The sequence below is a fragment of the Chlorocebus sabaeus genome, chromosome 22, assembly GCF_047675955.1.
Source record: "Chlorocebus sabaeus isolate Y175 chromosome 22, mChlSab1.0.hap1, whole genome shotgun sequence".
In the NCBI taxonomy this organism is placed as follows: domain Eukaryota; kingdom Metazoa; phylum Chordata; class Mammalia; order Primates; family Cercopithecidae; genus Chlorocebus; species Chlorocebus sabaeus.
This window is the reverse complement of record NC_132925.1, coordinates 93,361,721-93,432,828: the sequence shown is the minus strand read 5'-3', so window position 1 is coordinate 93,432,828 and position 71,108 is coordinate 93,361,721. Positions and strand designations below refer to the sequence as shown.

The window sequence follows — 71,108 nt, the reverse complement described above, 5'->3', positions numbered from 1 at the left end:
CATCCGCCACCACCCCTCCTGGCTAATTTTTGCATTTTTAGTAGAGATGGAGTTTTGCCATGTCGGCCAGCCTAGTCTCAAACTCCTGACTTCAAGTGATCCACCCACCTCAGCCTCCCAAAGTGCTGGGATTACAGGCGTGAGCCACCACGCCCAGCTCTCAGCAAGGCTTTCTCTGACTACACTATTTAAAACGTGATCCCTGAGCCACCTTGGCCTCTCTTGCTCTCCTTCCCTGCTTCACTTTCTCCATAGCACTTCTCTCCTACTAACCTACAATTTACTTGCTTAGTTTCTGTCTGTAGAATGTGAGCTCCACGAAGGTCAGGATTTTTCCCTGTTTTGTCCATCGATGCATCCCCAGGACCTGGAACTGAGCTGGGCACAGGCTAGGCACTCTAGAAATACTAGCTGAATAATTCAGTTGAGTAAATGAGTGATCTACACGAAGTGGGGAATGAGAGTATACAGTGATAGTTCCTTTGACTAAAACTGGGGATGAATTACAGTGATAAAGAGGAACTCAGACCTTCAAAGGTAAGGTTTGTGGGCCACTTGCCAAGGCTGCAGAATGTGGTGTCGTTTCCCAAGGAGGAGGTCCTATTATGGCTTCAGATATTAGAATGATAAAGAGAACTTTCCTTTCCCCTCAACCGCAGCCTTCTAAACCCTTCCTTCCTTCCTACGTAGATGAGGTTTCAAGGACCTCATGGCCTGAATGTGGACAGGCAGAATGCTGGGAATCAGGCAAAAATAAAATAATACTGAAAGTGAAGGCCATGCTAACATTAGGAAGTCAGGGTGATCCCGAATTTACAAAACATTTTTCTTTGGGAAACTTCATACCTCACATTATTCTGTGTTTTTCCTCGGGAAATTTCACAGCTCACATGATTCTGTGACATGTGGTACATGAGGTGCCCAACTGCTGTTTTTGTCCTCCGCTAATGAGGAAGAGTGTGTGTACTCCCGGGGTTTTGCAAGTTTCAAAGTCTGACTTGACTTTCCTTCCTTTTTCTGGAACTGATCCATAAGCATGGAAAGTAAAGCTGCCCGCACCTATTCATTCAAGGTCCTGAGTGTCCTGCCCAGCTGCAGGAGTTGGAGAGACCCAGGAGGAGGGGCCGCTGCTGATCCCAGGCTGCAGGGGGTGGGAAGAGAGTCCCAGGGCATGGTGACCCCCACTCACTCACTCACAGGAGACCCACACGAGAGAGAAAAGGGCACTTACAGCTTAGGTTCCCGCCAGCACCAACCCCTCTGCCATCAAACATCACCGTGTTTCTCTTTCTGCCTTGACTTTTGGCACACATGGAGTTAAATTTAATACTCAATCACATATTTGTCTGGGCTCTTTGTATGTTTGTTTTTCTCTTAATAGTTCTCTCTCTGCCCCTCCTCTCCCTGCCTCTCCTCCTCCTCCTCCTCCTCCTTCTTCTTTTTTTTTTTTTTCCCCCAGGGACAGCGTCTCACTCTGCCACCCAGGCCGGAGTGCAGAGTGGCATGATTGTGGCTCACTGCAGGCTTAAACTCCTGGGCTCAAGTGATCATCCCACCTCAGCCTCTCGAATGTCTGGGATTACAGGCACTTGCCACTGCATCTGACTAATTTTTATATTGTTTATAGATACGGGGTCTCACTATGTTGCCCAGGCTGGCCACGATCTCCTGGGCTCAACCAACCCTCCCACCTCAGGCTTCTGAGCAGCTGAGACTATAGGAATGTGCCGCAGTGCCAGGCTAGTTTCTTAATTTTCTATTTTGACAGGTACACATTTTGTATTCAATCCTACCTCAGACACATCTGTGGTGTGAAAAGGATGTCATTTAATCAATATATAAATTCTAAGCAAATAGGTCTGGTCCCCAAATTAGGTTAGTCGCAGCTGCTGAGTTGTTGACCCAAGAGAAGTTCATCTAGATTTTTACAGTATTTTCAAGTTCCTCTTCTCAGTTCATCCTTCTTCCAAACCGTGCCCTCCCCTCCCACCCTCTTCCCACAGCCTCCCCTCCCCGCAGCCTCCTCCCACCATTCCAAATCTGGGCTGTTCTCTCAATTTCCTTCTCTCTGGCCTCAAACCTACCCTAGCCCCCAGCCTCAGTTTGGGGTTAAACTTGTCCCCCTCACATTCTCTCCCACGCGACTTGATGTCACCTCTGTGTCGTCACCACAGCACTTTCCTCTTCTGGGTTCTCCTTTGCAGAGTGACGTCAGCTCCCCCATGAGCCCCAGCACCAATCACTTCCGGCTGCTTGCAAATCCCTTTGCTTTCCTCCATGTTGACACCCGGGGCAGCCCTATGCTCGCTGCTGCTGAGGCCCCACCTCTGCCCCTGGCCTTTTCCCAACTGACATCACCCTGTAGCTTCCATTTTCCTGGAATTCTCTTTTGAGGCCTCAGTCTTTAGACAAAGCACACAGTGTCCCTCAAAAATGACAATAAAAACCCAAACACTGTGACTCTCATGGCAGCTTCCTGGTCCCCATATCGAATCAGCGGGTGGGTTTCTGTAAACACTGGTGAGAGGCCACCTCAGAGGATCAGGACCCTCAGGTCTGGACTCGTGGTCACCATGAACATTCCTCTCTGCTGACGGTAGCTGGTACCTGTCACCTACTCAGAGTGTCACATGCCGCAAGCCAGAGGGTCTTGGCAGGTCTCAGCACCTTGACATCACTTCCTTGCTATCACTCAGAGCAGCAGTGACACAGTTCCCTTATCTCAGGCGGCCAGAAGACGACTGTCAAAGGTCACAGGGAAATCAAAGGCGGGGTACAGGGCCAGAGGGAGGAGGGAACTACTTCCCGGTTGCTCTCAGACGCTTCGGAGATCCTCTGGAGGCCTGGGGGAGCTTTAGAGTTCTTTATTTCAGTAGGTCTCTGAGCTCTGTGAGTGGCGGGGGTAGAGCCACCAGGGGAATCCGCAGTGGTTTCTCGTGCCCCTCAGGGTCAGGAGCAGTCTGATCAAAAGGAGGCCATCCACTGTCTGGGGCCATTCCCACAGCTCCCGGATGCTGGGTCTGGAGGCTTCGCCCTTCCCCGCCAGGAGCTCGGCCCAGTGGTAAGTCATCTGCATGTCATCTATGTATTTAACCCCTCATGGCCATGTTGATGCTGAGCATGGTTTCACTTTTGCAAACATTTGTTTATGCCCTTCAAGAGAAAAACATCTCAGCTGTTACAGGAAGCTGCTTTGGGGGGTGAGCAAACTTCTTAAACACGCAGAAATTATGATCTACACCCGCTTCTTAAAAGCAAGCCATGGTACTTGGTTCTCTTTAATGATATATTTTCTTTCATATTGTGTTCATGTAGGCAAGTCCTGTTTCTGCTGAAAGAAGGTAAGTTCTACAAAGATGGTGTCGTGCCAGCTTTATTTCCCGTGGCACCTGGAGCACTGCTAAGCACTTACATGCTTGACAAGTAGATTGAGGATGGTGCTGCTCTGGGGAAGTGGGCACACGTGAAAGAAATGTTTATTTCAATCTTCTGAAATAGGAAACTCCTCTGGCTAAAATGTAGCTTCAGAAAGGGAAAGTGGGGCTGTTTGAATCAGGGTCCAGTTTGTTGTTTCCTCCAGGATAAGACAGCTGTTGGAGGGGAAAATCATCTCCCGTTTCTCCGCAGGGCAGCCTGAATATGGCCAATTACACGCTGGCACCAGAGGATGAATATGATGTCCTCATAGAAGGTGAACTGGAGAGCGACGAGGCAGAGCAATGTGACAAGTATGATGCCTGGGCACTCTCAGCCCAGCTGGTGCCGTCGCTCTGCTCTGCTGTGTTCGTGGTCGGTGTCCTGGACAATCTCCTGGTTGTGCTTATCCTGGTAAAATATAAAGGACTCAAACGCGTGGAAAATATCTATCTTCTAAACTTGGCAGTTTCTAACTTGTGTTTCTTGCTTACCCTGCCCTTCTGGGCTCACGCTGGTGGCGATCCCATGTGTAAAATTCTCATTGGACTGTACTTTGTGGGCCTGTACAGTGAGACATTTTTCAATTGCCTTCTGACCGTGCAAAGGTACCTAGTGTTTTTGCACAAGGGAAACTTTTTCTCAGTCAGGAGGAGGGTGCCCTGTGGCATCGTCACAAGTGCCGTGGCGTGGGTAACAGCCATTCTGGCCACTGTGCCCGAATTTGCGGTTTATAAACCTCAGATGGGAGACCCGAAATACAAGTGTGCATTTAGCAGAACTCCCTTCCTGCCAGCTGATGAGACATTCTGGAAGCATTTTCTGACTTTAAAAATGAACGTTTCGGTTCTTGTCTTTCCCCTATTTATTTTTACATTTCTCTATGTGCAAATGAGAAAAACACTAAGGTTCGGGGAGCAGAGGTATAGCCTTTTCAAGCTTGTTTTTGCCATAATGGTAGTCTTCCTTCTGATGTGGGCGCCCTACAATATCGCACTTTTCCTGTCCACTTTCAAAGAACATTTCTCCCTGAGTGACTGCAAGAGCAACTACAACCTCGACAAAAGTGTTCTCATCACTAAACTCATCGCCACCACCCACTGCTGCGTCAACCCTCTCCTGTATGTCTTTCTTGATGGGACATTTAGGAAATACCTCTGCCGTTTTTTCCATCGGCGTAGTAACACCCTACATCAACCCAGGCGGCAGTTTGCACAAGGCACATCGAGGGAAGAACCTGACCGTTCCACCGAAGTGTAAACTAGCATCCACCAAAGGCAAGACGACTAAACATGGATTTTCATCTTTTTGCATTATTTCACTTAAATTTTTTACACACTTGTATACAAAATCGGATACAGGAAGAAAAGGGAAAGGTGAGCTAACATTTGCTAAGCATTGAATTTGTCTCAGGCACTGTGCAAGGTCCTTTACAAACGCGAGCTCCTTCACCTCCTGCCACTTGTCTGTAGTGTGGATGGGACTAGTCTCATTTCTCTGAGAAGAAAACTGAGGCTCGGAAATTTGTCTAAGATCACACAAGTAGGAAGTGGCAGAACTGATTCTCCAGCCCTGGTAGCGTTTGCTCAGAGCCTACGCTTGGTCCAGAACATCAAACTCCAAACCCTGGGGACAAACTGCATGAAATAAATGTATTTTAAAACATCTATTTAATGTATTTTAAAATAATTCATAAGTTGCTTTTAAAACCAATTTAACTACATTCCGAATTATAAGCAGCACATTTATATGGGAGTAATTTTTCAGGTGCATTTTCTCGCAGTTGATGAGAAGAACCAGCTAGCTGGAAGCTGTGGAAAAAAAGAGGTAAGGTAACTTGTTCTGAGGAAGTTCTCTAAATTCTCTTGGTCACTCGCCACACCCTTAAGTCCCCAGCTTCCCCTAACCCAAGGTTTCTGATATTTTCTTGTACTTTATCAAAACTATGGAATCTTAGGAGATTTAACAAAAGCAAATGAGAAATTCTGTTTAGAATGTCTAACAAAATGAATGTTTTGTCCTTTTAAGTATAACACATACCTCAGGCCTCACCAGCACATAACTACAAAATGTTGTCCCACTTCCTTTCTATGGCTGAGTCAGTAGAACACAGGCTCCCACTTGCCACATCAGCAGAAGGTCACCTCAACATGTGAGCTACCTCCCCGGGGACCCCCCAGATCTGTAAGGATGATGCATCCTTGATCCTAAAAACATTTTCCTGTTCCTGGTGTTCAGAACTGGACTCCACACTCACTGGTCTCTTTATAATCTTGCTTCTGGTCCTTTGAGGCATCAAAGCTACCAGCACCTTGCTGCCAGGGGACAATGATTGCTCACAGCTGAGTCCTGCAGACACAGGGCCTGGGCTGGCTGCCTCCTCCTGCTGGCCCAGCATCTTGCTTGCACTAAAGAGAACTGGAGGATTGGCACTGATACTTGCTGAAAACCTACCCAGGCCACCCACTACTGCTGCACTCCAGGGCAGCAGCCCACACTCCTCCCCTCCTGGCATCAGGCACATGTTCACAGCATTGAATCTTACAGGAAAGCAGTGGAACCCTGTCTCTCCTTCACAGGAGGCACGTGCCTTCCTAGCCAAAAATTATGATACCCACGGGCACAGCATCTCACATAGGGACACATAGAGATGTCTGACTCATTAAAACCCAAGTCTCTGGCCAATTAAAAGTGGTCCTTAAAGTCTTACTCAATAGTGGTGGAAGGAAATTTGCTCTATATTGATGAAATGAGGTGCAGAATATCTGATTTTCCAAACATGAGAATTCTCCATATGTCACCCCATAACCAAAGACCCCCTATTTGTGTTAGACGAAACATTCAAAAAGCCTATTAGGATAGTGGATGAGACCCCCAAGGGACATGCTTATATAACAATAACTGGCTCCAAACCATATTCCATGGCAGTGGCTCTCAAACGCCAGCACACATCGCAAGCCCTATGCTGAAACACAGAGTTCGGGGCCCCACCCCTGAGTTTCTGGTTCAGGAGGTCTGGAGTGGGACCTCCGAATATGCATTTCTAACAGATTCCCAGGGGATGCGGATACTGCTAACCCGGGCCCTCCTTCTGAGCACCACTGTTCCAGGGAGAAGGAACTCAGTTAAGTAAGGGTTTGGCTTTGTCCTGAGGACAATGTGGAATTTAGAGTTGAGGTGAATTATTCAGGAAAGTAGAGAGGTTTGGAGATGTGAGGGTGGGAAGTGCAGTGGAGGGAGGCAGAGAGGAAATATGAAGCAGCCGTCAGTTGGAGAGAAACTAGGAAGAGGAATAAAATGATATATGTCAGGAATTTCAGTTTTGCTGAGCCCATGATCACAGCCTCTTCTCTGGCCCCTTGTGTCACTCACCGAGGCCTTGTAGCTGGGTCTACTCTTTCAGAGTCGTAATAGGGCTGTGGGTCTGACCTCAAGGTGAGCTGGAGTGGGCACAGATAATAGATAACACTGCAAGAAGTCTCTCAAGGGTCCTTCCCAGAACAAAGGATCCTTCCATTCCAAAGGCGAATGCCGGTCACTATCATAAAAGAAAAGAAAGAAAGAAACTGATGGTGACATTTTAAATGGCAACTTTTCTAGCTTCTAAAAGAATGTGGAGCAACTGGAACTTTCATACCCTGCTGGTGGGAATGTAAGATGGTATAATCACTTTGGAAAAATTGGCAGTGTCACCAAAAGCAAAGCCTACACCTACTATCCATTCCACTCCTCAGTATTTACCCAAGAGAAATGAGCCTGTATGTCCATACAAAGATTTGGACCCAAATGTGCATGACAGCTTTATTTATATAGCCTCAAACTAGAAAAAGTGTGTCTATCAACAGGTGAACGGATAAGCAAACAGTGGCCTGTGTGCCTAATGTAATACTGCTCATCCACAAAAAGAAATGAGTTATTGATACACACAGGAGCATGCATGAAATCTAAAAATGCTGAACGAAGAAGGCTGGAATTTTTTTTTGTTTTTTTTTTTTTTTTTTTGAGAGAGAGAGTCTCGTTGTGTCACTCAGCCTGGAATGCAACGGCGTGATCTTGGCTGACTGCAACCTCTGCCTCCTGAATTCAAGCAATTCTCATGCGTCAGCCTCACAAGTAGCTGTGACTACAGTCATGCACAAGACCAACTGGCTAATTTTTGTAATTTTAGTAGAGACGGGGCTTTGCCGTGTTGACCAGGCTGCTCTCAAACTCCTGACCTCAGGCGATCTGCCTGCCTCGGCCTCCCAAAGTGCTGGGATCATGAGTCACCGTGCCCAGCCGGAAGCCAGATATTTTTAAAGAGTACTTATTTTATGATTCTATTTATATAAAATTCTAGAAAATGCAAACAAATCCATAGCGACAGCAAATCAGTGGTTGCTGGAGATGTTGGAGGGGAGAGGAGAGGAATAGATTGCAAAGGGGAACAAGGAAATTTGGGTGGACAGTGGATATGTCTATTTTTACTGTGGTGATGGTTTCATTGCTTTATACGTATGTCAAAAACGTAACAAGTTGTATACCTTAAATGTGATTTGTTGTGTGTTGACTATACCTCAAAAAGGCTATTTTTTAAAAAGCCTCTCAGCCTCCAGGCACTCCGTTACGTTGGTGTTACTCTTCTTGGAAATATACTCTGAGCATTTGCCGGAGGAGTTTGAGTGCCTGGGCCTTTGTCGCTTCTCCCAAGTAGAATTGGCAGCTAAAATATGGGATGCCCATGGGCACAACCTCTCACCCCCATCACCGACCAGGGAGCAGGGGGTGCCCCCACAGGGAGCACAGTCTCATCGGGAATTACCTTCCACGGCAAATAAAATCACCAGGGCAAGTCAAGGGAGAGACCAGAGAAGAGAGTACTCCATCCTATACTAAAAAAGGATGAGAAAGGTTGAAGAAAAGGGGGAGAAGGGACAGAAATTCTCTCCACACATTTGCAGAAGTAGTCTGGACTCTCCAGCCACTTCTCCTCCAATGCGTAGGACAGGAATCTCAGAGGAAATGGCATCATCTTCCCATGTTTACAGACACAGCAATGAACTCAAAGAACAATCTTATCAGGATTTTCCAAATGAAAACTTGGAATGTGTAGAAAATAAAGATCTGCAAACTCTTATGGTGGTTGAGACTGAAATGGCTAATGAAAAGCAAAAGTGTGTGCTAAATGACCCAGCCACAAATGGCCCGAACACTTAAGTAGTGTAGTATATTTGGAACATTGACAGCTAACAAGGCTTTCCTCCCATGTCAGACCAAGAACACAGTTTTCTAAAGATAAAAATAGCACAAGCTTTTCCACTTTTCCATAAACGACTGCAATAGAAAACTAACAAACGATGAAAAGCAAAATATGGCTAGTCTATTCAAGAAAAGCTGATGGTGTTTCTATTTTGCCTGTAAATTACTTTCCAGTACAAAAACCAATTCCTGTTACACTGATTACACTGATAACAATTCCTGTTAATTCTAACTAGAGACATATGAGAGAAAGATTGAAATCTCATGAGCTGTCTCCTTTTCATCTCAATTCTGTGTACTCTTTCATCTCAATTCTGTGTACTTCTGGGTGCAAATGGAACTAGTGTTTGTTTGTTGCTTGTTTGTTTGTTTGTTTTTTGAGACAGAGTCTTGCGCTGTTGCCCAGGCTGGAGTGCAATGGCGCGATCTCAGCTTACTGCAACCTCTGCCTCCTGGGTTCAAACAATTCTCCTGCCTCAGCCTCCTGAGTAGCTGAGATTACAGGTGCCTGCCACCATGCATAATTTTTTTTTCTGTTTTTTTTTTTTTTTTTAGTAGATACAGGGTTTCACCATGTTTGTCAGGCTGGTCTCAAACTCCTGACCTCAGGTGATATGCCCACCTTGGCCTCCCAAAGTGCTGGGATTACAGGTGTGAGCCACTGCACCTGGCCTGGAACTAGTTTTAAAACAGGAAACAGTTGATATACTGAATGGAAAAGCAATACAATTTGAAGTTGAAAAAGCAAAATAGGATGCCCAATTAAATTTAAATTTCAGTTAAGCAACTAATAATTATTTAGTATAACTACATCCCATATACAACAACTGCAGTATTTGTTATTTATCTGAAATTCAAACTTACCTGGGCATCCTAGTATCCTGTTTTTTGTTTTGTTTTGTTTTGTTTTTCCTTTTGTTTTCTTTTTTTTCCTGAAATCTGACAATCTTAATTTTGAGGTATTTATTCAGTTTTAAAAACTAAATCTTTTTTTGGCAGTCAGAACTAGAGCAAAGATAAATGACCCCAGGGCTCCGTTTAGCAGGCAGTTAGGAAGTGTGATGGTGTAGTGGGTGGTAGCCCCGGCCAGGCCTTTCCTCTTCCCTAAACTGCCACCGCAGGACTGCCACATTCGGGAATCCCAGTTTCCATATGAGCAGCCCCTCCAGAGTTTGGAAGGAGTCAGTGCTTTAGCCCAAGGAGCTGCGGATGGCTCTAACACTTTGCTTGTTGGTTGAATAAAAATCAACACAAAGGTGGCCTACACTCATTGAAGTAGGAATGCCAGAACTTGCGTGGTGTCACATAGAAGAAAATATCGAAGTGCTTAGGGAGACGGCAGCACTAGTAGATCTAACTGGATCATTAAGACTCACTCACCTGTCCATCGCAAGTCTAGAGGACACACCCTTACCACACTGGGAAGTGTAAATGAGCTCCAGCATCCTTAAAAAAAAAATCTCTCTAAGTGGTGGCTCTTCTCTGTAGATCAAGAGCTATAGTGAGAAATGCTACCAAATTGGGGTTTCTAAATACAGGGGGGATGGTGGGATCCTGAGGAAAGAGGGGCCACGTGGTAACACAAAACACCAAGTGGGCATGGTTGCCACTGTGGGTGGTGGAGCCAAAGCAGTCCTCAGAATAGTCTGACCCCCAGAGATCTTTGGCTTTGGCTGGTTGATCATGGTATCCCTGGAACTGAAATAGAAGGACAGTCTGCTAAATTTTTACCTGATCTGTATAAGCAGAAGAGTTCTATCTCTAGAGAACAGAAGTCTAACTTTAGCCACCAGAACTGAGACTCGATTCAATCAATTGCCAGATTTGACATAGTTTATACACCTAGAACCCCTTGAATGAAAGGTAAGCTGGCTCCCCTTGAGGAAGGACCCTGTTACATTTCTAGCATTTTATTCTGATAATCTTTTTCCCAGCCTTCCCCAAAGCAACCTAGGGCCATTTACCAGGGAAAGTCATGGAGGAAAAGGAAATAATTAGGCTTTTTGGAGATTCCTGGACACTGGCTCTACACTGACACTGATTCTAAGAGACCTAAAACATCTCCGTGGTCTACCTCCCAAAGTAAGGCTTCATGAAGGTCAGGTGATCACTAGAGTTTTAACTCAGGTCTGTTTCACAGTGGGTCCAGAGAGTCCCTGATAACTTATCCTATAGTTATCCCCCCAGTTCCAGAATGCAGAATTGAGCTGAGAGCAGTGGCTCATGCTTATAGTCCCAACACTCTGGGAGACCAAGGTGAGAGGATCGCTTGAGCCAAGCAGTTTGAGACCAGCCTGGGAAATATAGTGAGACCCCATCTTTTAAAAAACAAAGAAAAATAAAGAAAATTGACATGGAAAAATAATATAAGATCTGAATAATCTCACATCTATTAAAGAAATTGAACCTGTAATTAGAATTCCTCCCACAGAGAACTATAAGCCCAATGCCCCCATCAGTTGGAGAAAGAGAAAGAAACAATCTTCTTAACAGAAAGCATGATTGGAATAGAGATACTCAGCATCTGGGAAGAATCCCCACATTAATCCTCTGATCCACAGAGTGGGGGCCAAGTGGAAGCCTTTGGAACTGCCTCTACCTGCCAAGATACTAAACAAAACAACACTGCGTATCTGGAGGAATTGCAGCAAGAACATGAAAGATGAAGGATGGTGATGTCCACCTCTCTCCATTCAGCTCACCTATTTGGTTTGTGCAGAAGACAGTTAGGTGTTGGAAAATGACAGTGGACCAGTGTAAACCTAATCAGGCGGGGCTCCAGCTGCAGCTGCAGGATCCAGTACTGTTTCATTTTTGCAGCTAATCAACCCTTCTGGCACCTGGTGTGCAGATGGCAGTTTTTCTTTTCTATTATCTGTTAGTAAAGACTATCGGAAGTCGGCACTGCAGCTGCACGTCCCTGGGATCCACATCTCTTCCAGTTTGCAGCGTAGCCCGAGTCGGTCAGCGCCGGAGGACCTCAGCAGCCATGTCGAAGCCCCATAGTGAAGCCGGGACTGCCTTCATTCAGACCCAGCAGCTGCATGCAGCCATGGCTGACACATTCCTGGAGCACATGTGCCGCCTGGACATTGACTCACCACCCATCACAGCCCGGAACACTGGCATCATCTGTACCATTGGCCCAGCTTCCCGATCAGTGGAGACGTTGAAGGAGATGATTAAGTCTGGAATGAATGTGGCTCGTCTGAACTTCTCTCATGGAACTCATGAGTACCACGCGGAGACCATCAAGAATGTGCGCACAGCCACGGAAAGCTTTGCTTCTGACCCCATCCTCTACCGGCCCATTGCTGTGGCTCTGGACACTAAAGGACCTGAGATCCGAACTGGGCTCATCAAGGGCAGCGGCACTGCAGAGGTGGAGCTGAAGAAGGGAGCCACTCTCAAAATCACGCTGGATAACGCCTACATGGAAAAGTGTGACGAGAACATCCTATGGCTGGACTACAAGAACATCTGCAAGGTGGTGGAAGTGGGCAGCAAGATCTACGTGGATGATGGGCTTATTTCTCTCCAGGTGAAGCAGAAAGGTGCTGACTTCCTGGTGACGGAGGTGGAAAATGGTGGCTCCTTGGGCAGCAAGAAGGGTGTGAACCTTCCTGGGGCTGCTGTGGACTTGCCTGCTGTGTCGGAAAAGGACATCCAGGATCTGAAGTTTGGGGTCGAGCAGGATGTTGATATGGTGTTTGCGTCGTTCATCCGCAAGGCAGCTGATGTCCATGAAGTTAGGAAGGTCCTGGGAGAGAAGGGAAAGAACATCAAGATAATCAGCAAAATTGAGAATCATGAGGGGGTTCGGAGGTTTGATGAAATCCTGGAGGCCAGTGATGGGATCATGGTGGCTCGTGGTGATCTAGGCATTGAGATTCCTGCGGAGAAGGTCTTCCTTGCCCAGAAGATGATGATTGGGCGGTGCAACCGAGCTGGGAAGCCTGTCATTTGTGCTACTCAGATGCTGGAGAGCATGATCAAGAAGCCCCGCCCCACCCGGGCTGAAGGCAGTGATGTGGCCAATGCAGTTCTGGATGGAGCCGACTGCATCATGCTGTCTGGAGAAACAGCCAAAGGGGACTATCCTCTGGAGGCTGTGCGCATGCAGCACCTGATTGCCCGTGAGGCAGAGGCCGCCATCTACCACTTGCAATTATTTGAGGAACTCCGCCGCCTGGCGCCCATTACCAGCGACCCCACAGAAGCCACCGCCGTGGGTGCCGTGGAGGCCTCCTTCAAGTGCTGCAGTGGGGCCATAATCGTCCTCACCAAGTCTGGCAGGTCTGCTCATCAGGTGGCCAGATACCGCCCACGTGCCCCCATCATTGCTGTGACCCGGAATCCCCAGACAGCTCGTCAGGCCCACCTGTACCGTGGCATCTTCCCTGTGCTGTGCAAGGACCCAGTCCAGGAGGCCTGGGCTGAGGACGTGGACCTCCGGGTGAACTTTGCCATGAATGTTGGCAAGGCCCGAGGCTTCTTCAAGAAGGGAGATGTGGTCATTGTGCTGACCGGATGGCGCCCTGGCTCCGGCTTCACCAACACCATGCGTGTTGTTCCTGTGCCGTGATGAACCTGAGAGCCCTTCCTCCAGCCCCTGTCCCACCCCCTTCCCCCAACCCATCCATTAGGCCAGCAACGCTTGTAGAACTCACTCTGGGCTGTAATGTGGCACTGGTGGGCTGGGACACCAGGGAAGAAGATTAGTGCCTCGCTGAAACATGGCTGTGTTTGCAGCCTGCTCTAGTGGGACAGCCCAGAGCCTGGCTGCCCATCATGTGGCCCCACCCAATCAAGGGAAGAAGGAGGAATGCTGGACTGGAGGCCCCTGGAGCCAGATGGCAAGAGGGTGACAGCTTCCTTTCCTGTGTATACTCCGTCCAGTTCCTTGAGAAAAAAATGGATGCCCAGAGGACTCCCAACCCTGGCCTGGGGTAAACAGCTAGAGAGTTAGGGGCCTTAGGGCACGGGGCTGTTGTTCCCTTGAAGCTGACTCTGGCCCTGGCCCTTACTTGCTTCCCCAGCCCCCTGGGCCTCCCCAGTTCACACCTGTCCCCGCCCTCCACTCAACTGGCCTGCAGCAAACACTCCACCCTCCACCTTCCATTTTCCCCCACTTCTGCAGCGACTACTGCAGCGCCTTCAGGCCTGTTGCTATAGAGCCTACCTGTATGTCAATAAACAACAGCTGAAGCAAAAAAAAAAAAAAAAAAAAGACTATCGGAAGTCATTTATTTTCTGTTGACAAGGTCAGCAATACACTCCAAGGGGAGAGCAGTCTGTCTCAGATCTTACCGACGCCTGGGGATAGGGAGGGAGTGGCCCCCTCACCATTTCCATCCAAGGCCTAGTCCTCTGCTCCTGTTACTGGCAGCAAATCCATGCAGGTCAGCAACAACCTCAATTCTTGCCTCCTCAGAAGAAAGAATTCACTTGAGAGACATAAGACAGAAGGAGAGACTGAGGCAAGTTTTAGCGCAGGAGTAAAAGTTTATTTAAAAGCTTTAGAATAGGAACAAAAGGAAGGAAAGTACACTTGGAATAGGGCCAAGTGGACGATTTGAAAGTCAAGTGTGTGGTTTGACCTTTTGACTTGGGGTTTTATATGTCAGCACGCTTCCGGGGTCTTGCGTTATTTCTCCCCTGATTCTTCCCTTGGGGTGAGCTGTCCCATGTGCATGCTTGAGCCCGCTGGCTCAACCTCTGAGATCTTGTAGGGAAACTGCTGCTCACCAGTTTCGGGTGTTTTCTATCTATTAGGAGCCGGCCTTTCCCTGTTGCCGGGTGTGACCAATTATTACTTTAGAGAGACAGTCAACAACCGCCACCTGATGGTCACCTGACACTCCTGGTGTGTGTGTGTGGGATGGGGAGCCCTCTCCTGCCCTGCTCTTCCTGACTAGCTACCCACTGTAACACTCCCAGAGGGACCTGCACATTTTGTGCTCTTTGCAAGACAGTGCCTGCCCAGCACCTGTAGGCCTGCTCACTCCTTCAGGATCGTGAGTTTTGCTTTTTACCACAGGTACCCATAAGCAAAATGTGGCGTTGTTCACCATGCTTTTACATTATTCACATAATTTTAAGTTATTTACATAACAATGTAAAAACATGGCGAACAACGCCACGTGTTGCTTATGGGTACCTGTGGTAAAAATCCTGCTACTAGCTCATTTTGCAGTGTCTATAATGACAGGTAATGTTCCATTCTCTCCTTTATGACACTTGCAAAAACTGAGAGCATAACGCCTCCCAGTTAAGCAGGCATCTGGGCAATGTGAGGAGAACAGAAATAGACCATGCTGCATTTCTCTCTCTTGATGACAGGCATTGAGGTTTCCACTTTTTCTGGTTTTTTATTATGTCTCCACTGCGCATTCTCACATACATCTTGCACACCATGGAAAGTGTCTCTAGGGCAGTGGTTCACAAACTTTTTGGATACAGAATACTTTTATGTACTTGAAAATTGAGGACCCCATACAGCTTTATGTGGGTGTCAGGTTCTAGCCCAAACTGAAGTCTGAAGGTAGTTGGTGGGTGGGTGACGGGTAGCTGAAAAAACACTCGAGGAATCATAGGGAGTTTCAACATGGCTTTATCTCTCCCTGGGCATGAGCCATATGTCCAGCGTCAGCAGGCTAATTGTACGTTTTACAGACATTAGTGACTCTGAAGCAATCACAAGCTCATGTGAGTGGTCACCTAATGCACCTCAAGTGGCATTGTTCATAATGTGCAGAGTCATGTGCCTGCCCTCCAAACCCGCTGAGTCATGCTGCACCAAAAAGTGGCCTCAGACTGCTCCTGACTAAAGTGCATCCATCTGCCTTACACTCCACCCCTAGGCCAAGGGCGTCTTCTGGGTAGGGACATGTGCCCATAGGATGGAGCCCTGAATCCGTAACTCACAGCAACAATGCAGAGAGCAACACTACTAGGATCCCAGCTATGCTACTTGAGACTATTAGGGCCCAGCGTAGGCCAGAGCCCAGGGATGCGCACCATCTCTGCAGGGGTTCATCAGTAAGGCTCTTGACTACCTTAATCTCCCATAAGACCCCTTGCAAGGCTGCTGTTATGTTCTACCAATTGTCAGGGATAAAGGTACAACATTGTCTTCCTAAAAGGGCCCAGGTGCTTCCTTGGGCAATAGTTACTATGTCTAAGACCATTCGGTTTTGCAACACCACCTTTTTGATCTGATCAACCTCGTCCATTAATGGGAGGAGAGACACTCAGGTGTACTTCAGAGCTTGAGCAGCGTGCTCTGCTAGAGCAGTCACTTGTGCTTCTACAGTTATGACATCCACTCCAGGCATAGTCACTGTCAAGGGGTAGAACCATCAGGGTGCTCATCACACTCGTAAAATCCGAGAGTGTAGCACCTCCCAGTCATGCGGGCATCTGGGCAATGTGAGGAGAACGGTGGCAGGTACATAAGGCCACCCCCAGGTATAAGGTCAGTCCAGTTTGCTTATAGGTAAGGCCACCCTGTGTCCCCACAGACCCATAAACTCCCAGAGGGGCACAAAATCCATTGGGGCCCGACCTTGGTGGGGCCGCCTCTTCCACCATACCTTCGGTGTGGTGACAAGTATTATGTTTACGCAGGCTGTGACGGGTACCTACAGTGCTGTTGCCCCAACGTTGCTCTATGCACCATGGCGCCTGGGCCGGGGGTACTGCACATTACCCCACTAGCCAGTCCCACCCATCATAAACGCTATGGGCCAGCCAGGGAATGGGTGTTCTGTGGGTCTTGTGGCATCCTTTGTCCAAAGCTCGCTACGTTGCATTCCAGGCATTGACCATGGGACCCAAGTCTCCAGCCATGTCCAGTTCTCTGCAGATGCTGAATGTATGTGCCAAGGCAAGCCATCTGCAGCTGCTAGAAGGGCGGTGCAGATCCAAGAGTTGGAAACATTGGTCACTTCAGCGTAGGTGTAGGCCCAGTCCACAATGCAACTGGAGCATGTTAACCTAAGGTTGGAATGACAGAGCAGGCACAGGTACTAACAGAGGAAAATCACGTCCCTCAGGCAAAATACAGGCTAACCTTTCATCACTGGAGAACAATGCAGCACCCAAGGGCTTCTGCCCTGGGCAATAATACCACACCTTCTCAGCTCCCCATGGTTCCTTTGGGTCCTGTATTCATGCCAAAGTCACAGGGAAGCTCGTAATAGGCCACACAGACAGTACATATGACCGCTGGAAGAAAGTTTCTTCCCTGGCCATTTTCCTACAAACAGTTAACTTCGGGGGCCATGCACTGAACACTCAGAGTGACATACACGTCATACTGTAGGCCCTCCCCATAGGGAGCTACAGTGGCCAACCACCAGCAGTCGGGGGCTTTTTGGAGGGGCCACGGCCACAGCCAGGTTTTCTGTTCCCCTGCCTTCAGCTGCGTTGGGGCAGGCAACAACAGGTTACCGTTTGTCCCCACACCTGGTCAGAGGAGGTTATCCTTGGTGTGTATCTGCAACTGAATGGGGGCAGCGGCCCCGTGTAACAAAGCCTCCACCTGGGTTGGGTTGCTTTTCCATGGCCATTCATTCAAGGTTTGGAGCATCAGGTCCAGTCTGGAACTCCAGCCCTGCAAAGACAGGGGTGTGACATGCAAGTATAACCCATTCTTCAAGAGCTCGTTGTATCACTCAGTCATACCCACAGCTTGTAAGTTGTGTGGTACATGGAATCCCCACTTTAGGTCCATTGTTGTGCCTGTTATCCAGTAAAATGTGTCCCCCTATCACTCTCAACGACCAGAGGGCAACCACATAGAGCACATATGTGTTGCAGGGCCCAGATGGTGTACTGTTGGTTGGCCACCCTGCAAGAACAGGCAAACAACAGGCCTGTGGCTGTGTCCACAGCTGTTAGCACATACGTATACCCTTGCGACTTCTGCAGCAGCCCAATGTAATCTACTTGCCACCTGGTCAGGGGCACTGGCCCTGATCAGGTGTAGCACTGGGCAGCTGCCTCCATTTAGGGTATGCCTGAGCACATGCCGGGCATTTCTGACAAGTCTCCCAAATGTCTTTAATGGGCAGGAACAGACCCCAACGTTTATTGACCTGTTGCATCAGTTTACCCCCTGCATGTCCCAGTTTCCAGTGTAGCTACAAGGCCACATCTCATGTAGATGTCAACTCTAACCATTGGACTTTGGCCAAGGCTTTTACCTCATCATTGCTGGGCATGGCCAGAGGCATATGGCCTGACAAATGATAAATAGTTACATCTTTCTGATAATCCATTTCCCAGAGGTCTTGCCACATGGCTTGGCACCAAATGGGTTGGTGGCCAACTAGCCAATTCTGTATTATCCAAGTAGTTAACCATAAGGTTAGGCCTCCATAGACTGCCCAGCTATCAGTACAGATTACCGGTACAGGTGTCTCCTCCTTGATGATCACCATCCATACTGCTCTAAGTTCAACCCATTAACTACTTTGTCCACACCTGGTTTCAAACCATATGGTGTTGGTACCAAGTTGGACTGCAACACTGGTCCAGGAAGAAGTAGCACCTCGGCTACACCCATCTGTGTGCCATGCCTCCATCAGGAATAGAGGGATGCCCTTCCTTAAATGGCAGTGGCTCGGGGTCAAGGGGTGCCTCAGGCCCCATGGCCTTCTCTTGCATTAGCACTGCAGGTACCAAGACCTCTCGCAACTCTGCTGCTAATGGGCTTGTACTCAGCATACTCTGCTGCTCCAAGTAAGTGCCTCACTTTGCCAAAGTGGATGTTTGCGCCATCCCAGTCCAGGGGGTCATTACACATGAAGGCACCCATCCCGCTGTCAGGTAGATCATCCACACTATGACTGCAGCCCATCCTATCACTTCTCACAAGCCTGAAGGGCAGCATATACAGCTGCTAGCTATTTCTGTATCAAGGAATACCAGAGCTCAGCTCCTTTCCGTAGTTGGTACCAAAAGCCTGCTGGCATTCTCAGGCACTCTGTGTGCTACCACAGGCCCAGCTAAAACCACCTGTGGTCACATGCATATCCAGTTCAAATAGGCACCCCTGGTCAACCACCCATAGGCTCATGTCTGCTGAATAGCCCACTTAGCTGCCAGGAAGGCAGTCTCAGCCACATCAGCCCAATCTCAGATTGTTCCCTTCTTTGTTAACGGATGCAATGGTTTTATCATTTGAGCTAAATGGGGCACAAATGCCCACCCATATCCCAGGAGGCCCACAAAAGTTTGCAGCTGCCTTACCAGGGTGGGCCAGGGATATGCCTATATTTTGTCAATGATAGCCTCTTGTATGGCCTTCACCTTACCCGACCAGATAACTCCCAAGAATTTAGCAGGTAATCCAGGCCCTCGGACCTTGGATTTGTTGATGGCCCAACCACATGCTGCCGAATGTTGCCACAGGAGGGGTGCTGTCGCTTCTAAATCTGCAAGAGAATCAGAGATTAACATAATATCATCAACGTAATGGAACAAGTGGGCTCCCTTTGGACATTTTCAGGCTGTTAAATCCATGGCAACAAGACATGACATGTGGTGGGGCTATGCACATAACCCTGCAGCAATACTGTGAAAGTCCATTGTCACCAAGGCAAACTGTTCACGTCTTTCTAGAGCAATGTCATTTGAGAAGAATGCTTTGGCCAAGTTCACCACATAGTGGTACTGTCCCAATTCCATTGTCGAGTGGTTAATCAAATCCATGATAGATGGCACAGCTTCCAAGCCACGTAAAATATCCACCTCCAGAATGTATTCAGGTATGGGAGAGACATACACAGTGTATAAGCGAGGAGCCAAGTGGCCAATGCCAAGGCATAGAGATACCGGTTTCACTTTCACTGACTGGCCTCCATAACCATCAATGTATGCAGCTTTGCCCAAAAACTTAACTGGGTTCCCATAAACAAGGCTACGATCTACGCCAGCACCCACTGTACGCTGGTGGGGACCAGTGGATTGCCAGTTCCATATGTGGCCTCCAGTCATCTGGTGTTCCCCCAAGCCAGGTACCTTTGGCCAGTTCCCTAGTTGGACAGAAGAGGCTCTACATTTCCACCTGGCTGCAGCAAGTAGTGTCTGAGCAGGAGTGCCTGGGCAGGACCAGGTCACACAGCAATGCCTTTCTCCCCTTTGGGCATTTTCTGGAATTGCTGCCCTGGATACAACGATCTCCACAAAGTTAGGAGTATTTCATTGGGCTGCTTATCGATTTTTCTCTCAGTCAACCCGAGCCAAAATCAAATCTATCCACATCTGTGAGCGTGTCACTCGTTGGGGCCCCCTTGGGGGCAGTACCCTCCCCTTCTTTATGGTGTGGACCCTTCAATCCCCCCGACAACCTTCTGCATCCCCAACAGCCACGATGGCAGTGGTTACTTCATGTATACAGCGCCCTATGTACGGGGTAAGGACAGCAGCTAGGGAGTCAAAGGGGCTCAGGAACACAGAACTCAACACGAGATCCCTCATGTGGGAGCGGAAACATTCATCATCTGGGCTCCAGGTATTCGGGTCAAACATAGCCTGCCGCATGCCCATCTTACACCAAATTGGCATACGACTGCCATTTACTCACATTTCACCAGTGTTATTCCACACAGTTCACATGGCTGCCTGCAGCCACTCACTCAGGGTGTAGTCACCTTGCCCTGCCACTAACCACTTGCTCACTTGCAGCCGCTGACAGGGAGAGGGGTGAGTCATGATGGAGGCCAGCTTTTCCATCTCAGAGATGGAATGGGAGATACTATCTGCTGCCTCATTCCACAGACGAAGCATCCAGGCAGGCAGCAGTTCCCCTGGACACTGGCGGCACTGCTTGCCTAATTCCTGCAACTCAGTCGGAGTATAGGCAATGTGTGAAATGTGTTGCATTACGGTGGGGAGTCCCTGAGTCCACCCTTGGGGCCCTAGTGGCTGTTCATGATCTACCTTCTGTCAGACCACTGGGTGAGGCCGCAACGGGCATTCTTCCTCCTTGGTATGAAACTGAGTGGGGATCTCCAGACAAGATGATGGACCCAGGCCTGCATTCACGGTAGCCTCTAACTCCTTTTCCAAGCTCTGAAGCCACACCTCCAGGTGCCCTGCCTGTACCTGGAGGTCCCCATTCATGGAAGCCTCTAATTATTTTCAAGATCGGTGTAGCCAGGCCTCCAGTCTGCATCCCTCAGGGACTGGGTGTGTACTTTTCTTAGCACAGTTAAAAATGCCCATCCAACTCTGCCAGCAAAGGCTCTCTCTTTCTTGGTGCTCTGTGCTTCCAGCTGCTTCAGCGCCTTCTCCATGCTCGTGGGGGACCCATTCACTGCCATCCAGGTTTCCACTCAGGCCCACACTCGCAGCACGGCTGCCACCAGGTACCACAATCCATTTTGTGGTCACATGGCCAACCTGGAATCAGCAGGGACTGAAGGCTCACTTACCTTAGGATCCTGTTCGTGATGCCAATTGTCAGGTTCTAGTCCAAACTGAAGTCCAAGGGGAGTTGGTAGGTGGGTGGCAGGTAACTGGAAAAACACTCAAGTAGGCGTTTTCAACATGGCTTTATTCTCTCTCTGGGCACGAGCCATATGTACAGTGTCAGCAGGGTAATTATACCTTTTACAGACAATAGTGGCTCTGAGCCAAGCACATGATCATGTGAGTGGTCACCTAATGCACCTCACATGGCATGGTTACATAATGTGTGGAGTTGTGTGCCTGCTCTCCAAACCCACTGAGTTGTGTGCCTGCGCTCCAAACCCACTGAGTCATGCTGCACCAGAAGGCCACCTCGGCCTACTCCTGACTAAAGCACAACCATCTCCCTTTCAGTGGGCTAAATCTATTGCTATTTATACTATTAGAAATTTTAACACAGTTTTAAATATTTACATTATTAATTGATTTTGAAATAATAAGCCCATTACAGATTAACATAAATAACATACTTTTATTAAAAAATCAGTATTTTTTAAAAGAAAAAAAAATTAGCAACAAGAGTGATCCTTGGAATCGTCCCAACTCAGCCTCCCAAGTAGCTGGGACCACAGGCGCATACCACCATGCCCAGCTAATTTCTATATTTTTTGGTAGAGATGGCCATGCTGGCCAGGGTGGTCTTGAGCTCCTGAGCTCAAGTGATCCTCCTGCCTTGGTTTCCCAAAGTACTGGGATTACAGGTGTGAGCCACCACGTCTGGCCAGAAGCTGGATTCTCTGTCTTGTTCTCCATCCAATCTGTTAGACTATCAAATGCCAAATAACCTTTGGAAAATTCTACTCATAAAATAAGGAGAAAGATAAATAACTTCTGAGTATCATCATTAAAATAGTTTGACCTCATGGACCCACTGAAAGGGTCCCACATGGAGAACAGCTCTAAGCTAAACAGTAGAATGGCTGGGGGTACATAAACATTCAACCCATAGCTGCTGACCAGAAGAACACATTTTAAGTCTCTTCCTCTCCTGCCCCTTGTGATTGCAGACAGACTCAGTCTGTAGGAGAGCTGTAGAGAGAACAAGCTCAAGTCCCTGATTTTACCTACAAAGAAAGCTGAGCCCAGAGACATTAAGGCACTTACCCAAGGTCACACAGTCACACAGCAGAGCTGGGGCTGAGCTCCAGGTGTCCTGCTACAGAGGCCACTTCTTTCTCCCACTAGGGACTGGCCTGTGATTACTTCAGAAAACAATGGTCAGCTAACTGATTCTGAATGCCCTTTACTGGTAAAAGCTAATCTCCTGAGGAAAAAACGTATGCATGGGCTGGGCGCAGTGGCTCAAGCCTGTAATTCCAGCACTTGGGGAGGCAGAGACAGGCAGATCACTTGAGGTCAGGAGTTTAAGACCAGCCTGGTCATCAAGGTGAAACCCCGTCTCTACTAATATTAAGCTGGGAGTGGTGGCAGGCATCTGTAATCCCAGCTACTGGGGAGGCTGACGCAGGAGAATTGCTTGAACCCGGGAGGCGGAGGTTGCAGTGAGCCGAGATTGCACCACTGCACTGCAGCCTGGACGACAGAGTGAGACTCTGTCTCAAAAACCAATAATCATAAAATAAAAATAAATAACTAAATAAGTATGCGTCACCTCAGGTGGTCAGTCAGCTTTCCCAGGACCCAAGAGCACACAATGTTCTTTCTGGTGTGAATGACGGGGTCCACAGCACCACGGAGTCCATGACTTTTCCCTCAGAAGTGAATGCATGGCTAATTATTTTGTATTTTTTGTAGACATGGAGTTTTGCCATGTTGCCCAGGCTGATCTCAAACTCCTGGACTCAAGTAATCCACCTGCCTCAGCCTCCCAGGGTGCTGGGATTACAAGCATGAGCCCCTGCATGGCCTGCACCTATAGTCCCAGCTACTCAGGAGGCTGAAGTGGAAGGATCACCTGAACTGGGGAAGTTGAGGCTGCAGTGAGCTGTGATTGCTCCGGTGCACTCCAGCCTAGGCAACAGAGTAAGATCCTGTCTCAAAAAAAAAAAAAAAAAAAAAAAGTGAACACACAGCTGGAGAAGAGGCCTGCAGGCACCCCTGCCAGTTCTGCACCAGAGCACACTGTAGCAGCCCTGCTGTGACGCAGGAAGGAGTTCCAGGTCCTGCAGCCTGGAGCGTGGAGCCTGAAGCCTGGAGCCCCCCATCCAATGCTGCGCCATGCTCGCCAGTAGCCCCCAGCATCAGCACCGAGGCACCAGCTGTAGATAAATTTCTCACCTAAAATGTTGAGAGATGTTGCTAAACTGTCCTCCTAAGGTGGTGTATAATAATATGGTCCTGCTGATATTGCATAAGACTATCTGCTTCATTACATCCTCACAATACTGAATATCATTAGCAACTTGAATTTTTAATTGTGCTAATTGATGAAAAATTATTGCCTAATTACTAGTGAGTTGAAGTTATTTAACATTAATACTCCTTCTGATGAAATATTTTGCATTTATCACATTTTATATAAATTATCTCTATATAATTAGCACTAGAATGTCCGACTTGGTTTTCATTGTTCCTCACCTGTTTGGAAACACATTAAGAATGAGGGAGAGAATGGATGGGGACTCACCTAGGGATGCATGGATCTGGTCTGCAGCCACTCTGAGACCTTCTTAACACTTCCCCACCTCACCCTCAATTTCCCCTGGTTTGTTCATAGATACATCCAACAATTTTTATGTAAATAAGAAAGAAAGACCCAGCTTTCAATGGAAAATAGTAGGTTGGATTTTATACTGAAGTGACAAAAAGAAATAAGGGATTTTATTATGGGGGAGGTCCAAACCCTGGTAAAAAACAAAATTCATTGAAATTGTTTAAAAATTCAAGGATTAAATCAGATTATTTTGGATTCAGTAGGCATTAGATTACTCTAAAGCCCAGGGATACTTTATTTTGTAGAATGCGAGGAAAGTATAGAAAAGAGAAACGAAGAGGTAAAGTCATGGCTAATAACCCGGAAGGGGTCTGTAAGGAGCCAAAGGCCTGTGGGACGTGACCAACTCAGCATTCCACTAGCAGCTACATGATCAAACAGCAAACTGTTTATCAAGAATGCAGGATGTGGGCAAACTCAACACTTCTCCCACTGCCAGAAGGTTTGCTGAGGGAAATCGCTTCCTGGCGTGGAGCTCCTTGAGATTATCTACTGGAACATCTAGAGAATGCAGTCTTGCAAGCCTATTCTGGACCGAGCAGCTGACCCCTTCTTACACGTCCCCCTTCTCGCTATCTCTTTTGCATAATAAATAGGGAGAGTTGTGTAAAGCTCAGGGCCCTTGTCCACTAGAGGCAAAGTGCCCCCGACCCCTTCTTCCAAATATACTCTTTTGTCTCTTGTCTTTTATTCCCACGTTTGCCCCCTTTGTTCAGTTTCCCCAGGTTCGTGCGGGTTACATAGTGGTGCCCTGAACAGCGACAGAATCTGGTGCTCTACAGAAATAGCATTTTAAAGAAAGATTTGGGACTTAGAGACCCCAGGAGACACACACAAAAATGATAAGAGGATGTGCCCAAACCGATCTTAAAGTTGTGGCATAGGGTGAGGCAGATGAAGCTGTTACTGAGCCTCGGAGAGTGACTGGTGCCACAGCAAATGTTAGCAACGGCCTGAAGGGAGGGTTTCTGAAATCAAACATGAATGATTCCCCCTCAGGAAACCCAACCTCGGGAGCTACTGCATGGTTCTCTGTATGGGGAAGTATCATCAATGCAGGATAAATTGTGAAATATCACAGGAAGCATCCTGCATCTAGTCAATCTTCTGTTTCCGGAGTGGCCTGTGCAGCGGTGCAGGCAGAGGCCCGACCAACCTGGTGAGTAGCACACAGGGACTGAGATCCAGCCACACACACCAGGCCATGCTCTGGGAAGGGGGCGGCACCCGGGCAAAGGACACTTCTCTAGGACTGCACAGAAGCCTTTGTGGGCTGATGGGACATTCCTGTGATGGCTTTCTGGCTGGGCACTGTGAAATGCTCTGAAGATTTTTCTTTGCACTGTTGCACTAACCCCAGTCCCCCATCACTGCCTCTTCCTCCTGGGCGACCTCATTGATGTTGTGGCCACGTGAATTCTCTGGCCAATGAAATGATGAAGATGATATGGCCTCTGCCACGCAGACACTGGAAGTATTGTTGTATGATGCTTTTGACTCTCTCTTTTCTTAAGTTAAAGCAGTTTATTAAGAAAATAAAGGAATGAAAGAATGGCACTCCATAGGCAGAGCAGCTGCCTCTGTCTCTTTTATTTTCCCCTCTCTCTCAAGCCCAACATGCCCAAAACTGGGGCTGCTGGTTCAGCCCGGGTCTCAGAATAAAGACGTGAGTCACAGAGCCATTGCTGACCCGTGATGGAGATGGACACAAGAGAGAAACACATTTTTGTCATGTTAGCCACTAAGATTTTGACTTGGAGACCGTTTGCTACAGCAACATAACCGAGCATGAACAGAGAGACACAATGATGTTCCATTTCTTTTCAACCTGGAACAGGAGAATTTCACAGGTGGGCCTTACTTTCACTTTAGTATCTTATTTAGACAAGAAAGTTCATACTGTTCAAATGTCATGTTTTAGAGTGCTGACATTATCACTGCTGTGGCTACCCCATCAGATGTTGCTCACTGACTAATCTTCTCATGCTAGTGAGGATGGACAACACATCTGGCCATAATTTGAAGTAGCAAATAGGAAAAGAGCTTCATCCTAGTATTATGGGACCTTAATTAATGTCCTTTCCTGACAGGTTTTAGAGCCTTTTGCAGACAGCAGTAGAGCTTTTCATCTCACTGACAGTGGGGAACATGGCCAAAAGGTTGCCCCCAGAATGGAGGCAGAGTTTCAGGACACTTGTCTGATCTCTGCTCTTGAAGGGACAGTCTCACCCTGATTGACACTTTTGCCTGTTATGTCCAAAGAACCAATGGAAAAGCAGGAAAATTATTCCTTCTTCATTTCTGTCTTCGTTATTTAAAGTTACTCTGTCTTCACTTGTCTCTCCTCCTTTTCTCTGCTTCCTACTTAGCCCTTTAGAAATGCAACTATAATCTTTTGTCTCCCCTTCACCAGACACTCCCAACAGGGCAAGTTCATCTAACTATGTGCTCTTAGTTAGAAGCTCCAGAGCAGAACTCTCTCCCACCAAGAGACTACCTTGAGACATAACAGTCAATTTACAAGCCAAAATATGCCCTCTATGAAACTCTTCCACCTGGAAATTTTTTGGCTGCTTTTACAACCTAGTTGTGCCCACACAGGCACCAGCAGTAACCAGCTCAACTGCCTGGTAGATAAGGCACCAAAGCTAGTACCCAGACCCCCCACCTGCTCACTTCCTGCCCTGCATGCCTCACCCCCCATTTAAAAGCCTCTGCTTTCTGCTCCAAAGGTGAAACAGGAGTGAAAGAATGGCACTCCATTCTGTACTAGGGGAAGAAGCCTGTACTTCTTCCCCTAAGGTAGCTTTGGAATAAAAGTCACCTTCTTTATACCAAACCTAGCTCTTGTTAATTAGACTCTGCAAGTGATGAGCAACTGAACCTACATTTCAGTTGTAATTCCTATGCCTGCTCTTCCTGCCCTGCCTTGGGGACACACACACACACTCCCAGGCACACACACACATGTGCACTGAGACAGCTATGTGAATAACCAACCAGATCCCCTTGGGAAAACCAGTGCTTGGCCTGGCCTTAAATTCCAGACCCTTGGGCATCATACCCAAGACTGCGAGAAAGAGGACGGGCTGGACCTGAAAAACTTGGAAGGGAAGGTCCAACTGTACAGGTATTTTGTCAGGCATGTGATTTCAGTATAAAATTCTAGAAAAGATGAGTGACACTTTATAGGGAGAGAATATCAACAATATTTCTCATTTTATTTCTTGCTAAGATGACAGCAGGGAATTGTGAGCAGATGGATGGGCAATCCCCACCCTCAGCCAGGGAGGCCAAGGCCCCAGCACACACGGGGAGAAGGGCTGGAGGCAGTGAATGGCTGAGGCTTCCTTGGGGAGGCTGGGCCATCTTCTTGGGTTTTACTTCTGGAGGAATGCACAGGCTTCCAGGAGGGCTGTGGGACACAACAGAGCAAGAGATTCAGACACTGATTTCTTCTTTTTTTAAAATCAATAAACCAGTTATTTAAACCAATAAATCAAAGAGGATACTAAGAGTTTTCTCTGCCCTTCTCCCATCACTGTGAGTCAGTGCTTGCCACACTCATATTCCCGTTCCCCTACTCCTAGTGACTACAGTGTTCAAGGGAGCCAGAGTCTAGCCCTCACCAGCCAGGGTGTTTCCCTGCTCTGGCCTGAGAGACACAACCACCCTGCACTTGTCTCTAATTGAATCGACTGTCACATTCTCAAGTTCACAAGACATTGGTGGTCCTCTAGCTTCTCCTGGAATGTGAACCTGTTTGCAATCGTGCTCATCTGCAGATTCACTCATTCATTCACAGATCCTTACTGAGCACCTGCTTTGTGTGAGTTGCTGTGCTAAGTGCTGGGGACTCAGCATGAATAGACAGGCCTGCCCTCAAGAAGCACATGGTCTATGCAGTCCTGAACTGGCTGCTCACAAGAAGAGCCCTGTAGCCATATTTCTCAGAGGGTGGTCATGACCTGCATCACAGTGACCTGAGTTGTTGGTCAATATAGAAAAGGGTTTCTCAACCTTGGCGCTATTGACATTTGGGGCCTGATAATAACTCTTTGTTGCAGGGGGCTGGCTGTGCTTTGTTTAGTAGCATCCCCGGCCTCTATAATATATTTGGTACCAGCAGCACCCTCTACGTTGTAAGAATCAAAAGTGCTTCTCAGCATTGCCAAATGTTCCCTCAGGGGAAAAATTGTCTCTCATTGAAAACCACCAATAAAGACATTACTGGCCCTGCTCCCATGCCTGGACCAACAGCATGCCCAGTGCCTCTGACTCTGGGTGAGGGACCAGGAATAGGAATCTGGATGATTGCAGTGCACAAGCAGCTGTGCACACTGAAATCCCACAATTATAACCGGGAGCCTTACAATACTCTGCGATGTCTTCTAAATATTTTAAGGGATTAAATTAGTATCAATATATTTCCCTGGTTAAGATATGTTTTCCTACACTTGAATTTTTTTGAGATTTTGTTTTCTCAATAGTTGGCATCAGTGGTAACTGTCTAGATCAGTTTTGTTTTTTTGTTTTTTTGTTTTTTTGTGTTTTTTTTTTTTTGAGGCAGGGTCTCTCAGTGTCACCTAGGCTATAGTGCAGTGGTACAATTATAGCTCATTGCAGCTTCAACCTTCTGGGCTCAAGCAATCCTCCTATTTCAGCCTCTCAAGTAGCTGGGACTACAGGTGCTTGACACCACACCAGGCTAATTTTTAAAATTATTTTTGTAAGAGACAAAGTCTCCCTGTGTTGGCCAGGCTGGTCTCAAACTCCTGGGCTCAAACCATCCTCCCACCTCTGTCCCACCTCTGCTTCCCAAGGTACTGGGATGACAGGTGTGAGCCATCACACCTGGCCAGTTTTGTCACTTCTTAATGCATATGTATACATACACTTTTCACTTTACTGAATAAAATGGATTATCATTTTCCAAAGACATCATGACAGAGCAGTCACTATCAGTACTATAAACTTTATAAAAAAATATTACATACTGCTCTATTTTATTCTCCAATTCTTTTATCAATGAGATTAGAATGTCCTGAATTATAAAGAGATATTATCTTTCCTTAACATTTTTACACCTGTGTTAGTTCCTAGAATGCTGTTTGGCCCTCAGACCTTGACCTTCACCAGTGGTGGTTTCTCGGGGATACTAGCTAGGGTCTACTTACGGGAGGTTGAGCACTTTTTCAGATTAGTAACGGCTGTGACATACTGTGGTCCCAAATATTTTTCATATGTTGTTTTGCCATGGAGTCTGGCCAGGCACTCAGTGTTGTCATTGAACAGAAGGTTTTTGGTTTTAGACTGGAATAAGCAAAACGTGCCCGGGCAGCCAGATCCATTTTTCCCAAATTTAGCCTGCAACAAAAGGGCAGACAGTGAGTAGCTAAGGAAAAGAGGAATTCATGGGTTAAAGGAGGCAAAGGGGTATTTCTCCCACCCAAGAACAGCCCTGAGAAAACCATGGGGCAGAAGGAGCTGAGTTCCGGAGTCATTCCACCTCCTTAGTGGAGTCCCCCACCCCACATTCCTGCTGGCAGGCCCGCCCTGGGCAGCATCCAGGCCTCACACCACTTCTGGTCCTACCTCCTACTATCTGCCATCTTTCCTTCCTTCTTAACCTGCGACCTTTTCCCATACGACTTCTTATGGGTGACAAGGTGACAGCAGAGGGGTTTTGAGATCTGCCCTCACAAGTCAATTGCTTAGGACATTCTAATATGCAGCTCTTCTAGAGAGGCAGGCTGCTAGGAAAACCCAGGCTCGGCCACTAACCAGCTCAGTGTGCAGGCCGGTCACCCTGCCTCCCTCACACAGTTCCTGCTCTGTCCCAGGCTCCCATGTGGGGAGACTGAGACCCAAACCCCTCAGTCATGGCAGCTCTCTCACCAGCACCAGTGTGTACGCACAGTAAGGGCTTCATAAAGGCCGGTTATGGTGGCCAGTCTTATTGTTCCTGGGTTGTTTTCTTTAAAAGCACACATAGAGATATGATGCTATATGATAAAAATAGAAGTTCTAATAAAATCCCAGATTTTAAGAAAATGTGGGGATTTTCTTCAAATCACATTTAGGTAGCCCTGAATCTATAGGGCACATTTCGGGTTTGCTGTTTTAGAGGCCTGGCCTAGAGCATTGTTCAGACGGCCCAGGTTCAGGAAACACCACCTGAGTAAAGCACTACACCAACGAGTGTGGGAGGAAGGCTCAGCGGTTCCCTCATTTGCCAGAAGAACAACAGGAGGGAAAAAGACAGTCTCTGAGCCAGGCAGTGAGGACAACAAGGCCAGGGCACAGAGACTTAGCCGAAATCGAGTGAGTCCCAGAAAGCCCAGAGTCGAAAGCCTCTGATGTTCTTGTTGACACTCCGGGCAACCCCACGGCATGAAGCCAATACTGTCACCATGAGCTTCAAGCAGAGGGACTAGAGAGGCGCGAGTGGGCTGGTGCGCCTAGCTCTGGGATCTCCCCACCTAACAAGAGCCCACACAGCTAAGAAAGCACTAGAAGCCCTGTGGTCCATACCTGTTGGTCGAACAGCACCTGTTTCAGGCGTTCCACCTTATCTGTCCGAGACACCACGGCATGATTCGGGGCCATGGCGAGATGGCAGCTCCTAGCCTCAGTCACAGGCTTCCGCGTGCCATCGAGGCACAGCAGCTCAAAGTCGTTCAGCTTCAAATCCTTCGCCCATGCTTCAGTGTTCTTTCCTGGGGAGAAAAAGAAGGTGGCATCATCCACGGCTCCCCTGCTCAGCCACCAAGTCTCTTCCGGATGGGTGTGGCCATCCCACTGACCTCTCAAATGCACACACTGGGGTTGTGGTGATGTGAGGAAGAGAAAATGAGCTTTGTCCTACACAAGCTGTACAAACTTCAAAGATACCAAATATGAGTGCTGTGTCCATGCAGTGGAATGTTATTCAGCAATAAAAGGGAGTGAAGTTCTGGTACATGCTGCAACATGCATGAACCTTGAAGACGATGCTAAGTGAAAGAAGCCAGTCACAAATGGCCACGTAATAGGCTGGGCACAGTGGCTCATGCCTGTAATCCCAGCCCTTTGGAGGCCAAGCTGGGAGAATCACTTGAAGCTAGCAGTTCATGACCAGCCTGGGCAACACAACAAGACCTCATCTCAAAAAAAACCCACCATATATTATATTACTCCATGTATATGAAATGTCCAGAATAGGCCAACCTATGGAGACAGAAAGTGGATTGATGGTCCCCAGTGCTGAAGAAGGATGGGGCAATGACTGATAATATGCGCAGGGGTTTCTTTATGGGATGATGCAAGCGTTCTAGAGTTGGACTGTGTTGATGGCTGCACAACTCTGTGAATGTGCCGGAGATCACTGTATTGTACACTTTGCATGGGTGGATATTTTTAGTATATGAATTCTACCTCAATAAAGCTGTTACGAGTTCTTATTTTTTTTAAAGAAGAAAACCCTCCACCTATGCCATATTTTTCAGTGAGTTCCAGAAAAAGAATAGATGGTTTACATTCAAGGAGAAATCGGTTTCTCTTCCCTTTCATATTCAAATGCTATTAGTGTAACCAGAGAAAGGAAAGGAACTTTTGTAGGTTTATCAAATATATATAGTCAATTCTAACAAAATACAGTTGCAAAGTACCAGAGAAAGTTAAAATTAAATTTGACATCAATCTGATCCCTGGAGATTACTTTAGTGAATGGCTTGTAAATTCTAAATGTAATTGTATGCATGTCTACTTTGTGCAGATACAGGCTCATTGTTCAGGCTCCTGCTTGTCTCTCTGCCCTCTCCCTTTAAGAAAGCACTTTATTCATTCTCTTGGATTCCTCTATTTCATACTGAAATACTTTCAGATTTACATGTCTGGTTTTAATCTCCATCCCAAGAGACTCTAGAAGGGGCAAAAGCAGAAGGGAGAAGTGACTGTGACTGCAGTGATTGCTGAAGGAGGGAGGCCGAAAGTGGAGGCAGTTCTTTCTCAGGGAACAAAATAGCAAGTCACCTGCTGAGACTAGGGGGTGGGAATGCTGAAGTGGGGCTAAGGAGACAGAGACAGATTGGAAGGTAGCAAATGGCTGAGGACCAGAAGAGAGAGTGATTGTTCAAACATTGACTGGAAGATTATCTTCCGTCATCTGCAACCACCTGTAATTTTGTTCCCACTAACTCCCAAGGAGTCTCCAGACCAAGGCTCACATGGGGATGAATGAAGGCCTCTACTTCCTTTTTCATAAAGGGAGCCTTCATTTGCATGTGTTCACCCAGTTTTGCAGCATCATCCACAGTTTCCAACAGGCATGCCTGATCTCATGCATGAGGGCAGACGGCGTGTTTCTGTGGTTGACTAGACGAAGCCAGGGAGACATTTGCTACTGAGCATGGCTAGTATCTGTGTGTGTGTGAGTGTATGTGCGTGTGTGTGTGTGTGTGAGAGAGTGTGTATGAATTTGGTTTCAAAATCCATATGACACCTACAGATGTTATCATGTTGTCTATTGAGACAAAGAATTTTGGAGTTCTTTTAATCAAAAATCTGGAAAGTGTTATAAAACCTTCCCAAAGGCAAACCTGAACACTAAGATGTGTTGTGATGCCAAAGACTCTGCTCTGAAGGAGAAAAGGAAACACCTTCACCTACCATCAGTGTTCTGCAAGACGGTGACATCTTTCACAAACGCAACGTCTCCAGCATTCTCAGCCAGGCACCTAAAATGTTCCAGAAAATATGCACATAATTACAGAAGAGAAACTCATAGGGCTTTCATAAATATTTGTAATATGCATTCCAAAAACTGAAATACAGAAGTACACATCTAAAAGACAACTATTTCTAGGAATTTACTGTTTATAATGGCAGATTGAACACAGGTGTACCTGTCCTCCTTTTAAAACCCTACATAAAAGACATTACAAAACCAAGAAAGCTAAAGATATACAATCCAGGAAACAGGCAATCTAACATGAAGACAAAGTGAAGCACCAGAATAATGGTCAACAGGACCCCCAGGACCACAGATGTGCAGGTGGCCTGTAGAGCAACCAATCCAAACTGCAGCAGGAAGATGGACACATTCCGGAGCAGCACTTCCAAGTAAATGATGAAACTGCGATAGCACCCACTGTGTGTGTGTGTGTGTGTGTGTGTGCGTGTGTGTGTGTATGTGCATGTTGTTAGAAGATTTACATTACTGGCAGAGAGTTTTGGGATGAAGTAGTGTTGTTTTTTTTTTTTCAAGTGCAGAAAATTAAGCAGATAAGAAAAGACACCTATGAACTCCAGAGTAAACAAAATTTGTACAATAAGCGAAATATAACATGAGAATAACGCTTACACAGTCGTAAGTACTGAATATGATATTAGCATGTTGGGTGCTGAAGAGTTGAAGTTTGTGGTTGTGGGGTGGAAGAGGTGCAGGGGGCAGTGTGAGAGGCTAGATCTTCTTCTATAGTACAGAGTCAGCAGAAAGTTAAAAATTAAGAACCAGCATTATAAGGATCATAGAAATAAAGGGGTAAGACACTGGTTTCAGCGTTTAATTATTTTGCTATAAATTTCCCCAATCTAGATTCTAGATAGAATTTAAACAAAAAACAAGGAATTTTCTTCCAGCATAAATAGGAATATTAAAATGTGGGTGTTTCCAGGGAACTAATACCTTGCTGCAGGTCTGAAAAAAACAGAAGAGCACACCATTCTTTCGGGCTCTTGTGAGACGTGTGTTCAGCATTTCTGAGTAGAATCACATTTCCATTTGCAAATCCTTAGTCCCTTAAAGATATTTTTATACATTCACAAAAGTTTTTTTTGCTTTGGGTTTTTTATGAGCCACTCAGAGTACAGCAAAAGCCACTTTTATGTCATTTCATCACTGGAACAAGGCAGTTGAATTTATATTAAAAAGTTCAAAGACACCCTCAGACACGTGACGCCATCTGGTGGTGAAATGTACTCTCTGCAAATGGAGGAAAAGCAACCCGGGAAGATCCTCTCTGCGCCCTTCACACCGGTAAATCGTGCCCCTGAGAAGCAACGCCCAGATGAAGGGCGCTGTAAAACGTGGGGTGTGGTTACAAATCACGAAGTGATTATAATTTGTGAATTCTGAAAACTTGTTTTTTGGCTTATTTTTCGCTTCGTTACTGGAGAATAACACTGCAATTCTGCTATCTCTTTGCCATTTCCAAGGCCAAAGTCAGAGAAAAGGGAAAACCTACAACATAATGGTGACCTAGATGAGAAGAGAGGGGGCGGCGATGAGAAAGAGAATTCTCCCGCATAAATGAAACTGTAGAAAGCACTTAGGGCACCACACTCTACCCATTGGATTTTCAGGACGAGGCTATTGAGGCTACTGCTGTTGATCTTGGCTCAAAGCCACAGGGAGAAGCACTGTGGAGCTGAGGTGAGACAGCCCTGGTGCCAGCCTCCACGCTCCAGGGCGGTGGGTGTGGTGGGGACAGCCCTCACTGGGGCCACCCATGAGCCCCCACTCTGCTGTGACAGGTCACATCTGGCCCCTTAGAACTGCAATGTCAACATGCTGAGGGATGAGGTGAGGCCCCATCCTGATGGAGCTCAGTCACAGACTCACCGGAAAGCCCCATTGTAGCCGTAGTATCTCTCATTGTTGTTGGGCACGCACTTATTCTCACCCTGCTCATTGCCAATACACAGAGCACAGAGATTAGATCTTGGGTCAGCCCCAGGGGCACAGCTTTGACTGAAGTACTCATCTGGAGAGAAGGAACAGGGGGAGTCAGTTCTTCCAACCTGAGTCCACACAAATGGCCTTTACCTAACAGCTGATGCAGGTTGGTTTCCGTTCATTAGACTCCCCAAGACAGCAGTCCGGATAGAACACACTCACCATCACAAAGCGACATGTTGTCACCAACATAGGACCCAGCAGAAAAGTTTCATTCAGACTGTAGGCATTGATGGACACCCAACTAAGTCTGGGGATGACAGCTGTGGCTGCCTGGAGGGTCCCATCATCACAGCCTCTTGCTGGGGACTCAGCTCATGACCATGGTGGCCGTGTGCATCAGAGCCTGCGAGTTGCCTAGTCCAGGATCTGATTTTGTTTTCATCAGTAATGGAAACCCTGCTTTGTATCTGGGTGCCTGGCCCTTTGTATAAAGACTAGACTTATCAGACTCCCTGGGGCTCTTATGGGTATATGGGTAGCTACTGGCCAGTGAAATGTCAGCAGGAGAGTTGGATGCCAGCTTCTTAGAAACAGCCTTGAAAGACAATTGGTACATGCCTTTTGCCCTCTCTTCTCTTTTTTCATCCTGCACATGGAATGCAGAAGCAGGGACTGGATTTACAGACGCAATGTAGGCCATGAGGTAACCTTGAGCACAGAAGCCATACAAATGGCAGAGTAGCCAGATGATTAAAGCCCAGGTTCCAGACACCACATTGTCTTAATACCGGCCCTAGGCAGACCACCTCTGGACTACATGACACAGAAATTAACTTCTGTCTTGTTTAAGCCTCTACTATTTCAGGAGTTTTCTGTTCCTTGCAGCTGAACCTGATCTGAATTCACTCATTGTATGATTTAACCCAAGAAAGAATAAACAAAGGTGACAAGAAAGCTCTGCCCCACTGAGCAAATGTCACCCATTATCAGACTCCCACAACCCCTGCTGCTGGAAGAACCACACTATGTGTCAACCTCGGGAAAAGTTGGGGGTTCCCACCCCATCCTGGCAGTTTCCCTACAGCTCAGAGGCTACCATGGAGCTGGTGAGGAGCAGAGCCACATGAAAGCGTGCCCCAGCCATGATCAAAACCAGTGCAGTGGAGCCCCTGCTCTAGGAGACGCCCATACAAGAGGGGAGTCTCATTGAGGAGGTGCTACACACCACGCCACGGGGGGGCATGGCTTATGCTGACTAAGATGAGTGCAGGGTGTGGTGGGGAGAGAAAACTCCAGAAGCAGGTGGAGCCAGACTCTTGAGGTCTTATTCAGGCTCCCTTGCTGTGTAGAGTAAGCAGTCAGTTTTGCTTAGTAACAGGAGTCACCTTTCATGAGGCAGGCAGACACCTTTCCCCAAGCTAAGAAGCCAGAGTTTAAGAGGAATTTAGGTCTAGAGCTCCAAGAGCTAAAAAGCATTTGTACATCTTGGAACTTGCATTTATTCTTAGGGTGCAGCGAAATAGGCAGATATTCCAATCTTTAATCTTGGGGTAGGGTGAGTGGGGCATGGGAAGTGCTGTGCAGGGAAGCCCCCAGTGCACCCACGCCTCCAAGGGGCAGCCACGGGGGGAATTTTCTTATGCCGGAAGAGGCGTCACTATCAGCCTGCAAATCCCTCCCCTCCCTTTGCTAAGGTTCCACAGCACTACCTCCAGGGTGGCCCACCCACCACACTTTTGGGACTCCTTACCAAATTTGCAGGAGCCCGTCTGGTTGAAGAGCAGGCCTATGGGGATGTTCCAGCCTGCAGTCCTGTCCACCGCAGTGTGGCAGGACTTCTTGCCTTTCAGAGAGTTCCACGTAAGGCCAGTGTCTGAATTCCTAACCACCGCCACAGCAAGATATCCTGGCATAACAGACGACAGAAAAACAAGCCTTAACCTCCAGGAGGCCCGGCATGTGGATTCCAGTGGAGCTGTCTGCAGCCCAGGCCAAAGCAGGCCACGAAGCATCACCAGGCAATGATTCCCACAAAGAACTGACCTTTTCAGGTAGACCGAGAAAGCATAAGCTGCTGCCTTATGTTAAGGTGACATTGATCTGAGCTATGAAATAAAACAGTAAGAAAAGCTGATTCTTTTAGTGATTACAGGGGACTGTCTTCAACCAGCCACACAATGTCCCTGAGTTACAAACCAGCAACGCGTCTCTCAGTGGAAGCTTCTAAAGCAACAAACACTATAAACAACAAGAGTGACCCCAACAGTACATAAATCACCAACCACGGTGTGCATCAGGCAAGAGCACCCACATCCAGCCGAGTAACTGCTGTGTGGGTGTAGGGGCGCATTTCTCCAGGGACCGGCCTGAGGTGAGTCTGAACCAGCCCTGTACCGGTTGAACTCAACATGGTTGCCATTGTCCTCCTGAGAGAATGCATCTGACAGACACCCACCAAGGGCAAGTCTCTTCTGAAACTGAGCAAGCACCAGCTCTGGTGGGCAGGGGGAGTGGTGCACAGAGCACTGGATTTGACACGAGGGACCCTGGGTCAAGACCAGGATCTACCACAGTATTACCTGTGGCTGTGAGTGAGATCCTGGGCACTTGGGGTCTGTCGGTGCCACTGTTTCCTCATCCCCATGAGGGGGGGAGTAGCACCCCCTAGTCCATGACCAGGACACAATGAGGGACTATGTGGATATTCTTTGCCAAGTGTGAAGGTCAATATAAACATTCATTGGAACTATTCCTCTGTAAATTATTTGCACCCTTTAAATTATGGCTCCTAGAGCCCTATAGCTTCTAGGGCTGCAATTCTTTCTATTTTTTACAGTTCCTGCCACTTCCTCTTCTAGCAACAAGAATTTATCCTTGACCCTGAAAGTGGCTAATGCCAACTCACCTTCCACAGGTCTATCCACACAGTTAGGATCAGGGTCACTGCTTTGTTGGGGTTCTGAAAGAATAAAGACAAGCAAGACATCATTATCCGCTCAGATGTAGTGAGAAGCCACAAACTTTTAAATCTCAATGATGTAGCATCAAATCCAAAGAGACCGTCCCAGCAGTTCCATGCAGGAGAAATGCGTCTATATGGTCACCAAAAGACATGGCACAGAGATGCACAGTGGCACTATTCACAACAGCCACCAACTGGAAACTACTCAAATGCCCATTCACACTCAAATGACTGAATAATCACAGTAGACTCACACAGTGACGAGACTGAACAGTCTGCAACTACACGCTTAGGTGGATGAAATGCATAAAGATGAGCAAGAGAAACCAGACCAAAAAAACACACACACACATGCTGTGCAACTCCTTTAACATGAAGTTTAAAACATAGACAAACTTAGACCTGCACCCTCAGAAGTCAGGAGAGAGGCTTCCCTTGTAGGAGTAAGGGGGTGGGGGACAGGAGGACACAGGGGGCTTCTGAAACTTGCACAGCGTTTGATCTGGGCCCGAGTGCATGGACTATACAGTGTGTGAAGTGTAATGAGTTGTACATTTATGTGCACTTTTCTGTTTGTATGTTATCATTCACTAAGATCTTCTGAAAAATTAAGAAGATAAAACCAATCTGTCCCTTGTTAGTTCTGAACACAATAGGCCTTTGTGGATGACACGGCCCCTTTCCCTTCTTCTTTCCCTGATTCTCCCTTTTGAATGTATCTGTCCATCATAACGTTTCACCTGCATTCATCAAATGGGATTACTCATTGCCCCACTCCCATGACCCAGAGGGAATACACCAGAGAATGCTAACTCCACTTACTGTAGTTCTCTGCCAGGACAGGCACCAAACCACATTTGCCTGCAGTGTACACATATCCTCCATCCAAACTCATGGCATCAGCTTCTCCTTTCTGCAAAGACAGAGCAGATCTCCAGCACCACAGGGAGGCTGCATCTCATCCTGCCTGTCTGTACAGCTCTCTGAGAGAATGGTTTTCTGTCAGGTGACCAGTGAAACAGCAGAAAGAGATGGATTGTTCGAACTGAGCACCCAGAGGGAACACCATGTGCACCTCTAATTCTCTTGCAGCCCTGCCTGCTTTGTGGGCTATCAATTCAACTGGAAAGACCAGGCACAGCTTGCACTAATCCTCTGTCCTCTGAGCAAAACCTTTTCTGTGCCCCCTGGCACTTTGGGGACACCCTCCTGGAGCAGTCTCACTCACTGAGGACACTGATGGGAACAGCTGGCTTCATCTAATCTGAACTCATTGCGCTCCAAGCGCTACACAGAAGTTGTCCGACACATAAGCTGAAGCCATCACATTGGCCCACCACCAGAATGAACAAGTCCAGACTGCAACACAGGGTCATGGACTCATTAAGAGTATGAAATGACCTCTTTGGCCCAGTAAAATTTTTTACAACTATATTAAAAATAAAGATGTGGACAAAGATCTCTACTCAAGAATGCTCACCACAGGGTTATTGATAATAGCAAAGTAAGGGACAAAGAGGAATGGGAGCATGACTAAACTGAGCCGTATTCACATAAAAGATACCCTGGAAGCATGTTTAAAAAATGTTTTCGTCTGAGTGCTATGACTCACACCTGTAATCCCAGCACGTTGAGGGGCCGAAGCAGGAAGATTGCTTGAGCCCAGGAGTTCAAGACGAGCCTGGGCAACAAAGCGAGACTCTGTTGCTGCAAAAATAATGATGATAATAATAATAACGCAGGCATGGTGGCGTATGCCTGTAGCCCCAGCTACTTGGGAGGCTGAGATGGGAGGATCACTTGAGCCCAAGAGTTCCAGGCTGCAGTGAGCTGTGGTAGTACCACTGCACTCCAGCCTGGGTGACAGATCAAGAATCTTTCTCTTTAAAAAAAAAGAAAAATTAATGTTTTCTAAGAGTAAACATTCATGTGGAAGAATGTCCATTATATGCTGTTTAGTGAAAAGGGCTTAAAAACGACATCACTGAAACACTTCATTATTGTTGCATGCATATCTGTAGACGCACAGAGAAATACTGGAATGGAGAATTAGCCAGACTTTAACCATGTCTGTCCCTCTGTGTGAGATCACAGGTGGTTTGGGGGGGTTTGTTGTTGTTTTAACATCATACCTTTCCATATTTTCCAAATTCCTTACAATAATCCTGAGTTGTTCTTATAATTAGAGGAGTGGGAAACCCACAGTAAACCGCTTTTTGAACCTAAAACGATGCATGTCCCTGAGCACACCCTCCAGGTGTCCCTGCCTCCTTCGGGCCCATGTGACCTCTTTGACTGCTGACTTCACTTTAAGCAGATGCTCAGGCCCTGGGTCTTCCACAGGGCCAGCCGCCCACCCCTGGGATGGAGCCCCCTACCAGCACCAGGGCGATGCAGTCGTCCGCAGTGGAGGCCAAGGAGCAGTTCACATTGCCTTCACTCAGGGCACTCCACTGGTCACACTTTTCCAGCTCCTGCTGGCCCACTGCACACCACACGACCCGCGCACGCCGGGCAGCCACCTCCTCCTCACCTGCCAGAGGGAAGACCGCAGGTTGGCCGGGCAACCTGAACCTTGCCAGGTTGTCCAACCTCCCCAGAGCCAGGGTCCTGCCCAGACCCTCCCTGGGACAGGAGCTACAGTAGATGTGTGGACGTGTGGACCCATGCCCTCTCCTCCTCCACTTCTCAGCTCCAAGCGCCTTCTTCAGGCCCACAGAGCTCCCTGTGTTTCCCGTTTCTGTTCCTTTGGAGAAGTTCCCTGGATTCTAATCTATCCATTAATCTTTAGTGTCAGGAGGTGCCTATTGTGTCTGTCTCTAAGGATAAAAGTTCCATGACCCAGAGACCAGTGACAGCCCCAAGAGATGGCCTAGGGGACCTTGAGCCCAGCCCTGACTTCCCCTAATACCTGCAATCACCACCAATAACTACAGTGCAGCCTCTGGGTTCCCCCAGACTCCCACTCCCAGCCCCCCATCAGAGGAGGAGCCATAGCTGAGTTCCCCCACCATGGTGTCCCCAACTAAGTTCAAGGCCTGGGCCTGGGAAGTGGGGGTGTTCCACCAGGCCTCCGGATTCATCCAGAAGGGGTCCTGGCTCTCTTGGTTCATGTTCATGTTTCTCACTTAATAGGAGGCAAATTGATTTTTCTGCCAAGCCTGGGGAGCCTAGTGTGCACTGATTGGGTGGCCAGAGTATTCTCTTAGAGACACCTGACCTCATTCGCAGAAGACACCCACACCTGCATCAAACCTCCACAATGACCCCACAGTGGCTGGGAAAAGCAGTGACCGCCACAAAGTAGGGCCACCTGCTGGGAAGTAGAAGACCGCACCAGGCGGCCCTCAGGACCCTCCTGGGCTCACTCACTTTCCTTCAAGTTCTGGATGGCAGTCAAGTAGCCGGAGCCAAGGTACAGCCCAGAATCGATCCTCGGGGGGACCCTCGAAAACCCGATGGCGGAGTCCTTGAACAGCAGATCCTTCTGCCCTCTCGGAGAGCCAAAGAGCTGGAACGCTGGTGACTTGTCCTTTCCAAACTTCTCCTAATTAAGAAAAAATAGAATTATGGTGTCAATGGTAAATATGGAGGAAACAAAAAAGATGTTAAAAAAGAGTATCTGGAGCTTTGGGATCATTCTAACTGAGAGCAGGAGCCTCAGTTGCGACCCTCCTGCAGAGGGACTCGTGCCATCCCAGAGACCCAGCAGCTATGGCTCATTCTTTGAAGAGTTGCTGAGGTTCAAGCACCTTAGGGCCCTGGGAAGATTGCATCGACCACCCCCTGCTTCTGCTCCCATCATAAGACACTGCCAGTCGGTGTGGCAGAGGAGTTCCATTGCTTCTGCTGTCCAGAGTACAGCCTGGGCAAGCAGCCCAATGCATTAGTGTGCTATCCTGCAGCAAGGCTACAGGACTTCTAGAGTGGCAGAAGTCAGGGAAGTAAGGAACCTTGCCCTCCGCCCCCCAAATCCAAGCAAGTGGGGAGGACTATGGGTGAAGATACCTGTGCCTCGCGGAGAAGCTCCCAGATGGCGTCCTCCTTGCCGTTCACACTTCGTGCCACAACGGCATGAGAAGGGACCCGTGCCAGGTGGCACTCCTTGAACTTGTCCACTGGCTTCCGAGTATTGTCTGGGCAGAGCAGCTCATAATTGTCCCTTTCAGCCGGGTCTGACAGGTCCTCTGCAGGAAAGGGGAGGTGGGAGGGAGCCTAGATGAGCCAACTCCAGCAGTACCCACGAACTGTAGTTCTCCTTCTCCCCACAGAATTTTGAGTTTGGGGAGACATCTTGCACAACTCACAAAACTGAGGGTCAGAAAGGCAGGGATTTGCTCCAGAACACTCAGAAAGGTAAAGGTAGTGCCCCAAAAGCTTCAGGGGGCAGCCGAAGTGTCATCCTTTTCCTAAATCACTCAGGGCGCCCTGCGGTTCCCCTGCAGGTCAGAAAGGCCGAACCAGACCCGTCTGTTTCTGCAGCATCTCTGCCTGGAAAAGTCACTTTGTAGAGACAAGCCCAGGGGGCCACCAAGGGTTACTCCCTTACCCACATCTCTGGGAAGAAGAAAAATGACAAAAATGTTGATAAGGCAGGAAATAAGGCAGGAAGGTGAGTCACTTTCCAACACTGAGTATATCAAAAGAAGGGAAAGAATGGTTTCATGAGTGAGTTCAGGCAAATGTGGAAGATCATATATAAATTGCTTCAGAATGTGTAAAGTGATTAAAAAAAACTTGTCTGAGTCATTTTATGAGATTAGTACAACCTTGATGTCAAAATTAGAGAAAGTACAGGAGGGAAGAATTAAAGGTTTATTTTACTTACGAACATAAATGCAAAAATTATAAATAACGAATTAGCTAACTCAGTCCCACGGAGTATTTAAAAAACTAACAGATTGGGATGAAGGCTTATCAGTTTATTCTATTAACAAAAGAATGGCTGAACAGCAAAAAAAAAAAAAAAAAAAAAAAAAAAAAAAAAAACTAAAGTAATCTGCATTTAGTGGAAGAAAACCATGAGATCATCTTCATCTCAATAGACGCAGAAGGACTGTTTATGTTCAACATCTATTTGTGTGTGTGTGTGTATGCTTTTTTTCAGTCTCAGAAAAATAGTGATAGATAGAACCGGTAACCTTTTTGTTAGTTTATTTGTTTGTTTGAAGACTGAGTATCACTCTGTTGCCCAGCCTGGAATGCAGTGGTACAATCTCAGCTCACTGCAGCCTCCATCTCCTGGAGTCAAGAGATTCTCCTGCCTCAGCCTCCCGAGTAGCTGGGATTACAAGCCCACGCCCTCATGCCTAGCTAATTTTTGTATTTTTAGTAAAGATGAAGTTTCACCATGTTGGCCAGGCTGGTCTCAAACTCCTGACCCCATGTGATCCACCCACCTCAGTCTCCCAAAGTGCTGGGATTACAGGGGTGAGACACCACGCCGGGCCATAAGTTATTGACTTGATAAATGCCATTAATCAAAATATCTACAGCAAAAATCTTACTAAAAGAAGAAAATTTAGACATTCACCGCAAAATCAGGAACAAGGCAAAGATGCCCACTAGTACAATGCCAACACAATTCTAGACAACTGGATCACACAATTTACAAAATAAAGGATATAAACACTGGAAGGAAAAAGACAAACTCTTATTTAAAAAGATGATATAATTATCTACAAAAAAAACAACAAAACCAACAGAAACTAATACAACTAACAAGGGAGTTCAGAGGAGTAACAAGTTATAAGAGCAACCTACAAAAATCTGATGTTATCCTCATTAACAATAACCAAATAGAAACCAATGTGGACTGTAAGATGTTACAATAGCAACTAAAACCATTAAGTAGCTTATAATTAGCCTCCCACAAAGACACATCAGACTCATAAAGGAAGAAGTTTAGTTCTATCAAAGAAGCTAAAAAGAAATGTGATCAAATGGGGGAAATTTAGCATCACCATGGACTGGACAACTTAATGTTATAAATATGCTGATTTTTCATGCAACAATTCAAATTCAATACAATTCCAATCAAAATTTCCAGAAATTCAACAAAATAATTCTGAAGTTTTAGCTCAGTATATTTGAAAAGGAATAATAAAGTGAGAGGGGAGAAGGAGGTCTCTCTCATTCTCTCTCTCTTCCTCTCACTGGCTTTCTCTCTCTCTCTCTCTCTCTCTCTCTCTCTCTCTGTTCTCTCCACCAGATAGTAAGACCCATGTAAGTCACAATATCAAAAGCAGAAAAAATGCAAATACACCAATGAAACAAAATAGCTCAGAAACTGGTCCACTCAGATATATACAAACTTGGTGTAGAATTGGCTTCACATATCAGTAGAAAAAAGATAATTTTGTATAGTTTTTATTGTAAGGAAAATTGCCTCACTGTAAAGGGGATAAAATGCAAAAGCCAAATCCATATCTAATTTTCTAGGTAGAGCACATATACATAGATGAGGAAGGGGATCTTCAAATCTTATTGTAGGAAATAATTATGATTTGGGTGTGAAGAAGGGCATCTTTGAAAGACCTCAAAACTACAAACCAACAGGGCGAGGCTTGTGGATTTGACCTTATCAATATCAAGGATTTTTGATCAACAAAGACTGCCGTTGTCAGATTTTTGAGTGAGAAAAGATTTTACTGAAGTTTAAAATCAGCAATGGTTTGATACCTAGATAGAAGGAACTTCTGTCCTTGAATCAAAATCATGCAGAAACAAGATGTGAAACTCAATTTAAAAAGTAGTCAAATGTCACAAAATAAGAAAGGGAAGCCCAAACTGCTAGCAAATAGGTTGAGATGATCAAACTCAACAGATGTCAGAGAAATGAAAATTAAAATCAACAACGAACTATCTATTGCATTACAACCATCATTCGGACAAAACTATGAAAGTCAAAAAATACTTCTAAGTGAAGTTGTGGGAAAATTAGAACACTTGCAGACTGTCCTTCTAGACAGCAGCCTAGCAATACTGGGTGCATGTGGGGTCTGTCTCTGGTGGCCCTGGGTGCATGTGGAGGCCTGGTTCTGGTGGCCTCTGATGAATGCAGGGTCTGTCTCTGACGGTCCTGGGTGAATGTGGGTGTTGTCTCTTTCTCTGGTGGTCCTGGGTGGATGTGGGGTGTGTCTCTGATGGTCCTGAGTGAATGTGGGTATCTGTTGCTTTCTCTGGTGGTCCTTGTTGGAATATAGTAGCTCTGTCTCTGTCTCTATTGGTCTTGCATGGAATGTAGTGGGCTTATGGCCACTGGTCCTGGGTGCAGTGTGTTCAGCCTCTACATACTCATCAATTGTGCTTTAGTATAGGTCCAGGAGGGACACTGTCCAGCAGGACAGTAAGGAACACATGTGAAGGTATCAGTCATGTGGCTACATGTGGTAGAGGAAACGAGAGCACTGTCTGTCCATCACTATGGTGACAGAGAAGTAAAATGTGGACTTATTCCACGGAATATTCCTCAACTGTTAGGACCCTTGAGCTAGACGCATATACAACAATACTGATAAACCTCTAAAACAAAATGCTGAGCAGAAAACCCGAGCAGCAGGGTTTCTAATGCTCACTAAAACCTCTATGAACTCAGAAACCAGAAACACAAACCAGCACAATCTGTTCTGCACAAGCACATACATCTTGGAGGATGCATTGCCAAGCACCTTGGCGTGGGTGTCTATGAGGGGAAGAGAAAGGCAGTGGGCACAGGAAATTTAAAGAAGCCTGATCATTTAAAATATGAAAGCTCATAAAATCAGAGCTGTGCCCTGTAGGAATCTTGAAAATGGTCTGCCATGAACTTCGGAATCTAATTAGCTCAAAGGTCAGAGTCATGATCAGGTAAGATAAAAGGGGGCAGAACCCACAGCTCATCACCCTGCTCTTACCAAACACTGTGCTCTCTCTGATAAAAGCCACGTCTCCAGCCCCGTCTCTCAGACACCTGTGAAAAGAGAAAGCATCAGGGGTAAGCACGGGCAGCCCCTTCCTGGCCCCTCCCTGTGGAACAGCAACCCTGGCACTCAGCACCTGTGGGTTTCCACTCCCTGTGGGGCAGGGCTCTGAGGCTTTGGGGCATCCCAGCTGGGAAGGTAGGGGCTCCCTCCAGGTGGATTCTGAAGAAGGGCTCAGGTGCTGTCCAGAGGCCCCCATCTTCTGCTTTGAGGGCTAAGAGGACAAAACTTTTTTTCTATATACAAGAGAGTTTTGAAGCCTCTACCCAAGAGGGTAAAGGCTTAGCATTCCTGTTCATCTGACTCTTTCCCTCAGGACTGAGTGTGCAGGTGTGCCCTGGCCAGTGGGGAAGCGCGGAGGCCCCCTTCTGCAAAAACACCTAGCGCCAGCAGACAGAATGGGAAAAGGGGGAGCTCAGCCTCTGCGTGGGGGCAGAGAGGATGGGGGCGAATCAGGCATTGCTCACTGTCCTTCAGCTGTGGGGAGAGGCCCAGGTGGGTAGAAGGACATCAGCCCGGACACTGCAGCCATCCTGCCCAACCAGGAGCCAGGACTGCACATCTCATGACAAGAAGCCTTCAGTCCTGCTGTGGTTAGGGAGGGGGCAGAAATTAGTATGAGGAACCCAGGACAACACGGGAGCCAAGTTGGATTCAGGGCTCTCTGAGGTGACAGGAGGGCCCACAGCCACAGTGACTGCCCGGGGGGCTGGTGAGAGGTTGGGGGCAAGGGTGGGCCTGGAAGGCTGGAGGGGAACACACACTGGGCAGGCCTGCACTCTTGTTGGACACACAGCAGTAGGAGAACCAGACCTCCTCTCTGGTCCCCGAGAGCAGGCTGGGCTTTACGTGGGGCCAGAGAAAAAGCCTCCCGGCCTGAAGCCACGGAACACTTGGCCACTGAAGAGAAGGGGATAGGGTCACTCACTTGAAGGCACCAGAGTAGCCAAAGTACGGTTCCTGGGAGGAGAAGGCACATTTGTTTTCCCCTGTCCCCGCACACAGGCGACACAGGTTGGGGAACTGTCCTTCATCTGCACCGGGAACACAGCTGGCTGAGAAGAACCTGGCCACAGCTGTTAAACACAGAGAAGTGGACCACAGAGTGTGAGCCGGCCCTGGCCACAGCGGGTTACACCTCCCATCCTGAGGTCCCCGTGGGCAGGGCTCCTTCCTCCACCCCTGCAGGAGAGCCTCTGTCCTGGGGCTGGGAGCTCGAGACATGCACCTCTGCTGACAGCAGACTCAGCTGTGCCTCCCAAAGGCTGCTGGAGTAACAGATCCTGCCAGCAGGATGTTACAAGCCAGCCAGTCTCACCCCCACCTTGATTCATCCCACACTTTCACCTGCATGATCTGTGTGGTCTGTGCTTACAACTGGAGTAGAGTCCCCTGCCTGAGGTCACTCACTATCCCCCAACCATCTTACCTGCCTCAATGGGCTCAGGTGGACCCATCCAGTTCAAGAATGGACGAAGCATCCCTATAGGGACATTCCACCCAGCGGTCCTGCGAAGGCCTGTGTGGCAGGACTTCAGACCTTGCAGTTCGTTCAGCTGAAAGCGGCCGCCCTTCTTCACCACAGCCACGGCATAATAGTGGGTTCGTGGCTCTGCAATGGGGCAGATGGAATTGAAAGCTCTTAGCCTGGACAAGAGGTACGAAAACAACCCCCTCTGAAAAGTCTCCAGTGGGAAGGGGGAACGCTATGCTGCAGTTTCCTCGCAGTTCACATGTGTCCTCCTGTCATGGGTCAGCATCAGGAGAAACGGCCTTCATCTGGCCCAGAGCCCAGCGACTCCATTCCCTGCATGTGTGATGTGACCGAAACTCCACCTCCACATGTTCCCCAACTCCCAATCCACAGAGCTCAGGGCACAGGCTGGGCCCACCATGGCATCTGGGACCCCAGGCAGAACTCACTTTCTTCGGTCCCGTAGACTTCCGCTGCTACAGGTCGCAGTTTGTAGGGGGCCAGGCCTGCTTCGTACATCAAACCACCATCAAGGGTCATAGCATCGGCCTTGTTTGCCTGAAAGTAAAGAGGCCAGACCGGCTTCAGCAAAAAACTCACCCAAACCCAGCAAGTGGGACTTCAGGACCTCAGAAAGTCTCCATGGCTGGAAGGGTCGTCAAAGGGGTCCGCTTTCCATCACATCCACTCACTTCCTATGAGAGATGGTGAGAGCCAAGGACTCCTGTTTCGGGACAGTGAGCACCAGCTCTCTGACTCCTGAGTCCAGCACCTGCCCTCTTTCTCCTCTGCCTGCCTGTGTCACTCTCCTGATCACACCCTTCACAGTCATCTGTATTGGAAGTTGTTTGTTCTAGATGCTTTCTATTTTTGCTCTATATTCATTTAAGTTCTATTTTATTGGATAGAAAATATGGTTATTAAGAGATCCTAAAATTATCATAAGAAACCATGTTCCTCTATTTCTGCACATTGCTTCCCACATGATTACATATTTCTTTGGTTTGCAATGTGGGATAGATCAGCGGTCCCCAACTTTTTTGCCACCAAGGACCAGTTTCAGGGAACGTAATTTTTCCACAGACAGATGGGGAATGGTTTTGGGATGAAACTGTTCCACCTCAGATCATCAGGCATTGGATTCTCACAGGCAATGCAACCCAGATCCCTCGCATGCTCAGTTCTCAATAGGGTTCACACTCCTATGAGAATCTAATGCCGCTGCTGATCTGACAGGAGGTGGAGCTCAGGCAGTCAGGCTCACTAGCCGGCCGCTCACCTCCTGCTCTGAGGCCTAGTTCCTAACAGGCCATCAACCAGTACGAGTCCGCAGCCAGGCGGTGGGGACCCCCGGGATACGTCAGATTTTGTGGACTGCTTATTCATCTAAAACTGGATACATTTTCTAACTTCTGCAGAGCCTTTATTGATTTTGTTGACAGCACAATGTTTTCTCATAATGTGGGTGTTCTATCGTGTATTGAATAATTTCCCCCAATGTTTAGCACTTGGATTTATTTCTAACTATTGCCTGTGAAGATTGTATTTTCATGAATATCTTTGTCCTCAGTATTTTTCCTTGTGACCACTTGTGTCCTTGCATAGGCACGTGAGGGTGGAATCCCCCAGATGAGGAGCACGTTTCTCCCCATGACTCCGGCTGCCGTTGCCGTTCTGCTTCCAGAAGACTTATGATACCAACTCAGAATGGCACTGCCCGTGAGGACCAGCTTCACTCTTGAATCACCAGCAGGGCAGGCTATCATTCGTTAGCTGTTATTACTATAGAAAATTTGAGTACTAACAAATTGCTCAGGTCTGATTAGTAAGGGGAACATCTCACAAGTATTTTTTATTAATCATGAATTCCCTCTTACTAGTAACTCTGTTCATATCATTTTTCTTCTATGATTTTACATTTTTTCCAATTTGAGTTATTCTTTTATTTATTTTTTTCAAGACGGAGTCACCCAAGCTGGAGTGCAGTGGCACCATCTCAGCTCACCACAACCTCCACCTCACAAGTTAAAGCGATTCTCTTGCCTCAGCCTCCCGAGTAGCTGGGACTACAGGAGAGTGCCACCACACCCGGCTAACTTTTTATTTTTTTTATTTTTTTATTTTTTTGTATTTTTAGTAGAGACAGATTTTCGCCATCTTAGCCAGGATGGTCTTGATCTCCTGACCTCGTGATCCACCTACCTTGGCCTCCCAAAGTGCTAGGATTACAGGCATGAGCCACCGCGCCCGGCCTTGAGTTATTCTTTTATAGAGTGTAAATAGTAATCATGTGTCAGAGCTGGTGCATATTCATCCATTCTGGTGCTTTCTAAATTTTTTATTTAAATATTTTCTATGGGCTATGAATTGCATTTTCCGTATTTTAGAATGTCTGTTTCATGATTTAGTTCATTGTTTAAGAGATTTGTATTTCCTATACAGTTCTGCTAGTTAACCTGCCCCCTAGTTTTTCAATAATACAAGTTTTATTTTTAACCATTTAATCTATCTCAATTTTATTTGCATGAATGGTATGTAGCACCGCTTTCAAATAGGGATCTTATTTTCTGAGATCAGACGAGATCAGATGCATTCAGGGTGGTATGGCTGTAGACAGATCTTATTTTAAAAGGCAGATTTTGTGGCTTCTTTCACATATATTCAGATTGAGTAGGTTAGAATAGAGCCTAGGAATCTGCATTTTAAACAAGCAAGAGATGTGGCACTGGTTTTTTGTTTTTGCTTTTGTTTTTTGAGATGGAGTCTCGCTCTTGTCACCCAGGCTGGACTGCAATGGCATGATCTTGGCTCACTGCAACCTCCCCCTCCCAGGTTCAAGTGATTCTCCTGCCTCAGCCTTGTAAGTAGCTGGGATTACAGGCATGTGCCACCACACCCAGCTAATTGTTGTATTTTTAGTAGAGACGGGGTTTTGCCATGTTGGCCAGGCTGGTTTTGAACTACTGACCTCGGTTGATCCTCCCACCTCGGCCTCCCAAAGTGCTGAAATTACAGGCGTGAGCCACTGCACCCAGCTGCTGGTACTGTTTGTATGCAGGTAATAGTTGTAAAATAATAGCCTAAAACATTGATTAAACTAGATTTTTCCCTAAGTACTATTCTAATAACTCCATTGTATTTATAAGGTAATCCTATGAAGTTGCCTTGGGAACTTTTACATACATTATCCACTCTGCTGGAGTTGAGTACACATGATTATGGCACATGGCAGGTACACAGAATATATTTGTTGAATGAATGAGTAAAAATTATTTCAGTAGATCTTACATCTCAAAAAATAAAAGGAATCATAAATCATATACAAGTCATGATACCCTTTTCTCTCTCTCTGAAAGTGTCTTGGACAAAAGTCTTTCTAATGCCCAGCACCCTGGCAGGCCCTGCCCCAGCCATGTGATGTGGCAATGTGACCAGGACAAGCTTCTTTCTCACAGGGTTTAAAGGTCATAACTCTTTTGGAGGATTTCCCTCTCTGGGTAACCTTGCTTTTTGCCGATCCTATGTATTCATCAAACACAAGTGCTTACATTTCATTTTGGAACAGTTGTTATTAACAGTTTATGTGGAGGCCCCAGGTTCCTCACACATGGTCTCTTAAGCTCCTTTCTTTCTGCTCTGAAAATAGCACGGTTCCCTGTGAGAGAGGACAGCTCCCAACTTAGTTGCCCAAAAGGTGAAGCGGAAGAAGTAAGGAAATCCCATGTTCTATGTTTTTCCATTTCTCTCTCCCTTCCATTCAGCTTGGTCCCAGCCAACACCCAGCACTGACTCACCGCAATGGCCTGGATACAGTTGGTGGGGGAGGCTCTCTTTATGCAGCTGACAGGAGGGCCACGCACTCTTCTCAGATTCCCTTGCCATTGGGAGCATTTTGTGGCCTCGGGTTGGGATACAGTGCACCATCGAACACTCCTCCTACGGGCAGCCAGACACAGTCCTGGGAGAGAGGGGACAAGAAGTAAGGATTCAACCACTGACTGAGGCAGTGACCACTGCACCCTCTGATACGAGTTTTCCAGACTCCTCCCTTTCTCTCAGCTGCCCTCCTTCCCTCTCCATTTCATGGCTACGTCCAGCCAGCCATTCTCCACAAGTGGAGGCATCTTGATGGACTAACAAGATCTCTGCATTGGCTAGAGGTCTGTGGTTCTCAATAAATTAAAGGAGAAAGTGCCTCTAGATTATTTTTATTCCTATGACTTTGACATGTTTCCTACTACTTAAAAAATGATGGTGATCCCTCAAATCGGTTATGGAATTCTTCTACCAGCTTTGGCAACTTTGAACCTGGAAGGCAGGCAGGAAAGGAGGCATTGCTCCTGTTTTACTGACGTCGAAATTGGCTCCTAAGGAGGCTGAGCGACTCGCCACTCAGCAGTGTGGAGCCCAGCTGAGAATCCAGGTCTCTCTAGACTGTTTTGTCCATAAATGTCTTCCCAGGGAATGCCAACAGAACAAGGGAAAATATACCTGACTTGGTTAGTAGCTGAGGTAAATGGTAAGTCAATGTCAATGGAGACAAATCGGTTGGTTGGTGTGCCTGAGCTACCACCATTCACTCTGTACAGAAAGACTGGTTCTCCTGTTGAGCCTGCTTTTGTTACTCAAATCCATGCTATTAGGGAGGGAGATGCATTGAATTTACTTCCCTGGTTGCCTGATAAAAGGCATCTACAAAAAACCTGCAATGAACATTATACTAAAATAATGAAAGACTGACTGCTTTCCACCTAAGATCAGGAGTGATGAGAGAGTGTCCACTCTCACCTCTTCTATTTAACAGTATTAGAGATTCTAGTCACAGCAATAAGGCAAGAAAAGAAATGAAAGACACCCATATTGGAAAGAAAGAAGTAAAACTGACTTTATTTTCAGATAACATGATCTTCTATGTAGAAAATACTGAAGAATCTACAAAGTACTATTAGAATTAACAAACAAGTACAGGATATAAGATCAATATATAAAAATTGATCATATTTTTGCATACAGCATAGAACAATCTAAAAATGAAATTAAGGACATAATGCTAGATAGTATAACATCAAAAAGGATTTAATACTTGATGAGTAAATGATAAGAACAGACATTTTACCAAAGAAGATATATGAACGGACAATAAGCACATGAAAAGGTGCTCAATATCATTAGTCAAAAAATGCAAATTGAAAATGCAAGAAAATATCATTTCACACCCTCTAAGCAGGTTATAATAGCTAAAACAGACAATGACACGTATCGGTGAGAATGTGGAGGAGTGGAAACCCTCATACATTGCTGAGAATGTAAAATGGTGCAGCCACTTTGTAAAACAGGTTGGCAGCTTCTCAAAATGTAAAGCACAAAGTTCCAATAGGACCCAGCAATTGCACTTCTAGGCATATAGCCAAAAGAAATATTATAAAAACCTATCGTACATAAAGGCTTGTGCATGAATATTCATAGTAGTGTTATTCAGAACAGTAGAAAACTGGAAACAACCTAAATGTCCAATAACTGGTGAATGTACATCCATTCAATGGAATACTACTCAGCAGTGAAAAGAACTACTAACATGCCCCACAACATGAACGAGCCTCACTTATGCTCAGTGAAAGAAGCCAGACACAAGGGACCACATACTGTATGATTCCATGTGTATGAAATGTCCAGAAAAGGCAAATTTGTAGAGACAAGAAAATAGATTAGTGGTTGTCTGATGCTGGGATAGAAATGAGGATTAACTATAAACAGACATGAGGGACCTTTACTGGAGGGGATAAAAGTGTTCTAAAACGGATTTATGGTGATGGTTGCACCACTCGGTAAGGTTACTAAAACTCATTGAATTGTAGGCAAATAGGTGATTTTTTTATGATATATAAAATATACCTCAGTAAAGCTGTTACCAAAACCAAAAACAAACAAACAAACAAAGAAAAACAAAACAAACACACAGTTGTAAAAGCCCTCTGCCCTTTGGATGTGCTATGGGGTAGAATGTTCAGCCTCTGCTGCCTCCTATTTCTGAGCCATCCCCTTATGGTGAGAGCCACCCACGGCCCTTGGGTGGGCAAGAGGCCTATAACTCCCAAGCTGAGTCTGCAGGGGTTTGGGGACACCCAGCTGCTCCCCTTCACCCACCCTCATCCCGGGGAAATCCCAGGGGATATAATCTTGCCTTGGAAGCCCTTATGGAACTATCCTACACTGAGAATTAACCCAATCAGATGCAGCCATTTGTGACCCAGTAAGCTTTAACTGGATACCTGCTGTATACACAGCACTGTGTGTCACACAACGAATGTGTAAGCGGACAGGACTAGATTTTACTTCTCACTGGAGAGGCAAAAATCCAAAAGAAGGAAGCTAAGAATGGTGAATGTGTTAAAAGAGAACAAATAGCAACTAATGAAGACATACATGTCTGTATTGTGAGTTCTGCCAACATCTCCCTTCTCCAGGGGAGGGAACTGTGGCTTTAACTAGTTATGTGGCTTGTGGAAGTTCCCATAGCTAATAAGTAAGTGTTGGATCTAGGACTTGAACCTAAGCAGTCAGACACTAAACTCCCCTACTCTTACCACTGGGCTAGCCTACCTATTTAGGTTGGCAAAGTGAGAGACAGGTTGGAGATGGGGTTAGAAAAGGGTCTGGGTCAGATCATGGAAAGTCTCCAATGCTGATCCAGGGAGGTCTTATACAGGATGCAGTGAAGCTGTGACTCATGGGAAAGGCTGGAAACTGGAGCTCTCCCTAGGGCAGGGGTAGAGTGAACTGAGACCTGGGACCCAAGAACAGGCAGAGAAGCTGTGGCCAAGGAAGGCACCAGGGAAGGACTGGTCTGAGTGGAGAGGGGGGACAGCACTGAGAACAGAGAAGGGGGCAGGGATAGGGAGGTGGTATCAGAAATCACCTTAGTAATGGGTGGGTTCTGGGGATGAAGGGAGAGAGTAAAATTGAAGACCACGCCTCAAGCTGGAGGTGAGGGCTGAGTAATGATGGGAACCTGTGGGCAGAGTTCATTTCTTCCCCTAAGAGGAGCTGAACCAGGGTGACTAAAGGACCACTGAGCGCCCTACCAGAATTCCCAGTCCCTAGCCCCGCAAACACCAGGTGAAGTCTCCACGCTCTTACCTCCCAGCTCTGAAGCTGTGTGACTCCCTGAAGTGGGTCTGGGTCTGGCCCCTCCAAAATCCTCAACCCGGCACTTGTATTCAGTGTCAGGTGAATACTGCTGCTCACTGGACCTGGCTGGACTCTGACTAAAGCTTACATTCTGGGCAGACATGCAGTGCTCTGGCCTTGAAGGCAGGGGCCAGGACAGGAGTTACTCTCCCCACCTACCCACACAGCTCATGATAGGGCCCAGGCAGACTGCTCAGACTGATGGGAAACCTCATGAGTGCCTCCCAGCCCATGGCTCCGGGGGCTAGGCAGACAGACTCCTCCACCCACTGCTCACATGGCTTAGATCCAGCTGGCCCCACCCACCCAACTTCTGTCAGCCTGGACACCCATGGGGAGCAGGGCAGGAATCCCATAGGGCAACTGCCACCATTGCCTCAGGAAGGACAAGGGTTTCAATGGCACTTTGGGGTGCAGGCCACCATCCCAATTGACTACAGGATTCAAACTTCAGACCTCAGTAGGCACCCAAACAACCAAAGATCCAAGTGAATATGAAACCCAGCGGTGCAACTCTGAGCCAGAATCCTGGACCACAGCCCATGACCACTTCCAGGAAGGCAAGGCTTCCTTCCTCTCCTGCCCCTCCCAGGTGGCCCTAACCCTGTGCAACAGGCCACTTGCCAGGGAGCTTGAGGGGAAGAGAACAGTCGGGTCCTGGCCAGTCCCAATCTGTCTTAGAGACGAGAAGGATGACCAACACCCAAGAGAAGGAATTTGGAGCAGGAGACCAGAAGGGCAGGCACAAGGATGGGTTCGGGATAACACTGCTGTTCTCTATCCACCGCCACCACTTCCATCCAGGAAGCTCCCCGCCTTAGGTAGATGCCGTAAGACAGGTGGAGGCTGCACTGGGCTGGGGAGGTGTGACACCTGGGCTTTCACTATGCCCCCTCCCACTGCCTAAGTCCTGATGCCCATCACAGCCCTTTCTGCTGAGGCCTGGGACCTTCCCCTCCCCGCCGGCACTGCAGGGAGCTCCGCACTCACTAATGTGCAGCGCTGGAGAGTGCCCTCTGAGCACCCAAGAAATTACTTTGGTTATGGAACTAACAATTGTTTCCTTCCTTCTACTCTTCCCTTCTGTTCGGCTCACATTTCCCTCTCAAACTCTCTGACACAGGGTTCCATCAGGAGCACTGCACCCCTCCGCACCCCTCCCCACCCCTCTGCCACAGAAGGTGGGTGAATGCCCCATCTCCTGCTCACAACCCTGTGGACCCATGGTTAGGCTGTTTCTTTAAGTGAAGAAACTAAGTCTCATAAAGGCTCTGTCTTGCTGGGGTCTCACAGCAGGAGCTAGGATCTGAACTAGGGTCCTTGAGCTAGTCATTCACCCTCTCTGAGCCTAATTTTCCTCCCAGGTAAAACGCGTATCACAATATAATGGGGACCAAATCCATAGCGGGGACACAAAGCGACAGTTGCCTGGGAGGTCTTTTGAGAAGCTCTGCGGAGAGCTAGGCGTGTCCCGACCCGGTTTAGAGGAGCCCAGCTCCTGTTCCTCCCCAGGTTAGAAAGAGACTGGCCCCGCGTCTGGGCCGCCTCCCAGCTACAGACGCAGGGACCGCGGGGCTCAGAGACTCCGCGCCCAGCCAACCGGACACAGGGACCAAAGCGCCTAGCCGACAGGGCGCAGGAGACGCCCATCAGGCGGCGCGCGCCCACAGGCACCTGCACTCACCGAGGGTCCCGAGGAACAGTAGGGCAAGGAAGACAAGCTTCATGTTTGAAGTCCGGAGGCGACTTGGCAAACGAAGGCTCTGCCACCTGCGCCTGCCCTGCGCCCCTTTATTCAGGGATTTGCCCCGCCCTGTTGCCCAATAAACACCCCTTCCCTCCCCACTCCCCGCGGCCAGGTCTACTGAGGATCCAAGCTCCGGAAAGCCCTGAGGCGGGGCAGGACTCCACACCGTGCCGGGAGAGGAAGGCCAGCCTGCGCCTCACCTGTCCTGGTTCTGCTTGGCTACTGCGATGTTCTTTCTCTCTCACTAGTCTGCAAGTCCCTAGGAGTCGCAGCCCCCTGAGCCTTGTCCCGGCTCTGGTCTCAGTGCCTTCTAGAGGGCAGGACACAGAGCAGAGGGTCTTTACTGGAAGATCGCCTTGACCTGTGAGACTGCTGTCTTCAGCAGATGACCTTGAAGGTGCCTAGGAGCCAGTTAGGGCAGGTGGGTTTGCTTTCACCTTGGCTCTGCAGTGAGCCCTGAGTTGAAAAGATGACCCAACCGCCCCCAGCAGCAGCCTAGGGACAGCTGACAGAGAAAATAGAGGCTGCCTAGAGTCCCAGGCAAGCTGCCCAGGGGGTGTCTCCCTGCCCTGCTGAGACCCACAGTACAGCTCCCAGAAAACAGACAGGGACCTCAGAGGGGAATGGCCACCACCCAAGGCTGGCTCCAAGTTCTTATTTGCCGACAAGAAAGATGCCCTATGGCTAGGATGCCCTACTATTTGTTTCTTTCTTTTTTTTTTTTTTCTCCACCTCCTCCTTCTTTTTTGGTGTTGATAGTATTCAGTAGGAAACGGTAACCTCATTTTAACAATTGCCATAAACGTCAGATTTTAAAATTCAAAAGCTAGAATACTGCTTTTGAGAATACATCTCATAAACACAGTCCCATGACACACAACAGCCCAGGTGCAAATGTCTCCAGGACACCACTGCATGCTATTAATCAGTTGGAAGCAAACTAAACATCCATCTCTGGGGCAGTGTCACACACAGCATGGTGCCTGTGGGACACATTGGGGGCCTCAGAAAGAACATCCTGTGTGTATGGATGTGAACTTAGCCCGAGAGTAACTAGGCAGGGCACAGTGGCTCATGCCTGTAATTCCAGCATTTTAGGAGGCCAAGATGGGAGGATTGCTTGAGCCCAGGAGTTCAAGACTAGCCTGGGCAACATAGGGAAACCCCCATTTCTACAAAAAATACAAAAATTAGCCCGGCATGGTGGTGTGTACCTGTGGTCCCAGCTACTTGGGAGGCTAAGGTGGGAGGACCATTTGAGCCTGGGAGATGGAGGTGGCAGTGAGCCATGATCGTGTCACTGCACTCCAGCCTGGGCAACAGAGTAAGACTCTGTAACCCCCACCAAAAAAAAAAAAAAAAAAAAAAAAAAGAGATAACTAAGTGAAGAAAAAAGGTACCAACAGTGAGGGAAATAATAAGTCACCTGAACACCTTTCTTGGCAGGTGAGTCTGGCCAATATGTGACTCTGAAATCTGCTTATTCTGATAAGCCGGTCTTGACTCTGTGTAGATTACTTGGTACTAAAAAGCATTTCCTGGAGCAGATGGGCAATGCCCCAGGGAGTCAGCTCTGCCAAGAGTGAGCATGCAGTGGGCATCCAGCCATGGAGAAGCAGGCGCAGCCCAAGGTGGAGAGGCCATTAAGGAGGCTGGGGAGCCCCTCCATCTCTGGGCATGATCCTGCCAAGGCACAGGGTTGAGGCTAATCAGGGATCCTGCTTGCCTGCCATGAGACTGGGGTCTGAGATTTGGTGCTAGAATCACCAGCTGGGTTTTGCGGTGACAGATCCAAGGTCTCTCATTGTTTGGAAACATGATATTGCACCATTAAAAGTTGCCTTCATCAATAATTGCAGTAAGTTCTTTCAAAAATACTGAAGAAATGCAAAATTGACTAATTCCCAGGAGTGCTGAAGCGTCTTTGTACCTAAATTGGCAACTAGACTTTGCCTTTTCATCATTATAAAAGAATTAAGAAACATCATAACCCATGTCTCTTTTTCTGAGTGCAAATTTAAAAAAGGATGACTGGGAGGTCAGAGGGCCCTGGACCCTCTTAAGTATGTTACAGTGTTGGCAAGAACACAGAGAACCTGGGGGCACCACCAAGAGGCTCAGCTTAAGGAGGGCCCTGAATGCAGGATGGGTAGGCAGCAGGGCAGACTGTTTTCCTGCTGCGCCTGTTGGAACAGCCCAGCCCCAGGGCAGGAGTGTGCGCATCTGGACACAGGCAGAGCAGCCCCCCAAGGCCATTTGCAGAGCAGGCTGATGTAGGGGATGAGTCTGCCCCCAAAACAATGAAGTTTAACTGATCTATTAACAGCATTCATTCATTCATTCATTCATGCCAGAACTGGTAGATGCCATGAGAGACAGAGAAGAGGGGTGTGTCCTTGCCCTCAAGAGCTCACAGGACCATGGGGGAGGGACGGGCACAGGAATGCACTTCTATCACAGAGGCTCCCTAAGAAGAGGCCAAGCAGCATAAACCAAGAGAGTGTGAGGGCCCAGAGGAGGAATGGCCAGCACCCATCATGAGGGCTCCAGAAGAACTCAAGGAAGATTTGGCCTGGGTACCTGAAGGAAGGTAGGATTTCTACAGGTAGAGCATTCTGTAAAGTAAACAACCAAACAAGTAAAGGCGTGGGAGCCATGAACCCAGTGACCAATTACCTGAGCACCAGGGACAACAAAAGATCACTCTGGCTTTCTGGCCAGGAATTCTTCTCTTTTTTTTTTTTTTTACAGACAGGATCTCCCTCTGTCACCTAGGCTGGTATGCGGTGGTGGTACAATCACGGCTCACTGCAGCCTTGACCTCCTGGGCTCAAGCGATCCTCCCACCTCTGCCTCCCAAAGTGCTGGGATTACAGGCATAAGCCATTGCAGCCAACCATGGCTTGGAACTCTTGTTGGAAGAAGGATTAACAAAATCCTCCTCCTCTATCCTGAGTTCCACATCATGTGTTCGTCTGCCTCTGGATAGCTACTCTTGCAGGTCCTGAAGGCACCTAAATTTAATATCGAAAATGCAACTCACATAGTCCCTCCAACCCTGCACCTTCTTTTATATTTCTTACCACTTTCCACCAAACCCACCAAAGAGCCACAGAGGCACCCTCAAATCCTTTGGCCAGCTAGCTCTGTGCATGTTATAGGCACTTGAAGATCAATATCGGTTGAAGGAATGAATAAATGAAGAGGAGGAACAGGCTAAGAAAGGGACAAAGGATCTTGTTTGTAATGTGTTGGGTCTGAAGGACAGTGAGGGTCAGGGCTGGCTAAGCCAGGCCACGCCAAAGCCTGTGTACATGGACTCATTAATTTATCCATTCATTCACCACTGGTCTATGGGACATCTCCAATGTGCCAGGAGTTGGGTCAGATCTCGAAAAGCCTGCAGGGAAGCAGAATGCAGGTTTCCAAATGCTGAGACGGTAGCATGAGTTTAAGGAGCACAAACAAGGTAGCTGCTGTGGGAACCGCCATGCAGTGGCAAGAGTTAGTGTTCAACAGGCAGGTGTGGGAGGCTGCCTCCCTTCCCCCTAACCCTGCTCTACCCTCACCCTCAAAAATCCCCCAAGGAGCCTTTACAGAATTGCAGGCCCAAGCCCCACCAGCAGGCAATAGTCTTTGGCCAACCTAAGTGCTCCCTGCAAGCCAGTAAACCTCACACCCTGCCCTCACTGAGCCTCTAGCTTCAAACCCCAAGAAGAGTGTTGGGAAGGAAGTGTGAGATCTGTGTAGAACTGGCTCCAGGTGGGATAAGGCAGAAAAGGCCTTCCTGAGACATCTATTCACACTTGGACAATAGCCTGGCAGACGGGAGAACTCTGGCCATTTCTTTTCCCTGCCAGTGGTGTGAGATTGCTGACTTGAGAGCCACTTAATTAGATATTTAGGGATTTGGGGTGGGTTAACTGATGGCAGCTTGATGTCAGGCATAGTAGATTCCAGGCATGTATTTATGCCATGGAATTAGCAAATGCTCTAAATCAGGGCTTCCTCCCCCCACGCCCCTGGAGGGCCGGTTGACAAGCACACAGCTGCCTAAGTTCATCACTGTTTGGTGTCATGCAATGTCCACGTTCATGTAGGTGTGTTTGTGTGTGGGTGGCTGTGCCATCCCTAGCAGAGAAATAGGATAATAATCTTTAATATTTGGACGGCATTTTAAAATTCAAATAGTGCTGTCAGTGACTTTGTCTCATGTGGCTTTAACAACAGCTCTGTGAGTTAAGACAGTCGCTGTTTCCATTCTAAAAACAGGTACTCTGAGTGTCGCCTGAGGTCACACACTGAATAAGATACAACTGCTATCCCTGAGTCTCCCATTAGGCCCATGGCCAGGGGCTTTCTCCTTTATAGGCCAAGAACCCTCTGAGAGCTCAGGATGCAGAGACTGAGGCCGAGGGATCTCAGCAGAAAGGGAACCCAGAAAGAATTGAACCCTTCCATGAAGCAGGCCCTGCCTGGCCCCTTCCACACATCAGCTGTCTTCTGATGCTCTGGAAATATCATAAGGTGCTTGTTACACCTGTTTCCAGCTGAGTGGACTTGGGCAAGGCACTTTGTTCATGGTCTCACAGGCAGTGGAGAGTAGAGCCAGAAATCCACCCAGGACCCCATCCGGTGAATCCTTAGGGCCTTGGTGCCTTAGTAATGATCATTTATTTGCAGGTCACCCTGAAGAGAGGGGCAGAGAATGGACAAGAAGGAGAGAGGGCTGGAGAGCTGCCTGTGTCTCTACCCACCCAAGTCTCCACAAAATCCCAACACAATGATCTCGAGAGAAAGGCCCTCACATTTGGCCCCACATTGGCCCCTTTGAAGACAGCCAAAGGCCCTGAGAGTCTGGGAACGCTTGTGGGTTCCTGGAAGCTTCCATTAGGAGGGAAGATCTGCTGAAGGGCACCAGGCAGGAAAACAGTGGTTTCATTAGCCAACATGTATTGTTGCCAAATATTGCCCAATTTACAAAGGTCCTACAGAGACAAGGAGCTTCTGTCTGCTTGGATGAGCCCTCTTCTTCCTCTTCCTCTTCCCTCCCCTCACCTGACCCTTCTCCTCTGCAGGACCCTCTGCCCTCTGGGCCCTCTCCTCACAGGGACAGCCCTCCCAGGGTTGGCTGCTCCAAAGACCTGCTGAGCATGCTCCCCAGTGGCCAAGGAGCAGTGGAAACAGCTCAAGCTTCCAGTCCCACCCTACTTCTGAGCTTTCAATTCTCCTGGCCAGGATAGCACCCCAAGTTCCTGGTAAACATCTGAACTGAGCACCTAATCACCACATCCATTGAGAATGTACAGCAGGTCAGGCCCCGGGGGACAGCCTTCTGGGAAGGTGCTGGCCCAGAGGGAGCATGTGGGTGGCCCAAGGCGAGTCATGCAAATTTCTTCCCAGAAGGAATGAGGCCCTGGCCCAGGGAAAGCCCAGGCATGAAGCACCTAAGTTGCTGACCCATGGTGCTTCCTCCTACAAGGCTGCATTCTGGAGGGGGCTGCTCCACAGACTTCACTGTGCTGGAGGCCTCTGTGTCTGCTGTCTGTGTCCTGCAAGGACAAGATCAGCTGGATCCTTCACTCAGTAGGAGCCTGAGATGGGCGAGTGGAGGAGTGATGAGGTTTGATTTTCCTCCATTTCTCTGGGTGAGGCTGCTTATCCCCAGCTCTTCCAGTCTAGAGATGCCCAGCTCTCTGACCAGTCCTCAAACCTCACTACTGCTCTGGTAGCGGACTTCCTCATCCCCCCATTCCTTTATTCACCTGAGAGTTGGGCAGACGGGAAGGCATGGGGAGAGGTGTGGTTAGAAGCTCAGAGATGGGATCGGCTGGCTAGGTTTGAACCAGTTCCACCCTAAACAGCTCCCTGGACCTAGGTCAGTCTTTCAACCTATCTAAGCCTCAGTTTCTCCATATGTAAAAAAGAGATACAAATAATATCCACCATATGAGGTGGGTAGAATTAAAACCCGATGTTGAGATGCTTGTGCAGTGCTCGGTACAGGCAAGTTGTCCTTGATATTTGCAGATACTCATGAGCCCCCACTGTGTGCAAAAACCTCAGCTGGGTACAGAGGTTCAGGGTTGAGCAGGAAGGAGCCCAGCCTCCAGCGATGCCTGGTCAGCGAGATGGGCTGCATGAACCCAGAGAGTCGCCATCCTACTTGCAGAGAATGCTAACAGAGACTGCAGGGAGCTTTGAGAGTGGAAGAGAGAGTGGCAGAGTCCGTTCTCCAACATGGCCCTCTAGGAGAGCACACACTGCCCCCAGCTGCCAGCCTTTTCCACAGTGTTCACAATCTGGCCGGCCTACTCTCCATCTGTGTCTCTCTCCTAATCCCTGCCTCCTCTCTTTCTCTGTTTCTCTCTCTCTCCTTGGTTTACCTTCTCCCTCTCTATCTCCCTGTCTCTATTTCCCTCTCTCTCTTAAACACCTATGTCTATAGGTGTTACGGATGCCTGCCATAGGGAGGGGATCTGACCCTGGCTGAGCTTCCTCTAACATAGAACTTGTAACTACTGACACCTGTCCCTGCACCTATGCCCTCACTCTGAGCTCCAGGAGGGAAGGGACTATGGTTGACCAGTTCTGCATCCCCAGGGCCCACCTCCAGGCTTGGCCCAGCAGACAGCCTCCCTCAGGGCTGTTGACCAGGTGACTGTGGGGAGCAGAGGAGGACAAGCCCTGCATAAAGGCACATGGAGAAAGGAGCAGGGAGTAGGCCACCCAGTGCCCCTTCCTCGCCCTGTGCAGTACCCACCTGTGTGTGTCTTGAGGATGGAGAGGCTGAAGAGATTTCTCCATCACGTCCAGCACCCAGCACCTGCCTGCAGGGAAGCTGGGACCTACTTCTCCTACTGAAAGGCCTCCTCTTCTACAGCCCCATCAGCTTCCAAGGATAAGCAGCAAGGGCACCGGGAGAGAATCAAGGCAGTGCCAATGATGACAAAAAGAGCAAAAAGAAACATAGCGGCTGTGGGCCATGGGGACAATTTCCCAAATTTTTAACACGCATCCCTTTCAAGGCCATAGATACTGTCATCTTAGCCAATTATGTTTGTAGTCGGAGGCTTGTTGGAGCCTCCAGAGGGTCCTTAGCAGCCCAGGGCCTCCCTCTGTCGCTCTTTCTGGGCATGAGTATTTTCCAGTGACACCCCTGCCTTCTTACTCTTCCCTCCCCTCTCCCTCCCAGCTCTAGATTCTACCCTCCCTTTACCTCCCTCTACTCTTATTCAGCTAAAACCAGAAGTAAACCTAGCACAAACTCATATGACTTTAGGAGGTGCCTACCATGAGCTGTGGCATTTATAGTGTGTGTTTTTACTGAAATTACACCCTCCCAAGGCCATGTGGCAGGCAAGCTACAGAGAGTTCTCATCCAGGGTCCTCTCTGAGGCATCCTGTCCATTCATCCTTAGCCTCCTGTGGGGTCCTGTTGAAGGACAGAGAAGGAGCAGAGACAGGGGGCAAGACGCCCCTTTTTTGTGATCAACCTAGCAAAACTTCATCCTGAGCAGTCTTCCTCCAGAGGGTATTAATTTCCAGAAAATCGATTTTGGAAAAGACTCGTGTGTGTGTGTGTGTATGTGTGTGTGTGTGTGTGAGAGAGAGAGAGAGAGAGAGAGACAGGGTCTTGCTCCGTTGCCCAGGCTGGAGTGCAGTGGCACAGTGTAGCTCACTGCAGCCTCGAACTTCCAGGCTCAAGAGATCCTCTTGAAGTTCAGCCACCTGGTCAGCCCTCTTGAGTAAAAGCTGACCTCTCCTGAACGTGTGTTGTTGGAGGAATTAGGGGGAAGTTGTGGGTATGGGGCTGGGGTCCTGGACAGCAATGCCTCTGAACCAATAATGTTGTTGCCAAATGTTGCCCCATTTGTAAAGGAAACTCAGCAATCAAAGAACTTCTCTCTGCTTGAACCAATCCTCTTGTCTTCTTCGTCCCTCTCTGGAACCCCTCTGGGTGGCCTTCTCCTCACTCCATCTGGCAAGGCAGAGGTCAGAGTCTCCATGTCTCTAGGTCAATACTTGTGTTTCCTTACTGATTCTCCTTTCTCTTTCAGTCACTACATGTCATCTGTGCCCAGGTGCACTCAGTTCTTCCTCCATCCTGCCTCTTGTGCCTGCCTGTTACTTTCTGTTCCATGGTCCGGAGATGACCCTGGAATCCTGCCTCAGCTTCTGACTGCTCTCCTGACCCTCATCTCTCCAAATGCACCCATCCCCAAGGGAAGCTTTCAGAACCACAGAGCTAACCATGGTTCCAAGGAATTTTTTCTTGCCCTTCCTCTCTTCTCCCATAATCTGCTCCTGAAGAACCTCATTCTCCTTCCTCTTTTGGATTAATACCTTCTCTGTGCTGAAAACTACTTTATTCTGCTCTACTCTGGCGATGTGTACTCCACTGTGAACAGAACAGCTCAGCCTAGAAGTCCCACCAGCACCTCAAAACAGCATGTCCAACTTCCAGTTCTGGATCAAGATGGAGTAGGCACATTGCTCTCTATTCCTCCCACTAAGTACAGATTAAAACGCTAAAGATTATAGATGTAGTGGCTTAAAACAACACAAATGTATTATCTTACAATGCTAAAGATCAGAGTTTCAAAATCAGCAGTGAACTAAAGAATGCAGGGCTGTTTTCCCTCTGGAGGCTCCGGGGGGAATCCATTTCCTTATTTTTTTCGGCTTCTAGAGACTGACCCCATTCCTTGGATCTGGGCTGCACATCATTCTCACCTCTGTGACTCTCATCACATCTCCATCTCACACTCTGACCTACCTGCCTCCTGCCTGTAAGAACTGTCATGATTACATTGTGGCCATTCAGAGAATGTCCCCATCTCAAGATATTAATAACATCCGCAAAGTTCCTTTTGCCATTTAAGCTAACATATTTACAGGTTCCAGGAATTAGGACATGGACATTTTTGGGGTCCATTATTCAGCATACCACTCCAGTAGACTGTAATAAATCATGTGTGTACTAAGTAATACCTACAGTAACCACTAAGTAACCTATACAAAGATATATACTCAAAGTTACTATAGGTATATCAAAATGGAATTCTAAAAAATGTTTAAGTAACCCACAGGACAGTAAGAAAAAGAAAACAATAAAATCTAAAAACAGAGAGAAAAAATAAAATGAAATGGCAGGCTTAACACTAACATATCAATAATTACGTAAGTAAATAGTCTAAATACTCCAATTAAAAGAATGGATTGGAAGAGTGTATTAAAAAACATAACCCAGCTCTAAACTGCCCACAAGAAACTCATTAAAAACAATAACAATGTAGGTAGAGTGAAAGTAAAATGATAGAAAAACATAAACCATGCAAAAAGAAAGCAGGAAGAGCTACATGAATATTAGATAAAGTTGAATTCAGGGCAAAGAAAATTATTAGGGGCAGAAAGAAACATGTAATAATAAAAGAGTCAATACACCTAGAAGTCATAACAATCCTAAATGTACCCACCGAAAAGCAGAGCTGCAAAATATGTGAAGAAAAATCTGATACAACTAGAAAGAGAAATAGATTCCACAATTATAGTTGAAGACTTCAAACTCCTCTGCCAACAACTGATAGAACAAACAGCGAGCAAATCAACAAGGGTGTAGAAGAATTCAACACCACCATCAACCAGCAGCACTAAATCAACATTTATAGAGCCCTTTACCCAACAACGGCAGAATACGCATTCTTTTCAAGTCCCCACAGAATATTTACCAAGATAGACTATTTGCTGGGACATAAAACAAACCTCAACAACTTTTTAAAAATTGAAATCATAAAAATTTATTCTTTGATCACAATGAAATCAAACTAGAAATCACTAGCAAAAAGCAGAGAAATCTTCAGTTAGAAACTAAATATCACACTTATAAATCATCAGTGGGTCAAAGAGAAAACCTCAAGTAAACATTTTTTTTAAATACACTGAACCTAATGAGACTGCAAATACAACATATCAAAATGTGTGGGATGCTGCTAAAGCAGTACTCAGAGGGAAACTTGTAGCACCAAATGATAACATTAGTGGAGGAAAAGCTTCATATCAGTAATCTAAACTGCCACCTCAAGGAACCAGAAAAGGGAGACCAAAATAAACCTAAAGCAACCAAAAGAAATAAAGCGGAAGCTATCACGACAGATCCTAAAGAAAATGGAAGGATAACTCAAGGACTACTATAAGGTCTCTACACACATACATTTGACAACTGATATGAAATTGACCAATTTCTCCAAAAAAAACAAACTATCACAACTCACAATATGAAACAGATCATCTGAATTAAGAAACAGAGTTCATGATTTTAAAACTCTCAAAAAAGACATCTTCAGACTCAAATGGTTTCACTGTCGAATTCTACTAAACGTTTAAATAATTATCACCAATTCCACACAACCTCTTCCAAAACCGAGAAGAGGAAATACTCTCCAAGACATTCCATGAGGCCCGTTTGTTACCAAGAGCGAAAAAGGAGAGGGTCATCTCCGTTATTCTTGGGGAAAACTCCCTATGAGATGTCAATGACTTTTATTTGCTCTCCCCCTACACACACACACACACAAACACGCACACAAACACACACACAAACACACACACTGTCTTCATCTACTCTCCAACTCTATGGCCCTGCAAGGTATTACCATGTGAACCACGTGGCTCCTTTGATCTGGCTGCAGCCAGTTGACCATTAGAGACCACCCAACTCAAGTTGGTCAAGTAATCTTTTTTAACTTAAAAAAAATACTCTGATAAGAGAAATATTAAAACATAAATGTACAATTGAGCAAATTATCCCAAAGAACACTCATGTAACCACCACCCAGGTCAAAGAAAACTGCCAACATTCAAAACCCCTTATGCCTCCATTCAACCCCACACCCTCTCCCAACCCCTAAATCTAGCTACTATTCTAATTTCTACACTACACCTTAGATCTGCCTACTTCTGAATTTTATATAAATGGAAACATACAATATGTGTTCTTTTGTATCTGATTTCCTTCATTCAACATTCTGCTTGTGAGATCATCCTTTAATTCAGTTTCTAATTTTTATTTAATTTAGTAATAATTGCTAGTATTAGAAATACAATCTATTTTTGTATTTATCCTTCTGTCTGGCAAGCTTGCTAAATTCACTTATAAAATCTAATTACTTTGGAATTTCCGCTAACATAATAATGAGAGCTTTATATTTTCTTTCCAATGATTTTGCACTGGATGGGACTTTCCGTACAATGTTGAATAGTTACGGAGATAACAGCATCTAGGTCTTGTTCCTGATCTCAGATGCAAGCTTTCAACATTCTCCCCATTAAATATGTTATCCATTTTCTGTTGTTTTTTTTATAGATATGTAGATTGTATAGCAACCTTTGTAGGTTAAGGAAGTGCCTTTAGATAGTTAGTTATAAACATAAATGGATGCTGAATTTCAGCATCGACTGAGATAATCATTTGATTTTTCTCTTTGGTGATGAATCTTACCAATTTATTTTCAAATACCAAGCCAAACTTAAATTTCTAGTGCAGTCTGTAAATGGCAATATTTGTCTTTTTAAAATACACTTTTTATTAAAGTGTAGCATACATATGCATATATAACAGCAGATATACAAATCATAAATGTAGAGTTGGATGAATTTTTAAAATTTGAACTATTTTATAGCTCTCAAATAAAGAGAAGATCACTAGCCCACAAAAACTCTGTACATGCCTCTTTCCAATCACTATCCCAGGGGTAATCACTATCCTGACATCTAACACAATGTATTCATTATGACTGTGTATGAAGTTTTTATAAATGGAATTGTATAGAAGGTGCCTGAGGCTTTTTGTTTAAAAATTTGTTTATTAGACTCTCCAATGTTGTTCCATAAAGAAATAGCTCTTACATGCTCACTTCTACATAGTCTTTATGTATATGAGTGTAGTACCACAGTTACGTGTATATTCTATTGGTGATAGATATTTTGATTGTTTCTAACTTGGGGTTATTACAATGATGCTGAAGTGAACATAAGTATTCTTTTCTGTTGGTCAGGTACTTAGGAATGGAGTTTTACAGCATATGCCTATGTTCTGCTTTAGAAAATTCTGCCAGTTTTCCAAAGTTAATCATAACAATTCATATTCCCACCAATGTATATGAGAGTTCCAGCTGGTTGACATCCTTGGCAATACTTGGCATTGTCTGTCTTTTTCATTTCAACCACTCTGTTTGGGAATGTCTTTTATCCATTTTTTGATTGTTTGGTAAGGCTTTTTTTCATTGGCTGATGGTTCTTTCAATATTCTTCAGAGTCACCATTTCCCTCCACTTGCCTCCGTGAGGGAGCCCAGTGCTCCTCCTCCCTCAGCTCTTCTAAGCCCAGATGAAGCCTGGCTCTTCTGGGCACATCCCAAGGTGGCATCTGCATTCTAGCTGACTTCCTTGTCCCTTCTTTGATTCACTGGGTCGTCTGGTGCCTGAAAGGCAGGGTCAGCGATGAGAGTAGTTAAACATCGCAGGCAGGGGAGTTTGAAACCAGCTCTACCTCTTTCCCACTCCCCAGATCTAGCCACATCATTCAGCCTGTCTCAGCTTCAGCGTCCCCATGTGAAAATAGGAATACTAAAAGCATCTCCCTCATAAAACTGTGAGAACTTAATGAAGTAACATAAAGATGCTTAGAACAGTGCCAGCACATGGGGGCTGCTCAATCAATATTTTTTGAATGAAGGAATGGGTGTGTGAATTAATAAGTGAATGGATGTAAGATTTCAGTACAAGGCCAAACCATACTGTGAAAACTCAGTCAACATTAACTATTATTGTTATTATTTCCAGGCATTTCTGGGCCCACTGTGAGCCAGACCCTATGCAGAGTCCTGGGGATCTGCAAGGAGGTCCCTTTCCACAGGCTCCAGATGAATCACAATCCAACAGAAGGTGTTGGCAAAGGCAAGTCCACCCTACAGGGAGGACAGAGGGCCGATGGGGAGCCACTTTCCCCAGCCTCCCTCCTGAAGCTGAACCCAGCAGCGTGCCCCAGCCCTTTTCCAGACATCTGTCTTTGTGATTCCTTGGGCTCCTCTCCACACCCACACTCCTTATGCCCGCATTCTGTCCTGTTATCTGTAACTCTCTGTAGCTCTTTCACTCCTCTCTCTTTTATGACATCCCCCTCTTTCTCAGTCTCTAGGTCTCATCCTCTCTCTCCAGTTCTCTGTCTCTCTCACCATCATGCCCTCTTCCCACCCCACTGCCCTGAGACTTTTCCTAATGGCCCCTCTCAGCAGCCTGGGCGGCCTCCTTGAATTTCCACTCACCAGTCACCCAGCTGCGTCCCAATTCTCAGTCCTGGCTTTACTCTACACATCTTATCTCTTCCCCTCCAAGGGTCCCTGGTCTACAAGGGAAGCTTTCCCAGAACCCATATGGCCACTTGGTCACTTCCCCAGAAGCTGAGGGTTGCTATGTTGTTGACAAAGGGCAGGTGACAAACTTTGCTCTCCACAGTGCTATCAGCAGGCATGGGCAGGGGCCCTAGAGAGTGCCAGGGACCAAGGGGTGAGGCCAGGTCCACTCTGCTCTTAATCATCACTCCCCATCTTCCTGGACAGTGCAGCTGGATGAGGAAGCAGCCGCAGGATGCAACATGGATGCTGGAGGGCCAAGGGGAGGACAGAGAGCAGAAGATGACTGGCAGAATGAGGAACTAGTGGGTGGGCCTGGGGATCTGGTAGATGAAGCAGAACCTGATGGCTATTTGGAAATGGAGGAAAGAGTCACAAAAGTGAGCAATTTCCAGGATATTTGGAAATATTCTGGCTTGAGGTTACTACCATGAAACAATTTGACCAAGAAAATCAGACACTCTCAGAAAATAACATTTTTTATGCCATTTTACAAATGAGGTCTCTAAGCCCAGAGGGGGCATGTGGCCTGCTCAGACCTGACATGGTGTGACCAGGTAGAATCCAGTTTCCTGACTCCTTGCACAACTAAAACCATCCTCACAGAGCATTTACCCTGCACCAGGTCCTTGTTAGGTACTGGGTCACCAAACTGAGTTAGTTCTGCCCCCAAGGGCAACAGACAAGGGAATAGGCAGTTACCACCATAGGAGATGACAATGTCCACGGACCACGGTAACAGAAGAAGCATGTCCCCAAGGCCCTGTGGTGAGGAATCTGCCTCCCACCTGTGGCAGCTCTGGAGGAGGGGCAGCCTGACCCTGTGACACGCAGGGAAACCCCGTAGCCCCGTGTCTCCCACCCTGGCATCTTCCAGCAACCTCCACAAAGTGGGTTTGGCCGGAACCAAGTGATTGAGGGAGAGATTGCAGGGCCCAGGAATTGTGGGGTCCTATGGGCCCTAGAAGACCATCTGCTTTTACTCCGAGGATGTAGGAGCCAAGGCAGAAGGCTGAGAATGGACTGAGAGGGGGAACAAGTGGGGAGCAGAAAGATGATTGGGAAGGCTCCATCAGTGACCTGGGAGAGAGATGAACTGGCTTTTCTGTTTGTTTGTCTGTTTGTTTGTTTGAGACAGAGTCTCACTCTGTCGCCCAGTTTGGAGTGCAGTGGCACGATCTCGACTCACTGCAACCTCTGCCTCCCGGATTCAAGTGATTCTCCTGCCTCAGCCTCCTGAGTAGCTGGGACTACAGGCACATGCCACCACAGCTGGCTAATTTTTGTGTTTTCAGTAGAGACGGGGTTTCCCCTATGGCTGGTTTCTAGGCTGGTCTCGAACTTCTGACCTCAAGTGATCCACCTACCTTGCCCTCCCAAAGTGCTGGGATTACAGGCGTGAGCCACCACGCCCAGCCAGAAGTGGTTTTGATTAGGATGTGGCAGTGGAGAAACAGTGAGATGGCTGGTTTCTTGATGTATTTTAAAAGAGGAGGTCATGGGATTTGCTTACATTACAAGGGGATGTGGGGTGTGAAGGAAAGAGGTGGATGATGGCACCAAGGTGTTTGGCCTGAGAAACTAAAAGGAGGGAGTTGCATTAACTGAGATGGGGAAGACTGGGAATAAAGCAGACTGAGGAGGAGGTGGATCAGAAGCTCCATTCTAATCATGGTGAGACTGGCAGACCCAGGACATCCAGGTGGATCGTGGAGAAGTCAGCTCCCTGACTCACTGCCACTCAGAATGGTATTGCTGCTATAGAAGCCAAAGGTAGAGGCCTTGAACTTTATTTAAAACTAATTTTTGGACCCTGGGCACATTTTCTCCCAAGGACAATGCAGATGCCTATTCACACAAATTGCTGTGTCCAGCTCCTGGGGTTTGTAGAATGCTCTG

General features: G+C 47.2%; 3 protein-coding genes across 8 annotated transcripts in view; 2 read left to right on the top strand and 1 right to left on the bottom strand.

The window, feature by feature from the left end:
• CCRL2 (C-C motif chemokine receptor like 2) overlaps positions 1-5,083 on the top strand; it is a 12,696-nt gene extending 7,613 nt beyond the window's left edge. Inside the window, exons 2-4 of one of the 5 annotated variants that reach the window (XM_073010283.1) lie at positions 1-3,061; positions 3,316-3,341; positions 3,628-5,083. The exon at positions 1-3,061 is cut by the window's left edge and continues 123 nt beyond it. In XM_073010283.1, the coding sequence (XP_072866384.1) occupies positions 3,640-4,674 (1,035 nt within the window). In that variant the 5' untranslated portion in view covers positions 1-3,061; positions 3,316-3,341; positions 3,628-3,639 and the 3' untranslated portion in view covers positions 4,675-5,083. The other 4 variants (XM_073010282.1, XM_073010281.1, XM_007983955.3 and 1 more) reach the window with 4 other exon arrangements.
• Positions 5,084-11,542: 6,459 nt separating this feature from the next.
• On the top strand, positions 11,543-13,552 carry LOC103217002 (pyruvate kinase PKM). Its single transcript, XM_007964863.3, has one exon. The coding sequence runs from the start codon at positions 11,642-11,644 to the stop codon at positions 13,235-13,237; it is 1,596 nt and encodes a 531-aa protein (XP_007963054.3). The 5' UTR covers positions 11,543-11,641; the 3' UTR covers positions 13,238-13,552.
• A 13,456-nt stretch (positions 13,553-27,008) lies between these two features.
• On the bottom strand, positions 27,009-55,851 carry LTF (lactotransferrin). Of its 2 annotated transcripts, none has more exons than XM_007983959.3 (17): positions 55,736-55,851; positions 50,658-50,821; positions 47,313-47,421; positions 46,819-47,001; positions 46,318-46,465; positions 45,324-45,379; positions 41,437-41,615; positions 40,801-40,975; positions 39,807-39,961; positions 38,251-38,341; positions 37,372-37,425; positions 36,217-36,372; positions 34,410-34,551; positions 32,456-32,523; positions 30,341-30,525; positions 28,984-29,173; positions 27,009-27,221 (listed from the first exon to the last, which is right to left on the bottom strand). In XM_007983959.3, exons 1-17 carry the CDS (start codon positions 55,776-55,778, stop codon positions 27,187-27,189), a joined length of 2,133 nt encoding a protein of 710 aa, XP_007982150.2. In that variant the 5' UTR covers positions 55,779-55,851; the 3' UTR covers positions 27,009-27,186. The 2 variants fall into 2 exon arrangements, with proteins under 2 accessions (XP_007982150.2, XP_037859988.1); XM_038004060.2 differs by lacking the exon at positions 55,736-55,851 and adding an exon at positions 54,001-54,268.
• Between the last annotated feature and the right edge of the window lie 15,257 nt (positions 55,852-71,108).

Coding starts and splice junctions, on each gene's coding strand:
- LOC103217002 (XM_007964863.3), top strand. CDS start 11,642: ATGTCGAAGCCCCATAGTGAAGCCGGGACTGCCTTCATTCAGACCCAG.
- LTF (XM_038004060.2), bottom strand. CDS start 54,154: ATGTCTGCCCAGAATGTAAGCTTTAGTCAGAGTCCAGCCAGGTCCAGT. Junction 46,466..46,818: donor ACCTGAGCCCATTGAGGCAG/GTAAGATGGTTG, acceptor TGTGTTTAACAG/CTGTGGCCAGGTTCTTCTCA. Junction 37,426..38,250: donor TGTCCTGGCAGAGAACTACA/GTAAGTGGAGTT, acceptor TTATTCTTTCAG/AACCCCAACAAAGCAGTGAC.